This window comes from Thermobia domestica, chromosome 1, assembly GCF_964235325.1.
Source record: "Thermobia domestica chromosome 1, izTheDome1.hap1.1, whole genome shotgun sequence".
In the NCBI taxonomy this organism is placed as follows: Eukaryota; Metazoa; Arthropoda; class Insecta; order Zygentoma; family Lepismatidae; genus Thermobia; species Thermobia domestica.
The window spans coordinates 94978454-95050542 of record NC_137454.1 but is presented as its reverse complement, the minus strand read 5'-3'; the positions used below and the strand labels follow the sequence as shown (position 1 = coordinate 95050542).

Below are 72089 nucleotides of genomic sequence, written 5' to 3'. Positions count from 1 at the left end.
CCACTAGTAAAGAGAAGCCTGCTAATGGTTCACAGAATTGTTATGAACATTATCAAATAGACAATAGGGAAGTGAACGTGAACAATGAAAGTGACGAACAATGTGCTAGTGATAAAGCAGTGGTTGCATGTACTGTCATTTGGAAAAGGATGCCGAAATGTAAAATATTTATAATCATAAATACGACCCAATTGTTTTTTTGACAATATACGTATCATAATTGAAAATACAAGATGATCATTCATGTCATTACCACTGGGACATATAGCCCCCACGTAAAAATATCAGTGGGATACATAATGTCCCACCCTTCCCACGTCGTCGTCCCTCCCTTCTCATATTTATATGTTTGAAAACAAAAAGTGGTCATATATTGATGTTTCTCACTCCGAAAAAAAAAAATGGTAGTGAAAGGATTAAACGAACGGAACGACAATGGAGTTCGCATTTTTCATATGCTCTGAATTATTAATCCTACCTTATATATTTTTCCTCCTCTCTATAAAACTTACTACACTCTGCATATTGTTTGTAAGAACATTAATTTAACTTTATAGAAAATGTATTTAGGCCCTAAATGTCCTGTTATATTTTTATATTTTTCATTAAACTGTTATATTTTTCAAACTTTAAAATCTCGCTCGACGACTCGTTTCATATTGCAGACTTACGATTACTTAAACAACAATTTTAAAAGAATTTACAGTGTTTTGAGAATGTACACCAATGGAAATAAAGAAAATTTTCAATCCTTTTTCCTAACTCTTTCTGTTTAACATGGGAGCAGAAAAAGCGCCCGGTCCCTTGTTTCAAAGAGAAAGATGAATCTGGAATAGAGATTTTTTTCACATTACCATAAAAAGCAAAATATAGTTGTAATAATCAGTGGTGTGTGACGTTTTCACAGTCTGAAAGTGAGGGGGCAAAACGAGTATTTTGCCCCTTCTGAAAATTTCAGGAGGGGCAACTGCCCCCCTTGCCCCCCCGGTTCCGGCGCCCCTGATTATGACATATTTCTCAACTGTAAATAATTTAGTCTCTTTTTTTCTGAACAAGTGGCTAACATAAGCGCTTTCTGTAGGTGTGCTCTCAGGTTTGATCCAGGGTGATGTTTGCCTCCGATATAAACTCGAGTAGGCCTAGTAGGGTTCGTATTTACCTTTATTAAATAGTGAATCTCGTCTCATGTCGTAAAGATGCTGAAAAGAGACGATAAAATCAACCAACCAGTTTTAAATATCAAGTTCAAAAGCAGTGTTTCTTCTAGACTTACTTGAATTACATTGCGATTACATTTCACTGTTGTTTTGGGTATGTCTTTTAGCAAATAATGCCCCAATACAGCAACTCACATTTAATTAATTTTGCACTCCGGACATTTTTTTTTTCGAATAAAGCTTATTCAAATTTTATTTTTATTTATTTATTTTATGATTATTTCGAGAAAATTAAGATGATAGAAATTTTATTTGCAAAACAACTTCATTATGAGTCGTTTCTTGTTTATTTCTTTTGTCTTTTTACATTTTCATATCTCGTAGAGCAGACGCAGGCTCTTATCAAGCAATTGAGATCAGAGCTTTGTCCACTGCTCGTGAGATGGAGTTCATTTCCAACTCACAATACTGCTAACGCTACCGCAACAAACGGTGAGAATGCAAACTAACTCTGATTCTCATGTTGTGCGGTTACCCGAGCTTTAATTTGCAGAACAAAGATCTTTCAAATGTCAATCGAAATAGAATTGTTAGCATATATGCTATAAGAATTGATAACATTGATAGACAGTAGTTGCCAACCTTTTTAACTGGCGACACTTTTTATTGAACACCCACGAATGAGCGACACATTAAAATAATAATAATAATAATAAAAACAATATTATAGATTATACCTGTAAGTTTCTATCAAATAGAGCGCCTTTCTATTTCAAGTGTGCCCTCGGAAAATATGTGAAACATACTTCGGTCCCACCTTGATCGCCCTTTTACGGAAGAAACCATCCCTTTGCTTTGGGGAAAGGAGTGAATGACCTCGGCTGTGTTGCCGAACTGTCATTCAGTCGTTTGGTCTTGACGAGTGAAGATTGTACGTTACTTAAAATGGCTAACAAGACAGTGTAGGACTACAGCGAAGTCCGTGAAATAATTCATTGAGGCAACGCAAGATCTCGGCCACAGCAACTCGTCCCTCCAGGCCGGTAGCCAGCCCAAAAATGTAGGTGGAGGGCGGTGGCTGAAGTTAGAGGCGACCGATCCAACCATGTTATAGTTAATTTGCAAGCCTACAGTGAAAATTTTAGGGAGACAGCAAAAATTTAGGGGAGGCGGCCCTTTGGATACGGGCCTACGTCCCTCCTCTTTCTAGGGAGGTCCGAGAAAACACACATCGACAGCAGCGCCAACAGGGGCATACTTGAAATAGAAATGCTCGAGCAACTCTATGTAGTGCCAGGTGGGCATCCAGAAATTTTTGTTGGGAGAGGTCCAATACTACAAGCCATACGTCTATTAGCATTGAATGGGTATTATTCTGCACAATACGGTTAACAATTGTAAAATATACTTCCACACATATTTTCAGAAAAAAAAAGATAAAACTTGATTGTTTTTATAAGAGAAAGAGTACAGATGAAGTGTAAGACCAATTTTTCATGCTACATCAATCATTTCCCTGTTAACCCTAGAACTCATACTCAAAATTTAACTTTACACTTTTACATAGATGGGGTCTAGTAGACCTCATCCGGGTATCTCAGTCGGAAGTAGATAAAACTGCATGTTTCGGTCACTACAACATAAGGGCATTATGTGCTAGTAGTACTAATGTTACTTGGCATATCCACACTCATTTTGACGACAATTATTCGTTATTTTTATTGTAAGGAATGTAGAAATCACCTAACTATTTACATTTGGCTCCGTGTTAGTAACATTTTACTGTTGATTTTTTTTTCTTTTTTTCTGAAGCTTTGCTTTTCCTTTCAAGATTTCTGCAATATAAAACTTTATCAAATATATATCTTGTGTAATAAAATGCTCCTATGCGTCCTGTAGTTGTTTTGAGGCCGCGTGCTGGTCTGGGTGTGTGTGAAGCATATTATTTTGTCAAGTCTGAGTAATGGGATTGGATGTAGAAAATCAAAGTGTGTCATCTCTTCCGGTTAAAATACTTGATGCACCTGGCTTCTGAATCTGAAGACAGTTTCGTTGCCGCTAGACAATTCGGTTTCACTTGAACTATTTGTTACGGATCACGTATTTTGTGCGTTTCCGAAGTATTCTTCTGCCGCACTCTTATCATGGCTATCTTCAGGACTTACCACAGGACATAAAACTCCTTCTTTAGCGCCGTGGGACGTAAAACTCAAAGATTTAATTTCATTTTTTTCCCTTCTTTAGCAAGCCACTCAGAGACAACTTCTGTAAAGTTACTACCTTCTGGACTCACTTAACCTTCGGTGCTCATATTTCTTGCACTCATTTTCACTGGCTAGTCGTCGTATCTTGAAACTTAACACCAAATTATACTCACACGTAATAATGTAACACTAACTTACCATGAAACAGAGCACTTCCTCTATGATGTTAAAATTATGAATAAAAGAGGTTGATTATTAGCAAGAACGTTCATAAACACGTTCACAATCTGGGAAACTTACAGTAAAAGGGCTACAGAGAGAAAATCACAAAACAAATATTGTTACTATGAATTCTCTTTATAATCAAATAGATATATGAGTTTTCGCTTGATTGATGAATATTGTGATCTAAACGGAAGTTAATTCAACAGTTAAATTTATGAAACACCTGTAAAAACATAAGTTTAGATTTACATGACAATAAAACACATTTATCTAACAACGTTCATGTATAGAATTACAAACAAAACAATATTTCTTGTTGGGGTCTGAGAGACCCCAGGTATGGAAACTTAGAGTACTGATACAAAATAACAGAAATTTCGGAAATTGTTGTTTGCACAAGGCTAAAAATACATAAAATGCAAAAGCACACTTAGATATTAGATGTCACGAAAGGTGAAGATTTGATGCAGATTTATTACACTATAAGGCACCTTATTTACCTCTATGGAGTCTGTCAGACCCCACATATATGTTCTAGGGTTAAACAAATGTAGTTTTATTGAGAAAATGTACAAATGTATGTTAAGAAACGAAGTTTTTGGAGGGGTTCCGGACCCGGTAGATCCCCCATGGGTGCGCCCCTGTGTAATGCTGAGCATTGCCACTGCCACTGGAGGCATTAAGAGTCTTCATCCCGGCGAAATTAAAATATCGCTAATTTTAGAGGAATTATGTGATATCTTCAAATAGATAAAATATAATTGAAATATGGAACAAGAGCGCCCTAGACAATATTATTTTGCGTTAGGTCCGTCATCACAAGTCACCTAGTGGCTTTCCGTTTTCAGCTGTTTAGAAACGCGAAAATAAATGCCGATTTTCAAAATGGCTCGAAATCGAAAGCAGATAAGTGAATCGTGATAACGGTTTCTCATGTAAAATAATATTGTCTAGGGCGCTCTTGTTCCACATTTCGATTCTTTTATCTATTTGAAGATATTACATAATTACTGTAAAATTAGCGGTATTTTAATTTTGCCGGGATGAAGACTCGTAACTGGTACGGTCTGTCAGAAAATTGATTTTAATTAATTATTAAAATGTTTCATGAGTTTTAAATTCTTAAATTTCATGACACCCCCCCCCCCTTTGAGACTAAGTGACACTTCAGCTTTACAGTTCACAACTATGCAGCGTAGGCTAAAGGAGACGGTGATGAGAATAAACGAAATGGCATAATGAAGGCAGCGGAGAACCTCGAGAAAACTCAGGTACACAGTTTTCGTTCATCACAAAGTCCACTTAGCGCGAGCTGGGATCGAAGCAGGGACGCCACGTACCAGAGGTGAACGCTCTAGCAATGAGCCACCGCAACCCATCATTGTGCTTGTTTTGCATAAAAATATTGGAAACCTGATCAGATAGAATGTCAGTCCATTGTTAATTATGGAAGTTGAAATGAAAATGTAAGCTAAACTGAATAAATAAATAAATAAATAAATTTTAAAAATCCTAATATTAAGTTGATGATCGTCTGCAGTGGGGTCCATAGATTAGTTTGTAAGAAAGTTTCACAAATGTATTTTCTATTTTGTAATTAGTTCTAGTCGTAGCTCTAACCGTATGATAACTAAAGGAAGTTTTATGGAATTTAAAGACACTGAACTACCTTCGCTTGGATCATACTTTGTTAATCGACTCAGAAAATAAATCTATATATTAAAATGCTAGGTTTATATGTTTGTCTCCAATCCTTTCGACAATGAGATCTCAAAAATCACAAGTGCTAGAAACGTGCAATTTTCACTGGTTGATTCCAAATTTTGTGTAGATTGTCCAGTTCTAATTGAATATTTGAAAAAACGTGACCGTTATTTCTTTATTACATTTTTTGGGGTACACTGGAAGTGTTGAAATTTTTTAAAAAAGTAAAGCATATTACATACAAATTACACATTTGAACACAACATAGTTGTATACAGGGACCGTTTATCTCTCAGGCGTTTGTTTCATGGCCAAATGATAATGAAAAACGAAGGATAACCATTTCTCCAGGCTAAGATGAATCTTTATTGTTTGGAGTGTTTTGCCCAATGAACACCATATATCACTGACATTATAATTAATTGTGTATGTAAACTATTTGCTTATTACACACTGCATGCAAGAAGAAAGAAAACACTGATCATACACAAATCCAGAAACTCCAACCAGAAGTAGTCTCAATCTTGCAAATGGTGCGAGATATCGAAAATTCATCCCTTTATGGTACCCCTTGCCGAATGTTATCAAGACGTCTTTCACTTGTGCCTATAAAGGGACATATACAGACGTTGTGAGGAATGACAAGGAGATTCAGCTAGACAACGCAAGTTCAGCTAGTACAAATAACAATCGGAATTTAGATTATTATACTTATTCAATATCTAAGACTCAGCTCTATGTTCTTTTTTGTATTATGTATGTTCATAATTGTTTACCAAATAAATCTATTCTTTCTTTCTGATGACACTTTTATGGGCCATAGGCCAGTAGCGCATAAACAATTCTTGCAGTAAGTCACATTGTCATACAATCTGTTATTAATTGATTGATTTTATATTTAAAAAACACATCAACCTACACTGAGACAAAATATAGCATTATCCCGCATGCATAGTCACATTATAAATGACGAATAAAACAAAAATTGACATTACAGAATTCAATATTTGAATGAATTTTATGTAAGGGGAGAGAACATAATGAAATCAAGATCACGGCAAGAGGTGTTCCGTGAATTGTGCTCGCTGAACACGAGTTCTGTCAATTTCCCACTGGAAATGAAAACATACAGTAACTTGGATGTAAGTTAACATATTACGTCTTATGCATTTGCTTTCATATTCTTGGCGGATAGTAAAATAAAAAAAAATATTGTGTGCACTCTATTGATACTCCCGGTAATCATTTTCAAATTAAACAGGGAGGACATTGTGAATAAGTGTAATTAAAGAAGCTGTGTTTTAAACTTGTATTGTAGAAATCTAACACACACACAAACCCAGGATAAAACGTATTTTTAGCGGCATTTACCTGTGATGATCAAATTTCACGTTTTGGTGATGCAAGGCCGGCTCTATAACATAGTCACAATGTCACGTGCCTTCCCAATAAATACGAAGGAAAATAATTTTTTAAAAAAATATATGGATATTTATTCCCGTATGCGAATGAGTAACGACCGAAGGAAAAAATAGTTATTTTAATATGGAGTTTGCATCTCTGATTCATGACCAGGGGTGGACTGGCTATGTAAAAAGGGCGCGGTCACATACTCTGGGAGGGCGCCGTCCATCCGAGGCTTTCGCTTGTATGGAATACCCCCTCCTAATAAAAGGAAGTGCCGGGGGGCTTTCCCCGGAAAATTAGTGCACAAAAACAACAAAAGATTAAGGTGGATCACTAGGTGTTCTCGGTGCTATGTTAAACACTGCTTGAATAGTGCGGCGTTGCCAGATAGTGTCGAGTGTTTACTGGTGCCAAATAATAAAGGAAGTAATCACGGAATTCTGCTTGGATACTTACTGGAGAAATAAGTTTTTGACCCTTACTGCTATTCACAGCTAAGTTCCGCTTCTCGAACTGCAACGCTAGAATCCAGGAATTAAACGTACAAATTTGGCAACAACGCATTATGGCATTCTGCGCAAGTTTCTTCTCAAATTCTATTTCCTTAAACGTAAATTAATATTTAAATAAAATGTGAAACATAACACGAAAAACGGTCAAACAATATATCTAGTGCATAATAAGATCGTTACTTTAAAGTACAACACACATTCAAATAAATATTTCATAAAATTGAGCACTTCTAGTAAGTTCCATCTTGCGTGCTCATTATAAACGAATCATATATTTTCTTTTGTTTGTTACCTTTTTCGATATCAGAAGACACAACCAAATGAATCAGTGTCTTGTGTTGTGGATGAAACATAACTTCATCTTATAATACAATATTTATAATATGTAACGTTTCATTGCAGAGTAGTTAAGGGAATGAGCTAAAATATGTATTGACTTCCGGGTGGTGATCCACCTTAAATAGCTATTGCAGTTAATTACGATAGAATTATACAAATTCAATATTTTCATAAACAAACAAAGAGACTTTGAGTACTAAATATATTAGTCCTATATAAATCTGCACACTTTAACTGAGACTACAAAAATCACACCAGTTGACCTAATTATAACTTAAGATTTGAGTTAAGTTGGGGCTTATGCTATTTTTCATACTTCTGTCCTTTTAAAACTACGTTCATCATAACATTAACTTATTTTTCATCTATTTTTAAAACCGTTGATAAAAAGTATACATAAAACATTTACTACAAATTAACAAAAGTAAATTTAGAATTATATACCTACCTAGCGAAAAAAGAAATTCAAAAACAAAACTGGAAACTGAAAGTAAAGTCACTGCTTTATGCTTGAAGGAGCCTTCGCATCTCCTTGCTTTTCTCACACATTTTGTCAATAATAAGATTGTTGTCAATTTTGGTCAGAATATCTCTTTCTGAGTTCATCAAGAACAATGATTCCAGATGTTCATCTGTAAGTCTTGAACGGAGTCTTGTTTTTATGTATCTGAGCTTTGAAAATGCTCGCTAGCAGGACACTTGTGTTGCCGGTAATGTAAGGAGATACTTATAAACTTTGAATAATTCTGTGTAGTCTTGAGTAGGCTACATATTGTACTGCAGAATCACATCGAAGGTGCACTTAAAGCAAGAATTGCATTTCACTCCATCACATTTTATAGACCTTAAATCCACAATATCGTCAGTCGGCCCCAAATATTCCTCCTCATCCTCCATGAAATCTTCAGAAAACTTGTCCTCTTCAATCAAATCTTCAATCGTACGAACTTCAACAGCTTCTTGATTCTTTTCTTGGTTCTCATAAAGGAATTTTGAAAACTCTTCCCACATTGATGAAAACGAAAGAAGCTCTTCTTTAAGTTTTCATTCTTCACAATCAGGAATTAATTCAGCGACAACGAAGCCAGACTTAAACTCTTGAACTTCCTAGGATCAAAACACTCTAAATCTATGTATAACCTTTGATTTTCAGCAAATCGTTCCTGCATGCTGTTAGAAATTTCGTCTAGAACACAGTTGAAAACGGTTACTTCAAATCTGTATATACTGTCTTCAGTTACTTCATCAGAAGCTGATTCCCCTGCCATTTTTTTCTTTTTCTACATCTTACCTCAGGCAATTCTGTTTCTACAATAACTTGTTCTAGACTAGGAACATCTGTAATGAGTCCTTCAATACTATTTGATATTTCTATTGCTAAGTGTTCTGCTGCTTTGTAGACTTTGTCAAACTGGTCCCTAGCTTCTTTCAACCTATTTGAGTTGTGGATATCAGGCGCCATGCTTGGACATAGTCTAACTTTTTTGTTTGTAAGTAGTCTGATAAAGGTGTGGTATGCTGAAAAATCAACAAAAACATCATAGCCACAATGATAGTCTCAAAGGAGCACAACTTTTGAATGAGAGACATTGCATCATGTCTGACTTTGGAATTGAATTCTTGCGAGTTGCCAATCACACTTAAAGCTGCTATGAGTTCCACATATACTGGTTTTGATTTTCTTGGTCTGGCATCCTTTGAGTCGGGTGCCCAGTAATGAAAGTGTCCAAATATTTTTACAGCAGCGTTCCTTTTACTTCTCCATCGAGTTATCCCAATAGCCTCAAGACGGACGCTTGGGTTTTGTTCCAAGTACACTCCAAGTCGTTTCTGGGATTCTTTCAAAAATATCTGAATTTCCTGGAGAAGCCCAAAGAAAGATATACAAACCCCCAAACTCTGGACGGTGTCAGCTATCACGAAGTTCAACACATGTGAATAGCACCATATGTAAATGTGCTTCGGATTGATCTCTTTCAGCTTTGCTGTCACACCTTTATATAGTCCGCTCATTCGTGACCGCCCTTCAAGCCATTTGATGTGCATGTTAATCACAAACAGTATACAGTTTTTGCAGCATTCTCACTTGTCCAAAGTCACAGTACAGATTTTGCAAGTATTATATTCTATATACATTATGCATTTGGGCATCATAATTTTGTATATGTATAATTTTTCAATGTGCATATATACGTGAAATAATCTATCTACTATATTATAAATGCCATTGTACCTTGTAACGTGCCTCGATGGACGCCGTTCTGGGCCGCTGGATATTAGATCCAGGACAACTATATAAAGTATTTGAGAGGTTAGAGTTGTTAGACCAATTGAATCGGTGAGTAGAAAAAGGAGAACATTCCCGAATATCTTACTTTCGGGAAACTAAAAAAAACTATTTATTGAGAAATCTGTTGCTCATACAAGATTGTTTTGCATTATAAACTTGTAGTGTATGCTAAGGATTATTATTTGCCACGAAGAAAAAACATTTAAATATGTTATATTTCCGGCTACACAGGAAATTTGTTTGCGGAATATTCTCCTTTTTCCACGCAACAAACAAATGTGGCAAAAAAGTGTACAAAATATACAGAAAAACCAATGTTATTTCTAAACACATGGTTAAAAACCGTCAACTCATTAATACATGGTACATTTAGTGAAAAACTTATTTACATTGGAAGTTTCAAAACAATATTAGTGACATTTTCTTTTAAAAATGAAAAGTTATTTATAACATCAGTTTAGATGCGATACAAAACGTAGAAAATGTATAGTAAATGCATTTAGAATAAAGTTTGTTTAAACAAAACACCTTTGTATCTACTCATCATCAATGTCACTACTAGCATCTTCAGAAACTGGCAACTGCACGATATTGTTATAGAAATCTTGATACACCTCCGGCACGTAATGCTTAACTTTTTCAATGTCTCTGAGCTTCTTTGGATTCACTGGTACTTTTGCCCTGTAAGCAAGGTCTTGAGGAAACACCATCTTGCTAGCGTCTGTTTTGTTCAGTTTAAAAGTTACGTTTTTTATGCCATCAATGTACTGATAGGCTTTTATGCAGCCTTTAGTTTCACTATTGTACACAAGATGTCTATATTGACTAATAGAAAACTTCTCACCTTTTTTCTCAATGTCTGTTGTAGTTTTCTTGAAATAGTAAGGCCACCAATCCTTAAAGTTAATGATATCATCGTTTTTGACACTCCTTACCTCAAACTGTGGAAACGTCTTTTTGGCTGTTTTAATGATGTCTTCATATTGTTTTGGTGTATAAATGCGATCATACCTTTTTATTGCCCTTTTAATAACTGAGAAGTTTCGATCACATGGCAGAAAGCTGTGGCCCCGGATTGGAAAATAATGACTAACCACTTTAAATCTATCATTCATGGTTAGGCCCAAAAGTAATCTGCTGAGGGTGTGGTTCCGATTCTGACCCCCACAAGCATCGCTAAATATATGCAGTTCTGTAACTTCATCTGGGATGCTATTAATGAAACTGTAAATGAATGAAGATACTTCATTAGGGCCCTTCTTCGCCTCTCCTTCAGTATATGTAAAGAATACTGATTTCTGTCTACCTATATCATGGATATTAAAAACATAAAACCAAAGTTGCCGTAAATAAAATATTTCCTGAACAGGAATGAACGGTAGGGGAAGATTCTGCATATAGTCAAATGTTATGGCCATGACGTCATTTCTACTTTTACACATGTCACTGACTTCCTTGAATTTAGAGTAAAATTTGTTTGCCCGCCTTTTATGGACAAGTAATTCTGCTACTGCAACTTTTTTTGCTATATCATTAAGAGTTGTAGATTTTATTTTCGTGTTTAAATCTTCACATGTGGGACACACATCCACTTGTGGACGTCCAAATCGGTAACCATAATTTTCCCGAGAATAACGTAAGTAATACTCATATTTAACAACTGGTTTTAACTCTGGATGTTTTTCTACAAACAGTTCGTGCATTGTTTTCACTGTTAAGTCAGATTGTAAATAAGTAATGGGCTTAGATGTGTAATGTGAAACCTTTGTGGGGAACGAGGCAATATGCTCATCTAATTTATTCAAAACTATAGCACCTAACGTATTTCCCCGGTTAGTGTGTTTACCTCTCTTATCCTCTGGTTTCTGATTTGTTTCTACTAGCTTAGTTAAACGTTCAACTGCTTTATTAGATTTTATGGCATGAAGAGCCATGTAAGCTTTGCGACACACCTCTATTCTAGTATTATATTTCATTGCAAAATATTTAAAAGATGAAGTATTACGCTTAGATTCAGTTGTCAAAGGACGATGACGTGCAACATCATGTCGTTCAATTAAGCCTACAAGATACGTATCACGTTCGTTCTTAGGACGTCCACAGAAAAGAACATTTATTATACATCGTTTTTCTTCTTCAGTAAACATTTCTGTACATTTTTTGCGACAGTTACAATCATTACCTGTTACTCTTGTTTCCACTAAATGCCCCTTATGGGGCGTTTACACTTGGTCGATTTAGTCGCACGACTAAATCGACTCGCTGCATTTGCCACTAAATCGAAGCAACTAGGCCGAATCAGATCGATGGATGTGTTCAATTATTTCAACCACAGAAAATAAAACGTCTTTTAATTCAGTTGCCAGTCGATTAGTCGCTTTCGATCAACAAGCGATTAAGTTGAATTCCCGTTTACACGGTCGATTAAGTTGAAAGTGACGTCAATTCAACTGAATCGAACGCAAATCGACTAAGTGTAAACGCCCCATTACTTGTCACAAACTCTTCTCCGCGTTGTCTAGCTTGTTTTTCAATTTCTTCGATACGCTGGTCTTTATTGTGCCTACCCTTTTTCCTTTTAGGTTCATACATATCGTCTTCAGACGAAGACATTGTTGAGACACAATTTTAAAGAATACTTCAAGGCACTAGAATATTATTTTGCAATGTTCATAACACGTAGTATTCCGGTGTTAACACGACTACTTTACAGTACACAACCTTCCACGACTGATGTGAAAGCCTACCTGTGACTGGCGCATCATCTAGTGGCCGATCAGGGAATTACTGGTGTTGCGTGGAAAAAGGAGAATTTTCCAGGAATGTTCTCTTTCTTCCACTCAGCGGAAATTTCAAATCAATGTCTAACACTGGATTATGAAGTAACACTCTCTTTTTTACGTTCATTCCATGTATTTACTCATAGAGAACAAAATGGCTATTTCAGTTTGTTTTCGTTATTTTTTGGAATATTCTCCTTTTTCGTCTCACCGATTCAATTTTCTCTATCATAAGAAATTAACTGGTGTGTTATCAAATCTATGGCTAAAGATTATGAATCTGAATAAATTGAACATTAAATTCAAATATATTAATAATACACTTACGAACTGCACTAGAAATATACCGTTTTCTAGGTAATTCTATATCAGGTTCTTTTTAATGCAAAATCAGTAAATTATCTTTTCTTATTTTATTTAAAAACAACAAAAAAAAAATGAACTATCAAAATAATGTATCGACAATACAGATTAAATATTGAAACAATTGAAGATTATTAACAATTATGAGATATCTTTGAGTATATTCTCCCTTTTGTACAAGTCAACACGTGTTCAAGTAGATCAAGAAGTTACATTAACTGACATTACTTGATTAATACTATAATATATCGTGGATAACTAATAGATTTTGAATTCCTCCTTAAATTCAATAAGAATTTAGAACAATTAAATATATCTCACAATATGATAAATTGAATAAATTACTAGTATTTAAATTGAAAAAGTATAACACTCACCATTTGACAATGACAATTTTATGCCTTGTTAAATACCAGCCAGGAGGAGTATTTCACAATATTGCCTCTGAATTCCATCATATAATCACACAATTAGACACCAATTACAGATGTATATAAATTATAATATTATATAACACTTGATTAACTTCAAGAGAACTTTAACACTTTTAGCTAACTCGGATATTAAATCACTTGATCTTTCAATGAATTACCGTATTCCGATTAAATTTAAATATATGTTATAGAACCAGTATAATTTCGATGTGCCCAGTTCTACATTTCGTTCCGAATGGCCGCTTAGGTAACCCGCAGCTCATTCGAAACTCAGTAGTTCTAAGGTTTTCCTCTGGAGGCGTTACATATGCCGAGTGTTCGGAAGTTTAACATAACCTCTAGGATAACATGATTTCTTTTTCTTTCTTTTTTTTTATATCCAGAATTAAGTGTGATAAAACTTATCACACACAACAACCTGTATGTTTGTATGTATGTATGAGTATGTTCCACACCTCCTCCTAGACGGTTCAACCGATTTTGAGCAAACTTGGCATAAATATTCTTTGGTACCAGGTAATCAACACTGTCGGGATTAGCAACCCCAAACTCTCCCCTTTGCAGAGGGGGAGGGGGTGGAAACGAATCCAATGCTATTTAATTGGGAGTTATATCAGTAGGAATGGTTTTAATGGTATAACGTAAGAACGAGAAAAATAATTTTAACGAAATTTTGGAAACATATAGGTTATAGTGTGACATAAAACAATCTTGGTGTATAACGCCACTAGCGCCCCTAACGGCGGGAGTGGGAGGGAGAGACAGGTAAAAATGATCCAAAATGACCGAGATTAGAGTCAAATCAATATATTTTGAAGTCGCTGATATCATTAATGTTATCACCAAAGCCTCAAACAGAAAGGGCAAGGCCGCAGGCCGAGCAAATACTGGAATTTGGGGCGGAGCGTGGGGTTGATAAGGGTGGTATGTAAAAATCGTCCAAAATGACCGATATTAGAGTCAAACCTATATATTTAGGGGTAAATCTAATATCATTAATAGCATTCCCACGCCGAAATCAGAAAGAGCGAGACCGCAGGCCGAGCAAATACCGGGGTCTGGGGTGGAGTCCTAGCTGGCCAAAGGCTAGCGAATTTATAAAATAATTATGTAGCTTTTTTTTAAATTATGTTCAGAAAGGAAATTGTGCGCCTTCCCGAGGCTAAGGCGGGTCTTAGCCCCTCCCGAAGAGGGCGCAAAGGCACTGATGTGAGGAGGGCGCAGCGGTCATTGGGCCGGTACTTGATTATGGCCAGTCCACCCCTGTTCATGACTGAGAGAGATTTGGCTTGACATTACTCTCTGTTCATATATTCGTATTCTGTCTTACCTTTTTCTAACGATCGCCTACCTCACAGAGCAGCCCTTTAAATGCTTGTCCTTACGTACAATGTAATGACACATTTCTCGTGTTTGAAAAAAGAATCTATTTCGATTGGCAGACGTGACCGAGGAAGGAGAGGAAATAGGGTGGAGTCAATACTCTGTGCCTGTCCTGACGTACTCAGTACGTGCCTGTCCTGACCTAAATGTAGTGGGATGGATTCAGGCACAGACAAAGGATATATAAAGCTGAAAAGGAATGTCAAATCCAGAGGCAGTACAAGAAAAGCTGAACACAAGCTAGCTAATCATTCTGCACTGCGTCTAACACTTGTGATTCAAAGCAGACGAAAACAATCCCCTGGTTACTATAACAACCCATGACGTCACGTTCACAGACCGATGGCAGCGCCATCTCACCCGGGACGACACATCGTTCCACCCACCCGAGCGCTGATTGGCTCTTTCGCTGTGCAGACGATAAAAACTGATTTCAATTGCACATATTGGAAGTTTGCGGTCTGTATATCCTTTGTCTGTGGATTCAGGCTTGTAACCACAAGAGCAACAGGGGATCCGGCCCCTCAAACGACTTCTTGGCCTCCCGAAGGAATTCGACTGTAGCGTATTTATTTAAACATGCAAGCTACAGCAAGCTTTTAATAGAACAAATAGAAGTGTCCATTCTTCACACAGAAAGAATAAGGTTTAATGATAAAAAAAAAAAAAAAAGGAAATTGTAAAAATTGCCCCTCTTTCACTTTTAGAAGTGTAATTTTCAAAAAATGTTGTATCACGTTCGTTCATTTTTTTTTATCATCATTTATACATAGAACTTCATGTCTCCAACTTAAACGAATGCACACATTGAGTTTTTCTGTATAAAGAACGGAAACTTACAAAAGATGTATTCTCTTATTTTCAATTAAGAATTAAAAATATCAAATTCTACTCTTCTAAATTGAGCGAATCCTCACATTTGGCAGTTTCACAATAAAGAGTGATAATTTGTAAGTAGAAATTACCTTCTTTTCTTCATTTAGGAGCGGTATATATACATATATATGGGTGATTCCACGAAAAAGGGAAATTTTAACTTAGAAAATTTTTGTTCCGTTGATGGTCGCCTATTTCGAAAAAAATATCAGCTGCACTTACTACTACTAAGTACATGTTAATTAGGTGTTCAGCAGAGCTGAATCGTTATTGGTGTAGTAAATAAAAAATAATAAACTTTTCAGCACCCACGGAGTTGAGATTAGTTAACACGAAGTTGAAAATTGCTGTGGAGTTGAGAAACGTGATACATCTGGGTGATAAGTTTTGGTTTATAAGTGATTAAGATTATAATTTACATAAAAAATTTAAATAATTTTCCAATAATTTTTGTAAGTTAGAATTATTCTTCTTATGTTGAATAAAATTCTAACAAACTAGATGACAGGTAATTTGTTATACAAAAATACTCCAGAAAATACTGCAAACATATGAAAATATATCTAATGAAGGTTCCAAAATTGAGTATATATATATATATATATATATATATATATATATATATATATATATATATATATATATATATATATATATATATATATGAATATGTGACGTAAATAAGATAAGAAAAAAGAAATACACATACACTTATCGAATATTGAAAAATTACTGCGCTTTCAATATGTTGACTATCGTATGGAGAGGACAGACGTTTCACATAAGCTTACGAAACAAAGGAAGTAGTCACTAAACCTGTCTTTGTCTACTTCATTTGTTTTCTGAGCTTATGTAAACCGTCTGTCTTCTCTGTGTGATCAAGTCAACACGTCGAAAGTGCAATACTTTTTCAACATTTGGTAAGTGTATTTGTATATTTGGTATATATACAAGGTGTTTCAAAACAATACACACATCGTTTGGAAGCTGATTCCTGACACCAAGATAAGACAAAAAATAGAGACCAACAGATGTTTCCTTTCGGAGTTATAGGCTGCCGAAAACATGAAAAAAAAAAAAAAAAAGAACTTTAAAGGTCCATAGCTCCAAAACTATGAGACCTACCGTAGTCGGGTCACGACTTCACTTAGGAACTAATATGTGCACTATCCAAAAATATGTTTCAGAATCCTGAGGTATTAACGAAGCAATTTTTAAAGAGGGAGTTTGGCTACGGGCATATAATCTGAAGTACTCACCAACTACTTCTATAAAAGTTGTTGTGGAAGTACAGCAAGATTCTGAAACATGGATATTTGGATAGCGCACATATTAGTTCCTAAGTGAAGTCTGACCCGACTACGGTAGGTCCCATAGTTTTATGCTATGGACCTTTAAAGTTCATTTTTTTCATGTCTCAGCAGCCTATAACTGCGAAAGGAAGCATTTGTGCACCCAGATTGGTCTATACTTTTTATCATATCTTGGTGTTAGGAATCACCTCCCAAACGTTGTCAGTATTGTTTTGAAACGCCCTGCATAATGCACACTAAATGACAGTGTAAGGCACTCATCATTTCTGTTTTCTTTGGATAATTCGATGTTCTTTGTTAAGTAGCCCTCATTTTCCACTCCAATGAAGGAAATGTCTTGAGGAAACAGGGAAGGACTGTTCTAGTCTACACAGAATGACAACTGCCAACGCTTTTTAAACGTCAGGTTTAGTAGGCCAGGAGAAATTCCTCCCGATCCGCGTCATAAAATTGACTGTCCGTACATTGCCCTCAGACTCTTCGACAATCCTTGAAAAGAAAACAATTAGCCGATCATAAGATTGAGACGTCAATAGGTTAAAAACAGATACCATCCATCTTGACTTGACTGAAGTTTTACCTTTGGCTTCCTGACAGCCCCAAATCTGAACTTCCGCGAAACGCTCCTTAAATGGGCTAGGAACCACCAGCCGGCCTTTGAGTGTGAATGACACGTGGTCAAATTGTCACTGTTATATTAGTCATTTTCGATCATTTTTATATTTTTATCCCCCTCCCCTATGTTGTACCCTCCCCCTCCCCAACTATCAGGGCTGAACTTGGATTGAAACAGCATCAGAAGTGTCGCTGTTTCTCTCATCGATCCCGAAAACTATGGATTCAACCCTAATATCGGTCATTTGTGATCATTTTTAAATTTCTCTGTCCCTCCCCCTCCCCTACGTTGGCTCCTTAAAGTCAAACGATAAAGAAACATCCAAGGCCCGACCCTCATATATGTTGAAAATTTGATCGAGATTGGTTGGGCGATTCAGGATATTTAGTCACAAACATAGTGATTTTCAATTATATATATATATATATATATATATATATACATGGCTGAAACACATGTACATTTACACAATTATTTTTAATTGGATGCTCATGTGTCAAATTTTATCTTCGTACTGTGAGACAGTCCATTCTTGAAAAACATATTTGAACGTCAATTATTTCTGGGTTTTTGGATCGGAATTCGATACCCCTTAGAGCGCCAATTGCTTCACGATGCTTGGTCAAAACTACTCAGCAGAAAGAAAACATGTACCGTACATGCGCATGTACAACATGCGCCTGGAAAACCCTTGCAATTGGAGCACTGTTTTACGCCTGATCATGTGCTCATGTTTTTTTAAAAACATTGCGTGCTCAGTCCCTGGAAACGGAAAAACACAGGTAAACAAGGAAGAAGTGAACACTTGGTTTGTACCTGGAAAACACATGTTTTGTACCTATAACCGAACGCAACATCTGTGGACTGCATGTTTTGCAACTGATCTTAACGTGTTTTCTCTTCAACAGCAGTTGATCATCCGCTGAACATTGCACGTAAAAGGAAGAAGACCAGTGCTATTCTAGTATTGTTCGAGAGCACTGAACATGCAATGTACAGGGATCGCAAACATACAGTGAAAGGGGAACTGGAAATAGGCGGTTCAGACGATACGAACACTACATTTTTCGATTAGTTAACACTGAATGCACAGGTCCCTATAGCGGGCATCTACACTATAGGGCACAATTTTCGGTTTTTTAACCTGTCCCTGGTCTTTAGACCTACTAGCTATTTTCCATTTTGTGGTACTTATAAAATGTGTATACTGTTGAATGAAACTTGAGTTCGAAATTTTGCTGAAGGAATAAGACTCAAGACTGAATTTCCAGCAACACAGTGTTTCTAAACATACCAGTATCTGCTGCTGGTCCAGGAAAATATAAATTCGCACCTGCAAATTTCTACCCACACAGTGAGCCTTCCAATATTGTCGAGAATAGTCTGTTTTGCTGGAAATTCAAGAATTCATTCGAAAGCAACATGTAGCTGGACATGGACACTGCAAGTACATGATGTTGATAAAGCAACATACACCTAATAACAAAACAGCTTTCTTTTATATATATATATATATATATATATATATATATATATATATATATATATATATATATATGAGAAACCCATCTGAAAATGGCCTTTTCTCGGATTTGAAACATTCTGTCTACCGGGAATGTTTCTTTTATATTTCAGACAGTGTACTGTTTCTCTGTAACCTGCAAATACATGCTGTCACTACATACCATGTACAGTTCATGTTTATACAACCCTTTTCTGCTAAAACAAACCACCTGGAAATCCTATTTTCCGTAATAAAAACATACCATGTACCAGACATGTAAACGACAAACTCCTGCTAGATGAACAATTCTCTGGAACCTGCATGAACATTCGGCAATACAGGGAAAAAACCGCTCATGTTCACAGCAGATTTCTTTTGAAATTCAGCATAGCTGAAAATCACGTTAAAAAACGGAACACATTATATGTAATGTGCAGAAAATTTTCGTTCAATATTTAAAATACCGGCTGGCCTGGAACGCAAATGTACATGTTTACAATATCGGTGGAGTACAGTGTATGTGTTGGTACCGTTACATACCCAGACACGTTTTCACTAAATACCACGTGCTACACATGCACTTACATTCGCTGATCTGCACATGTCTGCAGCCCGCAACATTTTCTTCTGAACATTGCATGTACATGCGCGTCGCACAGGTACTGATCAGTCAATGTACAGTGCACACATGTGATTTCATGTCAGTACAAGAATTATTACATTCAAAAACAGGTGTTATTTCCCGGATAAGTGCCTGTTTCTGTTCCAAACCATTTACTTTACACGTAACACCTGTAGCACATGAGCAAAACATGCGAAAACAGGCACTGTACATTGCCTGTTTTCTCAAAAGTTTTCATGAGGGTAGAAAATGTTAGCGCTCCCAACGAAAATAGAATAAGGAACTATGCACACCGAGATTGCGCACACCAACAATGTGGCTGAACAGGAGCAAAATAATAAAAATGAAATTTAAACATCCACTTGCTTTTTAATTTTCTCTATTCGCACCTGCAGATGGTAAATTTTGATGCATATGGTAACGAAAAAGAGTTGGAAAACATTAAGAATACAACATATAACTAATCTACTGGAATCTTGAGTAATGTTAAAATTAGAGCTTGTGAGAGGTAAGTTTTTCTTTAAATATGTCTGTGTAAAGTTTGTTCTTTGTGACAAAGTTGCTCAATATGCTTCTGTACCCATGATGGTAACTAATGTGGATACCTTCCTATCATCAGGAATCTGCGTTGCTATATAATATAGATGTTTAAATCTGTCTAAATAGGATTGTATTCGTCGGTTTCTATGTTGAAAGAACGAAAGTTTGTTATAGTTGACATACTGAAAACGTAGATTGCTTTACCACGATTGTGCCTATGTAGAAATCTTTTGAAGAATATGTACACAATTGAATTCTTCTATAAACATAACACAGTTACTTCTATCAATAATCTTCCATAATTACACTAACATGATTATACAACACAATATTACTCTGATCACGAATCTATGCTTGTTTCATTATACAAGTAATCTTTTCTGATCAATCTATCTCTTATCTGTATCTTGTTACTAAACATTGATAATCTAGTAATCTTGTCTTACCAAATCAATCTGTAAATCAATCTGTATCTCCATAATCTATATCTTTATTTGCACATGCTATCTCTCTTAACTACGTAGCAATCTGTGTCTTATTTGTAAGCACTTTGTGACATGTTCCAATATCCTACAGTAACTGAGACAAGAGAGGCAATGCACATCTAAAGTATCTTCGTGTCGAATACTAATCATATGTCGTATTTTGAACAAATAGAAACAAACTTACAAGAAATTGAAAACTTTATTTTTTTAAAGGATTATATTTCGAAGAAGTGTTTAAATAAATACAAGGATAAGTAATATATCTTTAAATACTGTGGTGCACAACATACCTGCATGAAAGCTGGTCAACATTCAAAGTATAGCCCCTCATGTTGGACTGTCTGTACCCAGTCACCTTCCTGCTAATTCCTCGATTCGACGTTGATACTATCTCTTGTTCTTAGAGGCAAAGAAGTCAAGTCACTGTTCTTTCCACCTTTTGCTAGTTGGTGAAGCATCGTGATTTCGGGAAGTGCTTCATGATCTAAAGCAGGTAGAAATCTGAAGGGTCAAGGTCAGGACTATATGCCGTGGCATCGATTCGATGACATCAAGTTCCTGCAATTTTTGTTGCGTTTTTCAAGCCAAGTGTAGTTTCGAGTGATTTTGTTCCATCAGGGCGCGTTTTCGGTTCACTGATGCAGGATATTTTTTTGGCATAGTGCAGCATGCAGCCGTTCCAACAGCTCGGAATAAAGTCGGCATTGATTGTACGATCGTTAGGAACGAATGCGAAGTAAATTACCCATTCGCAATTCCAACATACATAGAACGTGACTTTATGCTCGAAAGGGCACTGTTGGACGGCCGGTCCTGCAAGTTAGCCTTTGCTATTTTCGCACACTCGGGTTTCGGAAAAAAGTCCACTTTTCGTCACACGTATCAATCTGTTACAGGAAACGCACATCACGTGGATTCTGCACCAATTATCGGTAGACTCCTCTGAGCCAGAGCTGGGATCAACTCGCGTAGCACAACGCGGCAGCTTCTGATGATTTTCCCAAGTTCGTGAAGGTGATGCATCACAGAGGATTGATACATGTCGAGTTGGTTTGGGAAGCGTCGAGTGCTAATGGATGGATTTTCCTCAATGATGTGCTGTATGACCACAGAATCTGTTACCCAGAGGCGGCCAGTCCTTGGCTGATCGACATTTTTCCCAACCTGCACGAAATTTTTGGAACCAAAAAGTTGCTGTGCTTTGATTCATTGCACCTTGTTCTTTCACATGGCAAATGTTTTAGATTGCTGCCGCAGCGTTATGCCAGAGTTCGAACTCATACAGTAACAGTTCACGTATCAGACGTTACTCATCGTCAATAAAAAGTGACTGAGATACTGAGTGGCGATTTCTGTGTTAAATAGTCTTGCTACACTACCTCTTGGGCCAGTTTGACCTTGTACTTATGGTAGATCACGACGTATACAGTAGAAATGCTTCCCCCTCCTGAAAAAATCCGGAAATGTTATTCTTCGTTTTTTTTAAACATTTTGATTTCGGGAAAATAGTTATTATACAAACAATTTACATATAATATAGTTACTCTTCAACATAACTGGGCGAAAGATACAGCAGAGCACTAGTTGTACTAACAGAGACAAATGAAAAAGATTACAGAACAGCATACATAGCCAACATCATTGCTACATGTCTCGATCTAGTACGGTTTGCTTTTATAAAGTCATTTTAGAAATTTTGAATAATTAGTTATCGTATCAAAAACATTCTTATGTATCTAATTCTGTATGTCATTTCATTTAAAATACCCTAATTTCAAGGCTGGAAGAGTGTTACAAGTTACAACTTGCCACGGAATTATCTGAAATTCCTATTGGGGGCTCAGCCACATACAATCCGAGTTAATCAATAGTTGTTTTCTTCCCCTCAGAACAGACACTAATAGGAAATGCACATAAATTTTCTCCATCGTATGCTATTCTATATCTTCTGTCTGGTGCAACAAGTCCTTCTGTGTTTGTCTTCCTGGCTCTTTCCTTGTGTTGCAAATAGTGTTACTAACCGTCTGCTTTTATTATTTAAAGTTTTCCAGGATGTAGTGGATCAAAAGTTGATGGAGGTGGTATTCAAACTGGAAGTAGTACAAATCAACCGTTTCAACGTTGTTTATTATACAGCCAAACGGTTACAGATGCGGGGAACCGGTTTCCTGCAATCGATTAGGCGTCCACAGAATATATTTATCTCCATCCGTAACTCTCTACAAAAACCGGAAGTGATAGATATCTACAGCTTCCGGCTTCAATATCTACATGCTGCAAAAATGATAAGAGATAGAGAGAAGCATTTTTTTAATCGATTTAAAGCGTTTTAAGAATAAATATCATCTCCTCTCTTAACCCTCTATTCAAACCGAAAGAGGCAGACATCAACCACTTCTGATTTCAATATTGAGAAAATATTACGTCTTGCAAACCAAACTCCTTCACGTAGTATACACAAGACACTGCTTGTTTGTATTCTTGGTTGAAGTCATAATCTACTATTGTGCTGGCAGGGTGTCTACTAAAATTCCAAAATGAAATTTCGTGACTTTCTCGTGACCTTTCCTTTACCAAACCGTAAAATTTCGTAACATTCTAAAACTAATAACAATATCTATATTCTTTAGCACTTATCTTTATCTTATCTCTGCTTTCAAAGGCTTCCCTGGAGCCATAAAAACTTGATGTCTTCTCATATTTGAATTAACTGGTTAGATGCGTAGGTGGTTTTGGCCATACGATGCAATTTTCATCGTCACTGCTCATTGATGCAAGCTGAAGTACAATATCAATATTCGGTGCAAATTACGCCGAATTTTCAAGCATGAGATAGAAGTGTGCTTTGCTTGCGATTTGTTAGCGTCTTAAAGCCGACCATAGTCATTTACAGCGCTGAATTTTGATATTTTATAGAACAAAATTTTCCTGTCTCTACTTGTATTAGTACAGATAAAACATCGTGACCCAAAAGCTAAATTTCGTGACTTTCATGACCGTCTTTTGATTTCGTGACCGATAGACACCCTGGCTGAGATGTATCCGTGGGACTGAATTTTTAGTTGTTTTTTCCTGGCTTATATTTACTTGTTTCCTGGTACACTATCTATGTACTGTTACTTTAATTTTTTTTAAAAATTGAATTTCTCTAACAATTGTTTATTTTTTTAAAAGAAATAAACTATTATGTATGGCTTCGATCTAATTGATAGTGATTTTGTAAATGCTATACCTAATATTCTTATTAAGTAGGAGACTGTAACAGTTTTGAAGATCTAAGTGAAGTTAACGATAACGACGAAATTCAGTAAATCGAAATTCGATTCAGTATAAATAGGAAGTACAATATTCCGTATTTATATATATTTTTAAAACGTAGACCAAATCAGCTAGTATCTAGCAATTGTGCTTTACAGAAAACAAATAACAAATACAAAAATATGTAATACAAACAATTGAAGTATTGGTTTCATTACAAAAAACATTCATGATATTTATCCGGACTTCTGCTTTTACCCACTATACTCTGAATCCAAATTTTTAAAACATTTTGTTCATTAGAAAAAGGAAATTCAAACATAATTTTGGGTTCACGAACAGAAAAAAAGTCTTGGAAATTTTGTTCACTTGACACAGCTACTTCATAATACAAATCGGTAGAAACGTCGTGATTAAACGGTGGGTCCCACGAAACCACTGCCACTTGATCAGTAAATGAAAACCTACACGTGATATTAGTGACACTTGAAGGAAAATACCATTTTTCTACAATGCTTTGCATTTCACCTTTTACACAATCCTCCCATGAAAAGGCTTGCTGTTCTTCCAGTCCAACCTTTATTGTGTCGAAAATACTGTCATCTACAATTGTATCTTGAAACATTCGATATAAGTACGCTGAATCGTGACAGCAATAAACAGCAGGAATTTCATTGGTACTCATTATTTTTTGTTGTTCTTCTCTTGGCAGATGATGAATACCACCTAACAAAGGATGGGCTTCTGGGTGAGGTATACTGTTAGACTCTCTCATATTTCTCCACGATTTGTACACTACACTACATTTCGAGGCTACAAAATACGCTTGTAAAAAAGAAACATGGTTAGGGACTATGGCGTAAGGAAAAAGTTCGACAACAAGTGAGACAGGTTGTAAAAACAGAGAGAGAATCATTTCAGCTCCATGCATACCGATTAGAATGTTACAAGAAAGTAACGATGATATTACAACAAACAGATCAGTATTTGATAAATCCACAATCGTTACGTTTAAAACTGATGTATCTGGATAGACCAAACTAAACGATTTCTTCAACGAACTCACAAGGAAATTTTTGTTAATGATTTTACGAGTATTGTTTCTACTAATTACCACAGCACATGGCGGACAATTACTACGTTTCAATGGCTGTATATTAAGTTTTCGTAGAAGATACTGGAAAAAATGTTTAATACTATTTACAGGCAAATCAGTATTCTTTAATGAACCTTGGGGAACTCCGAACCCATATTGAAACCACAAAGTTTCTCTTTGTACACCAGCATATGCAGTACGAAAGCAAATTATACCGTTACCATTACTTTGATCTCGTAAATATAAAATATCAGAATTCGAAAATACTTTGTACAATTCTGGAAAAGGACCTACACTACCATAATCAGCAAATACTAATTGGTTTTCAGTAGCACATTTCTCTACATCGCCTGCACACAACATTAAGTACGTAAAGTACAAAGGCAGCAAATCATCATGAATAACGTGCATTATATTATCTGGTTTAAATCGGGATAGTATAAAAACGGATTTAAATATTTTATGGATATTTTTCAAGTATTTGGAACTGTGTAGTACTACAGCCAATGGCATAAAAAATTCAGAGTGATTAGCTATTGAAGACAGCTCTATTGATTTTAACTCACTGGTATCTTTTACACCTGAAAATACAGAACTATTTGACAGTAGAAATAGAAAGTGGTTCACTATAGGCGCATAACAAATATTCTGAAACTTGCACGTTCTATGTCCATTTTTATCTGTATTACAGAACACCGAAGAAGCGAAGTCATCCAGTTGATAACTAGAATTATAATCCTCCTGTGTGGAAATTCTTGTGTTATTTATTCTGTAGATTTCAGATAGTGTGAAGTCCTTGGCAATAAACCACCATGAGAGACACACAACTGACACGAAGGTACACACATGTAATAAGGTCTGAGAGAAAGCCATGGCACTAATTGTGGGGAATGATCTTGTATCACCATCTGAAAACAAAACAAAGACAAATGATACACATGTACAGAAATCAAAGGTATAAATAAATTTTTATCAACAAACATTCCTAATAAATTATTAATATAATGAGAAAAAAATGCTGAACTAACAATTTGTAAAATGAAAATATTTCCAACACTCAAATTTTCGATATTTTCTATTTATGTTTTGTCCACATGGTTTACTGTTTTATTCAGCTAAAAGTACAGTGTAACATATAACTTCCTGTTACGTAGAACTTAATTTGGTTGGTTCGTTGGACAGAAGTTTAGAGTTCCTTTCAGCACTAAGGGTACATGAGACGTGCACCTAGTTTAAAATGGAACCCGAGCTACCATTATCCGTTCAAATTTCAAGGCTCTCATCAGGATTCCATTCAAATGCACACGCGCTAGCTATTAGACGAATTGGGAGGATACACAGTACTTGAAATACCAGCAGGCACTGGAACTACATTTCGGTAAATCAGTTTCATGCTGATTTGAAAGAAATTAAGTAGATAATAAACGGTTATTGATTTTTTTTTTCTCAGTAATGAGAAACCTACTTTCGTTTCCACACCATTTACATCTTTAGAAATAATTTAGAAAATGGTAAGACTTCAATGCCATACACCACGTACACTACATTACCATTAATGACTGAGCCATTGAGAACTTGTTCATCTTACGCTCATAAAGGGTTAGTATGCGTATGTTCGCCATTCAAAGTTGTAACAACCTCAACCTCTAGAAAGACTTTCCATAAGGTTATAGTTTTGAGACGTTGTAGTCAGGGACTCAAACGGTGCTCCAACTAATCCCAAAGGTGTTAAATAGTTAAGCTCGGGGGTTCTGGCCAGATAGTCGAGTACTTGCACTTTTATCTCCTCAAACTGCTCTGTGATGGCATGTGCTGGACGAAACACAACTGGCCCACTACCGAACAAAAGGATAGGTACGAAGAATTTTCTAAGATTGCTTGATAGGCGTCGGCATTCATTATTCTAGGCACCAAGACTGGTAAGTAGCGCTCAACTGACATGCGCCATGCCCACACACATTCGTCGAATTGCCAAAACATGTAGCGCGATTCCTCACTCCACATGATGCTTCTCCACTGTCCCATTGTCCACTTGCGCCATGTTCGTATCTCTATAATCGGCGGTGCTCGTGTAATCTTTGGCTTATGGACAACACCGCTCTCCTACAGAACTCCAGTTCTAATACTTCGTGAAGAAGGTATTGACATCACTCCCAGATGTCGATCAATACCCTATGGTTACAGTGTCCAATGATTTCTCCTAGTGTACTTTCACTATGCGTCTGAGTCATAACCGGTCTTATGAGACAACTTTCGTTGCTTCTCTGGTCGAAGTTACGGTGTTATCAGTAACTCTCGTTCACATTTCACCTCTACGTTACACACTATAGCATGTAAGATTTTGTGATGCTAGTGGTCTACTATTCCACGCTTAATTGCATGCATGGAGAGCATGCCCGCGACCGTTCGGTCTCTTCAATGAACAGGTACCGCCTACAATGCACCCCGCCCGTAGTTGCTCCTGCTTGGACTTTAGTCCTCGTGCACGAAGTGCACCGCCAGGATTTGTCCCCTAATCCTGATTCGCCTAAGCGATGTTAACCCCCATTCTCTGGGGGAGTGAGATTCGCCCACTGCGCGGCCAGACCGAATTCCTGAGTGTCTACCAGTTAACCTACTGGTGGAGACAGACTGCTAGCGAGCCAATCCTACCATGCTCTGCAGGCATGGCGCCCGAGCGTTTCAAGGCAAGCTCACCTCCCGCCCATGCTCACCGTTACTCAGATTCCTGGGATTGGCTCTCATGAGCTACCGAATCCCACGGTATGAACACAGTCCGGCAGAGTCCAACCCAAATCCGGGGGTCCAGGTGATGCCCGAGGAGGCTTGTTCAATCCCGGCCCTGCCTACATCTATCGTTCAATTGGCCACCGACTTCGCGTGTAGAGGTACCACACACACGCCGAGATGCTCCCGCATCTCATCCCGGATCCAATGGTACGTGATAAGTCACTATTTGAGTTTGGTGCTGGCCCATATCCTAGTTTCCTCTCTTCCCCGGGATTAGAACCGTTACCCAGATTATTGGGACTAGCCCCTGCCCCATTTCCGTTGTTCTTCGCAGGCAGGAATCCGACACTCCCCTCCAGGTATGATCGTCCAAGCAATACGGGACTACCTCTCTTTAGCGTGTTGAGGTACCACGAACACGTTGAGATACTCAGCATCTCCAACCAGACCCCCCATAGCAGAACATGCCGCGATCTGCGATGTGATCGCAGAAAATTTGCCGCGCCTGTGCAGAAAAAATAGACAACAGAAAAGTATAAAAACATGCCTGCTATCCTATGTTTCATAGATGTCTTAAATGCACGGACGACTTGCATAACTATAGTTTGAACTGTTTATTGCATCTCGTACAGCGTATTTTTAGCAATCACAAGTGTTTCTTCTGCAGAAAATTTTTGACTTACAAAAGCTCATCGCAGAAAGACAGAGTTCTGCCATCGGGCCCAGACCCAATAGCACGCGTAAGTCGACATTTGGGACAAGGGCCGTAGTCACTGCTCTCCCTCGTGGTGTGCAATGGCTACGGATCTTCTCCCAAATGGCGACTTACATATGCTATTTGGAATTTGCCGGAATCTCATGTATTGAACGATTAAATTGGTGGGCTCCAATGATCATGGCTATTTCATGCGTACTTAACTCTCGCCGTCCGCTCATTTCGACTGCAAACGACTGTATGACGTTCTCCCAAGCACTCACTACATGATGCATTTGTGCCGTCTGAATGAGTCTACTTACCTTTCGGGATGGGAAGGGAAGGAGGTTCAGTCATTAATGGCAAATAGTGTATTTGAATTTAATTTTAACTTTCAGGTTTTAGTACAATAGTGCGATAATAATCTAAATACGAGTTTAAGAGTATGCAATTCAAATTGGTATAGCTTACCTCAATTAAACGTAAAATGAAACACTGCACTAGTAATGCACTAATCAAAAACCAGCTCTTCACATTTTCTCATTCAATCCGATCCGAATTGTGATTGTACTTAGTATGTTCCATTTAATTCGATTTTGATTTAAGGTGTTATTGGAAGTCACTGCTGAAAAAAGAAGAAAGCAGAAAGATTAATATTATTATTTTATTCGTTATAAAGAAACAATGACAGGAAAGTAGCTCACTTTCAGATATTTATATCCGTTTAAGAAATACCTAGAAATTTCTTTATTGGAGTAAAACTCCACTCTTTCCCAAAAAGAGCATTTTGGTTTCTCGCTTTATTCTCGACTGATTTCAATGTTACTCTGATTAGAAAGAGTCCGTTTATCTCTTTAGGTATTGATGATTCTAGTTGTTGAAGTAGCAACTACAGTAAAAGCATAGACTTCATATATGTTATGAAAAGACACTTATAGATATTGATACTAAGTGATGCAAATATAACAGATGTTTGAACAAAGACAAATACTGCCTGATAAACAGATACTGCCTTACATATTGTCACTCAGACCAGGTCCTGATATACAATAATTATTTGTACAATTCTAATTACGCGTATCCACCAAGAACGTTAGCTATTTTAATTTTGTATTCAAATATTCTATCCACACCCTGTAAGAGTTGCTGATCTCCTAACACGAGTCTGCCCAGGTAGAAGATTGGGGAATACTTACTATATATAGTAGGAACAGAAGAAATCCGAGGTGGACCAAAATCGGCATTGCTGCTTTGCAGTTAGTGGAGGAGGGATGTAATTATATATAATTAATTAATATTTTTCTCACCAGAGTATATACTACTTTATTAAAATTAAAATAAGTCGTAACAGTTTCCGTAACAGAACGTTATCTTAATTGATAACGATACGTTATAGAAACTGTTACGACTTATTTTAATATTAATAAAGAAGTACATACTTTGGCCACAAAAATATTAATTATTTAAGAAATAATTCCTGAGGCAAGATGGATGGAGTGGATTTTTCTTTGTTTTTTTATGTTCATATAGCTTATATTAAAAACATGTATGTATACAAAGTGTACTGGTAAGGATATCGGAATTGGAAAGGTCAAAGTGAACAGGTGAAGAACTTAAACATTATAATAGCTATGTGGAATGTACAATGAAACAACCAGGTTGAATGTAAGAAATAGCGAACCAAATGTCTGAACATAATACAAACTTGAAACTTTTGCACGCTGACAACGGAATGCTAAATAGATAAAAACTAATATATGGTAATATATAGCGGAACTGAAGACCATATCGGTCGGATTGGGATTGGGTTTATAATGACAAGAAAGATGAGAGACAGCGTGATAGAAAATGAACCAATAAGTGACAGGATATATAGAGTTAAGCTTAAAAAAAAAAAAAAAAAAAAAAAAAAAAAAAAAAAAAACTTTGACAATTATATCAGTGCAGGTTCCAACAGAAGGAAGTAAGAACAACAAAACAGAATTGGAAGGCGTTTATCAAAAAGTAATCAAATATGATGTAACTATAGTGATGAGTGATTTGAAGCAAAAATCGGTAACGAGGATTACGTTAATAATGTGGCTGGGAAATATACCTTACATAAATCCAATTTGGAGAAAGGTTATCCAAAAGTACAACATTCCCGTACAAAAGGATACACTTAGGAATGTGGAAAATACCAGAATTGGCAAAGTTAGTTAAACTGATCATTTGTTGATACTAAGAAGAAATGCACTCTCAATAATGGACATTCGTAGCTGTAGAAGACCCAAATGTAATTCTGACCACTTCCTAGTAAAACTCAGAGAGAGAATAATAACATTAAGAAGAACAAATAATATAATCTTAGGCAAAAAGAAGTAGAATCAGAATATCAGAAACGCTTACAAGAGCGAATGAATGAAGGAAAAAAAGTGAAAGAAACAACATGAACTGGAGATGTTTAGGCCAGATAGAATCAAATAAAGAGTGTCACACAACAGGTAGCTAAAGAAGTGATTGGAGATAATATAACCAAAAAAGATAAGAATTGGTTCGATGAGGAATGTCTGACTAGTATACGGGGGAAAAAAATAAGGCAAGAGAGAAAATGTTATCGGAAGAAACAAGAGCAAATTTTGAGCATTACCGGGAATTGAGGAAGAAAGCAAATAAAATACGTAAGAAGAAAAAAGGAATACCTTAGGAAGAAAGTGAAAGAGATTGACACTTTAAAGAAACAGAATGAAAGAAAATTCTACGGAGCTATAAAGAAAATTTACAATCTATTTCCAACCCTGAGTAGAAAACTAAAACAAGAGACTGACAAATAATACCAGATGAAAGGCAGATTTTACAGAGATGGGAAGAACACTTCAAAACATTACTACACAGCAACCAAGAAAAAGAAGGAAGCGTGGGGGCCGATGTAATAGAAGAAAGAACAGGTAGATTGGAAGAAGAAAAAGAAGGAAGTCATATTCCTTTACCTAGTCTTGAGGAAGTGAAGAAAGTGATTCAAAGAAGGAGAAATAATGAAGCCTCAGAAACGATGATATCGCAATTGAACTGATAAAACACAGAGGAGAAACTACAACAAAAATAATAACAGAACTGATCCAACATATATAGATAAAGGAGAAAATCTCAAATAGCTGGGATTTTTCGGTTCATTGGAAAAAGGAACCAAATTAGACTGTAGAAATTACAGAGGTATCACGCTTCTGAGCACAGCGTACACAATTTTCTCTGACATTCTGAACAATAGACTTAAGGAAATTACAGAAACAATGATATATGCGAATACCAATGTGGATTTAGAACAAATAAAATACAGATCAAATATTCGCCATAAGACAGATACTGCAAAAACACATCGAGTATGACCTGGATATTTACATATTTTGTTTACAAATTTTATGCAAGTCTTTGAAAGTATTATTAGGAGAAATTTACAAGAAGCTCTACGTCAGTTTGGAGTTCCGCTGAAGTTGTGTAAATTAATTACAATGACCATGAATAATACACAAGCCAGTGTAAAAATAAACAACAAACTAACTAACACATTTAATTTCAACAAAGGAGTTAACAAGATGATGTCCAATCAAATGCTCTATTTATTTTAGCTCCACACTATGCAGTACAGGATATTGACCAGAGAGGTATTATATTCTCCAAATCCAACCAAATATGTATATATGTGGACGATATTCCTATTATTGTTAGATCTAAAGAAAAATTAGCACAAGTATATAATGAAACCACAAAAAAAGTAACTTTCATGGTAAGATCAGAAGAGAGAACACAAGAGACTTAATAATACAGGACAAAAAGATGTGATGAGATAGAATGCTTTCGATATCTGGGAAACATGATAGATAAAAGCAACAGATTTGGCATATGAATATAGGATAGAATACAATTAGGAAATAAAAGTTTATCGTACGAATCACAATCTCTTCAGAAGTAAATTAATTTCCAAAACTGTCAAAGTACTGATTTACAAAGCACTTGTGAGTCCTATGGTGACATATGGGGCAGAGATGTGGGTTTTGACGAGGAAAGACGACATGATCCCAAGAACATTCGAGAAGGTGCTAAGGAAAATCTATGAACCAGTAAGGCAAGATAGAAACTGGCGCATAAGGTACGAGAAGTTAGGTATGTTAATAACCTGGATATTGGTGGATATAGTGGATATTGTGAAACACCAAGGTTCAGAGAATTCGGTGGTTAGGTCACCTGCAAAGAATGAAAGACACATCGATGCCAGTATATATCTTATTTGATCGGTTCTTTATCTCCGAATTTTGTAACCAAAGTTGTAATAAGAGGCACGTACATTAAACCCTTGAATTTTTAAAAAGTAAATTCAGCGTGATATTTCATATCAACGAAGTATAATAATATTACTTCTACGACAGAAAATTACTGTTAACGTGAGTTAATGAAATAACATTTTTAAAAAATCCTGAGAAAACACGTACTAAGAATGAAGCCAAGTAGTCGTTGAAATGTATACGAATAACTTAATAATATAGGTAGTTAAAACAGGGGTTCTAGATTAGTATTTTATTATTATATCAGTTCATATTGTAAGTATACAGGGAAGTTGTTGGTTAGTGGTCGTTACAGAAGAAGATATAAACAAGTTTTTTTGAAGACTTCTATTATTTCTAAGTGCAGTTTCATGATGACAATAGTTTGTTGCTGAACCAATTGGAACCAACTGCTGCCAATTGGAAAGAATATTAAGTAAGTGACAGTTTATTGTGTTACAGGTCTCTCACATGGAACGTTAATTGGGTGGTACGTAATGACCACATGGATTCTATTTGCTTTAATTTCTGGCTTGTTACAAAAGCGTTTGCTACGTCTTAATAGTATGGTTAATACCATGCTATTTTACGATTCTTTATCAAGACCGGAATTAATATCCTTACCAAAAACTAAATACCTGACCCTGCAAAACAAATGGAGAAGTATGATGATTCATACATAAAAATTATATTAGTATTATAACGGATCCAAATAGCCAGTTCCATTCTGTTCGTTGTTTGTATTGATGTGAATCTGTTTGTACTCATTTGCTTTGTTTGGTTGCTAATTTCCAATCTTTAATTAATACTTTTGTGTTTAGAATTGTCTGTCTTTAGATATTGCACCTTTCGCATATTGTAAAAACAACTTTGATGTTCAATTTTATTAAATGTCTACATGATTACCATAGATATAATCTGATATCAGGTATAGATACATTTCACAACAATGATTGTTCACTAAATTGTTTAATGTGGTTGGTAGACAGGAAAATATGGCCGCAATGCACATGTTCAATGTTGTCATTAATTTCAATACTCTATAATGTTGATATCCGTGTTTTTAAGATCTAATAAAGGGTACGGGCCACCGCACTACACTTTCTCGCTCTCTCCTTTTAAATTAAATCATAGAACTGTTTATTTACGAAGTATGAACAAATTATAATAGGTGCTTTCGGAAAACTATATAGAAGGAAACGCCTCCAACAGCAAGCTACACCTTGTGAATTTTTTCATGAAAAATTGCTCATGCCATATTGTAGGATGGTTCAAGAAATGAGGATTTATGAAATATTAACAAAATTGTCCACGTCGTTCTTGAGAAAATCGTCCGTAAAGAACACTCATCAAGAGTAAACTACTACTTGTGGACCTTTTCATGCAAAACGGTTTATGCATATCACAGAATTGCAAATTAAGTATTTATTAACGAAACAAGACTAAATCAACTGAGTAGCTTTTGAGCGAATTGTCCGAAAGAGATACGAGTAAAATATCCCCTCCGAATTTTTTCATGAAAAAAGATTTATATCATAATGAGATATACTAACGGAACATTTATTTATGGAATATGAATAAATTGTTCAAGTCTTTCTGAGAAAAACTTAGCCCCAAGAGTAAACCACCCTTTGTGAGTGTTTTATTTATTTAACAAAAATTATTTATACCATATTGTAGGTTTCTTAATGGTATATTTAATTATGAAATATGAACAAAATTGCCCGTGTCGTTTCTGAGAAAATCCTACGAGAAAACTCACTCCAAAAAGTAAACTACCCCTTGTGAGTTTTTAAATGAGGAATGATTTATATCATCTTATCGGTTCCTTAATGTAACATTTATTTATGAAATATGAACAAAATTGCCTAGGTCGTTTTCGCGAAAATTACAATTTTTTAAAAAAAAATTTTCATCCTTCAATAAACTGCCCTATTTTTGAAAGTAGGAAGAAAATTCGACCCCACCCCTTAAGAAACCGTATAAAAATCTGAAGTTTAAAATTTGGTTTCAGTATGTTGAACGGTATAGCCTTTAGGCGAGCATATATCAGGATGAACGGACGAAAAGACAGACAGATATCGAAAAATCACTTTGGGCTATGGAACCTGTTAATCCATTAAAATCTTGAATTCGATTTTTTCCTAATCATCACACTTTTTCGCTTGTATCGTCGCTCGAAAGTAAAAAAGTAAGATTATATATATATATATATATATATATATATATATATATATTACATAGATAGATAGATATAGATATATAAATCTTGCCGTACGAAAATAAAAACGATTAACTTGTAATTAGATTTATAGAAAATAAGAACTTATAACGTGGAGAATATAAATAGATGAACTTAACCTACTAGAGTAATAAGGCTACATATTCAGTGACTGTTTTCAAGTGAATAATTTTGTTAGTGTATTTGTGAACAGAAAATAATTTGCCTCTAGGAAATCTTACTCAAGTTTTAGGTCTAACATCACTTAAATATGCAGTTTCATATCTTAATTTAGGAAAATAAAAATAATATCTTTAAAAACATCGTCTTTAAGTTTGAATAGGAACATACGAAGCTTAATGAAGTTTGTCTGGACTCTGTTAAGTCTTTCCTTCCCTTCCTTCCTTTTTTACTAATTTCTAAGTGTATAAATACAAGCTCTAGTAGTTATCAATTTTAAATTATTAACCCTAATTTCTGCTCGTATCACAACCACGTACACAAAGAAAGAGGTCCTGGCGCCTAAAAGAGGCTCGTATTAATGATTCTCTAAATAATCCAATCCTTTAACGAATACAAAGCTTCAAGTCCCATAGCTGGAACATGCACTCAATTCTAACTTAATTATAACAGGAACTGAATAAAGTGTGTTTAAAATTATTTAATAACTTTAAACTAACTAATTTATGATCAAATAAACAGAACACAGCGGAACAGAAAAGAAGTGGATATTTTCTTAAAATTAGTTAATGATAGATGATATTCTTGCTTAATTTTAATAAAGGCATAGAAACTAAGATACTCCGAGAAAGGGGTTCCAGCAAGGATTTCATAAAATATAATAAATTCTAAAATGTTGAAGTGGTGAGATAGTTAGGTGCACCGACGATAGAAAAAGTGCTGTTGGTGTTTAAATGTTAGTAAGTTAATAGCAACAGAAAACTTTGCAAGTGAATTTTACATCAAATTGTCTCGAAAAGAAAAATGTAATAAATACGAATATGTGAATATGTCGAAGATGAAAAATCGAGATGTTTTCCAAATATCACAGATGTTTATCAACATTATCTGACTTCAGGGAACATAGAGAGGTTGTTGCGGAGAACCACAACATACATAATTCAGTGCAACATGTAAACCTATATCTCGGTAGACCAACCCTAGCTGCTACCTTCAAAACTTTTTTTTTTTTTTTTTTTTTTTTTTTTTCAAAGGAGGAACCACCGGACAACTCCACCGAAACACAAGTTTACTTTTGCACTACGGGTAATGGAGCAAATTCTACTTTCCAAAATTTGTAACTTTAATTCCTTTTCTTATTTCTAAAATTGCTTTTTTTTTTTTTTTTTCTAAATACCCAATTAGTGGGGTAAGGATCTAATCTACTTCTTGAAATTGTGAATTCCCAAAAATTCAATGTAGTTAACAATTTATTTTAACAAATAAATATAGAAAACGACAATAATAAATATAAATATATATAACGATTTAAATTCCGTATTTTGATACTTGTTAACTTGAGCACTTTAATAGAACAAACAAATCAAGCCTTGAACTGGGAAAGAATACTTGTTTCAATCAATCAAACGGTAATTTTCACACAAATGCTTACTTTTTTTTTTTTTTTTTTTTTTTCACAAAAGTTATTTAACAACTTCTTTACCTGTTGTTGCATGAAATCCTCCTTCAAGGTTCCGATTAAGGAGAGGGCAAGCAAGAATTCTTAAAAACACTCTGACTTTTCTTTTCTTTTTTGAAACTATCATAAAGCTTACCTTAAGAGAAACAGTGAACAGAGTCAGTGACTGAATCCTCTATAAATTTTGAATAAAAATAAGAATGCCAAAGAGGTTAACATAGAGGACCCTTTCACTAACTCTCCCACCTCCTCTGTAAGTCACACATAATTATTCAAATAATGAAACTTCTAAAGAAATCAATGACTTACTCGCAATGATGAGAACAAGACTTACTATATTAAATTGTCACTATTTTCACCTTTCATTTGCCATATTTCAATCTTCCAAAGCACTAGTTTCAAACAGAAGTAATTACTATTAAAAGTCAGTCACTATAACTTTATGTATTACGTTCCCATTCTTATAAATTTAAAGAACCCATTTCCGAACTACATTACCCTACCTTGATTTGCAGTCAACAGGACGCCGCCTCGTGTTTTGCACACAGAGGAAGCCTTCCCGATGACGTCAGCTACACAATCGCGCAGCCTGACTCGGAAGAGAGCCATTACGCAGTAGCTTGACAAAACAGGGTTGCCAGTCTACTTTGACGGAAACATTGAAAGGGGGTTTCATTTACAATTAGATAATAACACAATGATAATAATTGATCGTAACAAGGTGCAATAAGTTTATCGTTAATCTTTTTCTTTCAACGCATCTAATCATTTAAATATGAATACGAAGTTGCAGCAATGGTAGCACTTGTAAAATCTGATAACATCTCCCTTACTATCACTCGACAGTAAGAATTTGAAAAAATGAAATGAAATATTTGAGTTTTACGTCCCGCGGTTATGCCGGCTAGGCTAAAGGAGACGGTGATGATAAATGAATGAAATGTGGAATGAAGAAAGTGGAAGGTAACGGGAGAACCCCGAGGAAACCCACGCACACAGTGTTTGTCCACCACAAAGTTCACATGGCGCGGGCTGCGGCTAGGATCGAACTAGGAACCCCACGCACCAGAGGTAAACACTCTACCACTGAGCCACCGCGGACCACAGTGAGGATTTGGATCCTTACTGATGGAACTCTGTTATGAACAACCTTCTTGCTGCTGCTTTGCAAGTAATTATTATATATATGTGCAGAGGGGGAATGTGCTATCTCTTGTCGCACCGTTATGCCAAAGTAGAAACTACATACGCTGTTGACGGCGACACGGAAAGCGTTTATTCGATTCTGTAGTAAACTTTCTCCAATTCAAGAAAAAACTGAAAAAAATGCTTGTACTTACCTTGAAAGACTTTTTTTTAATTTTTTTTTTATCTGTAATATTTGATTTTGGGTCCTCGTTAAACGTATGTCATCACGATCAGTTCAATTACCATCTAAACTCAATATCATAAAAATGAATTAGACCAACAACAGACCAATCAGGCCGATTTTCGTCAGATTCCATACATAGTTATGATTCTTTAAAAAAAAAGTATCTGAACGGGAAACAAGAAAAGGATTCCTGGTCAGATGACTATAGCATTACCAACTCGAGAACGGAATACGGAGTCACTGGAGTTTGATCTATAATAAATCAGAAGACAGGACAACGAATAAGAAGTTACAACATAGTAACAGTCATAGCAGTAAAACTAGCTATCAAACTAAAGGATACAACTATCATCCAGGTATATATGCCAACGACAACGTACATGAAATGAAAAAAACAGATCAAGTTTATGAAGATACTGAAAATGTCATTAAAGATGTAAATGGAGAACACAACAATCTGGTAGATTGGAATACAATCGTAGGAGGGGAGACAGGAGGAAAAACAGTAGGAAAATATGGATTATGCAAACGAAACGAAAGAGGAGAAATACACTGAATTTTGAAAAAAAAAAAAAAAAAAAAACTAGATTCAGAAACCAAATGAAGAACTGTGCAACATTTCTAATGAACGCTATAGTATAAATACCTTGTATCCCGAAACATATTTTTTCCTTTTATTTATAATTTCCACCCTCTCTGGTGTCTTCCTCAACAACTCTTCTCTTGCTGCTATACGTTTTCTTGAATGTTCATCCACAAGGGAACATTCTTGAAACACCAAAATACGAATCTGATGAAACAGCAACATTTTTTTGTGTTTGTGTGTAGAACCTCACTGATCCTCACTTGTGAGTTTCTGTTCTTGAAAACTGAATTATAAGCAAGTAATGATAAAAATAATTATTTACAAAATTGTACCAATAATAATCGTAAGAAACTATACACAAATGTTCGAACATTTACTTTCTTTCAACGTAAAATAAGTCATATTTACTTAAAAACACTTTCACACTTATCTACAATTTGCTTTCTGGAATAAAATTTAATTTAAGAGTAACACAAGTTTTCACAGAAGAGTAGTTCGGTTTAGTTATTTCAGCAAGTAGATTGAGGACAAGTGTGAAAATATTTTTAAGTATCATAAATATGATTCATTTGAGTAGTAGCGTTACATTTGCATGTAGTTTCTTACCGTTATTAGTGGTACACTTTTCTAAACAATTACTTTTATCATTTACAGTTAATAATTCAATGCTCAAGAATATAACTCCATGAGTAAAGATCATGAAAATTACAAATTACAAAAGAAAACTGATTGGTGCTTCATCAGATTCGTAGGTTTTGGCGTTTCAAGAATGTCCCATGTGAATGAACATTCAAGAAAACATGTAGCAGAAAGAAAGACGTTATTGAGGAAGACCCCCAGAGGGGGTTAAAATCGAATAAATAAAAGAAAAGAAAAGTTGGTGCTTATTTTAATTATTAAAGAACTGTGGAAATTACTAAGAAGCGAATGTGGACAATGACAACAATGTAATCGTTGGGAAAAGTAAGCTGAAACTCAAAGCCAAGAAGAAAAAAAGCAGGAAGACTAAATACAGGCTACCTGAAGAACAAAGAAATCCAAGAAAGTTTCGAGAAGAAAATAGTACAAATATAACAGAAGAACTAATAAAGGAAGAAAACAACCAAATACCACGAAGAAAGCAGTAGAATACGAAAAGGAAGTTGCAGGAAAAGAATGGATCACCAAGGAAACTCTGAAATTAATGGATGAGAGAAGAAAATTGAATAATGTTACCAGCAACAGGCTAAGGAGCAGTATAAAAGTTAAGAGATCATTCGAAAATGCAGAGACATGCAAAGGAGGAGTAGATAAGACAAAAATGTGAATAAATATAAAAGAATATGATCACAGGAAGAGTATGTATGGCTTACAAGAAGAGAAACTTCAAACCATGAAGAGCAAAGAGCTGTGTACTAACAGATACAGAAGCTGACCCAGACTGATGCTGAAGATAAAATGAAAATATGGTAGGATTATTTAGAATGGCTCTACAGAAGTGACAAGCAATTAGAGGAACTGGAGAACATAAAAGGAAATAGAAGAATAGGGAAGAGAAATTTCATACTCGGATCAGAGTACGACAAAGTAATTCGAAATCCAAAACATGGGAAAATCCCAGGTGTAGACAAACATTAGCATAAATTATACAAAGTGCGGGACAAGTGGCTATACAACAAACAGTAGGTGTTTGAGATATGTAAGAATCACAGAATGATAAGCTTGCTAACTTGTACTTCAATAATTTCGAAAAATAATATATACATGATTGACGATTGGAAGCCAAGATAGAAGTACTAGCAAAGGATTAATTTGGTGTTAGGAAGAATATCGGAAAGAGGGAAGTAATACTTACATTAAGAGGATTTATAGAAGAAAGAATTCAAGTAGGAAGAGCAACTAATGTAGCGTTTGAAGACTTGAAGAAAGCACTTGATAATGTAGAATGGAAAAAAATGTTGAAAATTCTGAAGAAATAAAAAATCAACTATAAGTAGCGAAGAATAATACATATAACCTATACGGCAACGACAACAATTACGGTAGAAGCAACATTTCAGAAGGGGGTCAGTTCAAAGATGCTCAATGCCACCAAGTTCGTTTAATCTCTACATTGAAGATTTAATAATAATAATAATAATAATAATAATAATAATAATAATAATAATAATAATAATAATAATAATAATAATAATAATAATAATAATGGACGGAAAATACACACTTTTATATTTTCGGACGATATTACGCTTTTGGAAGACAGTGAGAAAAAAATTAGACGCAGATCTAAACGGGATGCAACATGCACTTAGTGGCAAATACAAGATCAACAAGAACACAACGAAAGTTATGAAATGCAGAGGAAATGAAGTAAGAAAAATAAAGATCAAAATAGATTATTTGGTGGAAGAGGAGCAGGAAAGCGACATTACAAGCAAACAAGATGTAAAATGTAAAATATCTCAGGCAAAAAAGGCATTAAAAAAAACTTGTAACCTGAAACATTCTATAAAACTTTAAAACATGAATAGGTGGATAAGATATCAAATGAAATATTTCTGGAAATAGATATGCAAAAAAGCCGGCTTTTTCGAATCGATGTTTTTTTTTTTCACATAAAAAGCTTGTTTTTCTATTTAAATAGCTTTCTTATAGTATACTCTACAGTTAAATAAGAATTTATGACCTAAATGCAATATTTCGCTCTGAAATTCACCATCATGATGGATGGAGCACATACTTTATGAATTAAAGTAAACGTAAAGTACGTAGCATTTGAGGGCAAGGTTAGAGACTATTTAACTTTATTGTAACTTCTGAGTTATCGACATTTTTTTTCTCTAGATCATTTCATTTTTAGTCATCTGTGTTTCATTTCTTAGAGCTTAGTACTGTAGCTTCTAGAACATAAGTTAAACTTATGTTTTTATCAATATATCAGTCAAAGCGTACTTCCACATTTCTGTTATACTGTAGCTGTGCACTGATTTACCAATAATCTTTCGGATACAACCTTGAATACATTTACATATTTATTTTATAAATTATTTTATACAAATAATTAGCGGATTTAGAAAAGTATTTTGGAAGGTGTTTCTCTGATTAATGTTTACTTTTCCTTAAAAAAAAAAAAAAAATCTCAAATTTTTATTTGGGAGGAGCTTCAAATTTATGAATACAGAGATAACTAATATTTCGTTTCGTCTGCATATTCAGCAATAATTTCCCGGATACAACCCAGAAGACCATTTTATACTGAAAATCAATGGTGTATTTAGAAAAGTATTTTCGGAGGGGCTTTTCTTATTACTATTTAGTTTTTCTAAAAATTCCTCATTTTTATTTGAGGGGAGCTAAAAGTTTATGAGTAAGGCATTACTAATATTTAGTTTGCTTTAGAAATTCCGTAGTTCGGCGAACAGACTTCAGTCCGAAAGACACCTTTCACCGTAATTCCCTTCGCAAATCCGTCACTGCCGGCAATTAGTAATAAATATTTAAAAACAATAAGAAAGGAAGTCGACTAGGATTCTACATGCACTATCTTTACATTTACAGATGGAATTAAGAAAAACGTTTGTCAGAATGGTCGAGTGCGGGATCCAACATATGTGCAATAAAGGAGAGTTCCGTAATGGTATGTTGAATTCCTCTTGTTAAAAATTCAGAAACCTTCAGGACTGAGTAAACCATGAAGGTGGTTATATATTCTAGAACCTTGGAAACACACACACCTGTTCACACGCTCAGATGAACAGTTTATTACGCATATGATCTATGTACAGCAAATTCGGTACTTCCCCGATTCTAAACCCATTTATGGTTCATTTTCGAGGTTTTACATTAATATCCGCATTAACCACTAAATAAATAGTTTTTCTGTTGTACAGAAGCGAAACAAAGCCGGCTTTATCCATTTAAAGCAGATTTTTTTTTTTAAAAGCCCAAAATTTCTCAAGCAAAAAAAAAAACGAAGAAAAAAGTTTTAAAAAAGCCTGTTTTTTCCACAAGCTCTTGCATCTCTACTTGGAAATGATAGGAAAAAAGTGTAACCGAAGGATATTTTTTAAAAAAGGAGATAGAATGATTGCACACATTAGGAGACATGGCAGAACTATGCTATTACTATAGGTATGGAGGGAATAGCAGGAGGAATACCTAGAGTAAGGCAGCAATTGAAATATACGAATCAATGTATGCAAAATGTAAAGAGAAAAAAAGTACATAGAAATGAAAGTGTGGCTGAGAATAGGAAAGACTGGAAAATTGGTTTACATTAACAATGTTTTAGACCTTATCATTTGCAACTGGGCACACAAATAAAGTAAAAAATGAGAAGTGAAAAATAAAACCTTCATGTGAGTTTCCCAGAGCTCATGAAAGCAATGAATATTGCTGAAAAGTTTACTGTAATTAAAGTGGATTTGGACACAGTAAGTTATAAATTAATGCTTTACAGTTGAAATTATAAATAATAAATTAATGTTTTACAGTTGAACTTATAAATATACGAGAACATTTTAGTACATTCAAATATACAAGTATATTTTAAGGGAAATTAAACTGCCATAATTGACCAACTGCACAACGTGAAAGCTTACTGAAGATTTCAAGTTATAATGGCTGTAATGAGCTCGTCCTTGTGCTTCAACCCCGTGCTATTTTCCTGCCTCTGACATTCCTGGCTAGATTATGAGATCACACATATCTACTAGAAGTGCAGTCATTAAAATACGAGATTTTATGACACTAGGAGCCGAATTTTGAAAATAGAGAATTATTCTACCACACTACGATATCCTATTGTTAGTATGCACTCTAAATACAGAGCAACTTGTAAAGATGCAATTGAATATAAGTTTTGAGTGTTTTCTTTCTTTCTTTCTTCAAGAAACGCTATGTGGCCATTGGCCAGAATAAAATATATATTTATAGGGCTTAAGTACCGTAGATGGTCTCCCGATATTACATGATTTAGGCAGTAGTGCTATTCTAATTTTTTAACACCCGGTTCTCTCTCTCTCTCTTCTACGAGGCATATTCCAAAAGTAAGGGCCGTAAACGTATAGTAAAATGTGGGGGGTAAGCCGGAACACAATTTCACGCATGAAGCGCCAACGACGGAGTATTGACGAAGTCTCTGCACTGGTTGTCTTGAGTCAGTAAGAGTTTGGCAGCCGTGGAAGACAGATCGCAATGGCCGCGAGAATTGTTTCTTTCGCTAGTTGAAAAGTGCACGGTGTGATACGATTTTTGCTTGCAAAAGGAACTTCTGCTGCTGATAACCATCAGAAATTTGCCTAGTGTAAAAACCTACGTAATGAATCCAGGAGAGGTTCGCAAATGGTGTCGCGAGTTTCAAAATGGTCGCACCAACAATCATGATGAAGACCGGAGTGGCAGGCCTAGTGTTCAGACGGATGATCTCGTGGAGCAAGTGAACCAAAAACTGCGAAGTGATCGGTAATTGACGATCAGTGCTCTGGCACATGACTATCCTCACGTTGCACGAACCACCATCCACAGGGTTGTCACAGAAACGCTTGGATATCACAAGTTGAGTGCAAGGTAGGTGTCGAAAATGCTAACGGATCAAAACAAACAAAGAGCGACGAATGTGCAGTGCCCAATAATTTTTGGATCATTATCGACAACAGGGAGATGATTTGTTTTCCCACATTCTGACGGGCTAATTCAAACAACAGTCCATGCAGTGGCGCCATTCAGGTTCCCCCAAACCAAAAAGGTTTAAGCAATCGCCGCACTCAAGTCGCAATCTGATGGCTACCGTCTTTTGGGACGACAAGGGCGTCCTGTAGGTTGATTTCTTGGAATGTGGGACAAAAGTTACAGCTGGCATGTACTGGGACATGCTCACCAAAAGTGTGACGTGTGATTCAAAATCGACGTCGCGGGAAACTGTCGTCCGGAATCATCCTCGTTCACGTCAACGCGCGTCCTCATACCGCTGCCGTCGTCGAGAAGACGATTGCAGATTTTCGTTAGGACCTGTTTGACCGCTCTCCATACAGTCCCGACCTTGCTCTAACGATTGCTTCCTCTTCTTGCGTTTGAAACGATGGTTTGGTGGACAACGGTTTGAAAACGACGAGGATCTCAAGACTGCTGTTGCCAACTGGTTCCAATCTCAGGTGGCAAACTTCTATTCAGAGGGTTTACGGAAGATGGTGCAGCGTTACGAAAAGTGTTTGGAACGGCATGGTGATTATGTGAAGTAGCTCCGTAGGCACCTATTCTGGCAAAATAAATCCCGTTCCGCACGAGCGTCTGTTTTTTTTTCTTTTAAATCATCAGACAGCCCTTACTTTTGGTATACGCCTCGTGTATATATATATATATATATAGGGGGTCCCAACAGGAAAGGGCCATGTTTTGAGGAATGACAGTATGGGTCATGACAAGCAATCGTTCGAGATATCGATGAAAAGATCAATATTTCGTACACATTACTTCGAAGACACATATCTCCGGAAATGATGAAGATATCGGAATCGTACAAAAACAAATAGGTAGCACACGTAATAGGCATTATATAAGTATCACAATCATTACACTCACAAGTTCCAGTATTCCGGAATCCGTATTAAAATTTCTGTCTGCCCATTAAATTGAAATAATTCAAAGTTGCTTGCTTTCACAACAATGCAAGAGAGCGGGAAAATAAAGAGGTGTTTTCACAAATTTGTTTGGCTTCTTTCTTTCACTCTTGGCTAGGTCTTGCGTGTGTGTGTGTGTTTATGTTTGGGTATAACAAACGGTTCTGCGAACTCGAAATATTTTAACAACAGGTTCTCGCGAACCTGTGTGAACCGGCTGAATAACACCACTGAATTTATGGGGAAAATAACAGAATTAGATGAAATTTAAGCATGAGGCTAACTGAAAAGGTAATCAAGGTCATCACTGTAGGGTACTAATTAGGGAGAAAAATAAAGTTTTATTTTGACCTATATAAAGGTGCGTAGTCCACTAAAGCCCACTGTATTCACTACTTATCCACTAGAAGGGGAAGCACGGTGGCCCAGTGATAGAGCGCTCACCTCTGGTGCGTGGGGTCCCTGGTTCGATCCCCAGCCAAGTACCGTAAGTTGTGATGGACAACAGCGTGTCTGTAGGTTTTCTCGAATACTTCCTTTCCTCCCACTTTCGCATTCCACCAATTCTTCCATCATCACTCAGTTGCCTTAATCATCGTCTTCTTAGCCTAACAGGTATAAACTTGCGACGTTAAATTGAAAGATTTTATTTCACTTCATTTTTTTTTTAAATCCAGAAGAACTTAGAACGAGGATAGAAAGATTAAGATATTGGTCTGCTAGTAACGGGTGACTAGATTAGAGACCGAACGAATGAAACTAGGAAGTCCTCAGTTTAGGTACCACAGAAAAGATGTGTGATGTCTCAAATTCAAAATCTCGAAGTGAGCAGAAAATTGTTAGCGAGAAATACGTTTATCAGCATAATGTAACTAAGAAATTCTTATATTTTGTTAGAATTTGTTGTATACACAGTTTTATATGACGCAGAAGTTATACAATGAAGTCAAACAACATAATTCACATTTGTAGACATAACGCTATTCTTTTCCAACTTGTCTGGACGATTTAACAAGAGGACAGAAAAAAACAAAACTAAAAGTCTACGTGCGTGAAATGAACATAAAGATTTTAATAAAATTATAAAATACCGATTTCCATATTTACTTGTAAGCCCCTAGTATTATTCGAGTATATCAGTCTCTACTTATGCTAAAAGTGACTTATCTTCTACTAGCAAATTACATTCTTTAATGTCTCAAATAGACTTGACGGATAAACATTTCGCTAGATATTCTTGCATGAAGATATTAGTTTCGTAATCCAAAGAAAAGTAAATGCACATGTGTGAAGGAGCGAAAAGCGTTTAGAGTGCCGAAGGAATTGAATGAAGTCACTAAGGCTTACAATACGTTAGACAAGTGAATATTACGTGTACATGTGCAGTTTGCAATGCTTCTCTTATCGAGGCTTATGTGGCAGTCACGATTACATTACCTAGATTATCTATATCACTAATTTCCACTCGACTACTAAAATACAGACAATGGCTCAATGGTAGTGCGATCATCTCTGTTGCGTAGGGTAACTGGTTCGATTGCTGCTTGCCCGAAGTGAAGTTGGCGCTGGACACACATTGTGTATGTGGATTTTATTGGAAGTCTTCATTTTACTTCCCCTTCCTTCATTCTACCATTATCGTCTATCTGATCATCATCATCTCCTTTAGCCTGGGTCTACAATCGTGGAACGTTAAACTCATAAAAACAACTTGCATAAATTATTTTATGCCATATTTATGTACATTGTGTTTATACATACAGCGTTTAAGCACTCCTACAGCAAATCTGCACCAGAAATGCAACTCATAAGAAACAACATTTAAAATGTACCAAGAGCCTGTAACTTACTCTCTCTTACGTTCTACAAATTATATTTGACTTGGATAACCTTTTAAGGTTCTTGCATTCTGGTGCAACCAAATGAAATTATTAACTTATAATAAATAATATCATAAGAAATGTAATTAATCTTACCTTACTACATTATTCCTCGATAGTCTGTTGGCAGTCTATCTATTCTATCGGTATTTTTAGAAACATATATATATCAATTGGAATATGTTTATTGTTCACAAATCTTCGATAATACAAAGTTATGTCTTTGGAGAAACAGGAAAATAAAAACGAAGAAAAGGAAAAATGTCAATTTACACTATTAAAAAAAACCGGTCCATAAACATCAACTCAGTATTCAGACTTTGAGTTTCCTTTAATCTTCTTCCACGTAATTGTAACTGATAAGTCTGTTATATCCAAGGTGATGAATGACTAAATTTGACATCTGGGAAATGATATGCAGCTCTAGCCAACTTCAGAAAGACGACGCACTAACCCACTCTCAGGGACACAAGACAAGGACGACGTACATAATAGCACCGGCCAAGTATACTGCTTTACATCATTCAATTATCAAATTTGGACATATTAATGATTTTCCTTACACACCTTTGCTTTCTCTGATAAGAGCGTGAAACAATACACCTACAAATTTGCTCTAATTACACAATTAGCAGTAAGAGTGATAACATTTACTTCTTTGCTTTACTATTAATGTATCAGCGCAGCCGTCATGACTTACAATAAATAGTAATACTATCAAAAATTAGTTCCGAACCATTACGAACGGGATTACACTTTTAAAATACAAAACAAGTCAGTATTACTCTGACAGCGGGATGTGCGATTTATTCAGCAACCGTCACCCAAATATCTTCACTGGTGATACGTGCAATTTACTCAGCAACTGTCACTCACCTTTCATACATCTGAAATGTAACCTGTGTAGACGGAACTCCACTGTATTAACATCTATTTATGCCCATAGCCTTGACGGACTCCACTGTACTATGATGGTGCACTTTAACAAACTATCAGGTGTGATAGAAATATTTCGTAACTACTTTTCAGATGGAAGTAGGTAGATTCGCCGAAACTGATGGTAAACGCTTACTTTCCTATTTTTGACTAGAGAGCATCGAGGAGATACACGTTCTTTTATCAGAAGCCAATTCTGATTAAACTACACTGAAATACGTAGAATGAACCTGACAAATTATCTGAGAGGAACTGCTCTTCGGTATCATCTCCAATAACATACCACACTTTTGTTTACGGAATAGTAGTGATGATAAACACAAAATCAAAAGAACATTATTAACATAAAAGCGTAAATATTTCGAAGCAAATTATATACTGTATTAAATACCAATGATAGCAAGAAGTACCAATAGACATATAGAAATTCTTACAATACACAACCAAGAAACATACATAAATTTCTTCCAAATACTTTTTGTTGTTAAATTTTTAATGGTTGAGGACGGACATTTAAGCTAATAGGAATGAAGATTATCGAAGTTGTGGGAGCTCACTGCGGGAAAACACGTTTGTAATTAAGCACTCATTGTAATATTTTGCCACGAGACTGCTCACATGTAAATAGATCCCTTGTTAAATTACAGTGATTCATGCAATAGATTACCTCAATACACCAATAAGAAGTCGTTGGATTAATATGAAAAAAAAATCAGCAGTACCCGGACCTTACAATTTTTAATCACAAGCCCCCTGAGAGCTGGCTTTTGGTTCAAGAATTTCCAGGTGATGATATGCACTATAAACTATCACTTTCTGAATATTCGATGATGAATTTCCTTGTTTATACTTCTATGAAGACCACAGTATTTCAAATATAATTAGAAATGTGTTTCCATGCAGTTCGTCCCACTGTTCATGCAGATAAAACGAGTTTCTTCCAAAACATCTTGGACATCAATAGACTTATTATCTAAACTTTACCTGCATATGAAGCAGAAGAGACGGAAAATGTAAAACAAGCCACCAAGAACTCAAGCTCCCACTGATACATCACTTCAGCAGTTTTAAACACGTGTATCAGCAAGTTGATGTTACACGGCTTTTTATATTTTACGATATTGTTGCAATTATACAAGTAACGAAGTTCCTTTAACACACACTAAACACTGTATGGCTTCTGAATGTTTTCGTATTATTGTTTCTTCACATTAAATCTATTTAACACTGCTTCAGCGTAATGTTGTGCGTAATATATTGTACAAAAACTCATATTGTTACGTCCTCCTTGATAAGCTAGCCTCGCGCCAGGTGCGCTTTCGCAAGTTCTGACTAACGCAAGCTAGCCTCGCGCCGGGTGCTTTCGCACATTCTGGATAACGCAAATCGCAATATTTGCAACGGAATTTACAAGCTTCGGAAATTTCGGTGTAAATGTTACTGGAATATTTATGCATTCTTCCGTACAGAGAACAATAATATATATAATAACTGAGGCGGAAAATCAGTCCGTCTCAGCCTCGCTCTAGGCCAAAAAGAAAATAAATGAACATCTTGAGTGAATTTATTTTTTTTTAAACATTCACCACTAAAATCTAAACATAAGAAACACAACTAATCAAATCTCTATTTACATCGTGAAACTCAGTTTGTGAGGATAATGAGATAAAAGTTCTTGTCTCTTTTCTGCTGAGCAATCGAACAATTTCATGTTTTGGAAATTATGTGTTCCGATCGCTTCGCCAATAAGGTTGTGTAAAACAGCACTATTTCGCAAAATTTTCACTATGACGTATGGACCAACAAAGCAATTTAAATATTTCGACGTTTCCTTGCGGGAAGCTGATGACAAATAATGCGTCCGTACCATGACGAGGTCGCCTACTTTAAGGACAATTTCACGTTCTGTTTTCTTTACTTGCTGTTTCTTCTTATAGGGCAAGTTATCGTCCACTAAGAGGTGACGATCCTTCTCATTAATCTTCTCTAGACTTTGTGGCCAAGGGAAAGAACGTTTATAGGCCTCCGCGGCTGAGTAGGACATAAACAATTCTGCTGGCGTACAGTTAATACTCGTGCAGATAGAGTAACTTAACAAGTCTTGCGATGTTTTCAAGACTTTGCTCCAGTCGGTTTGCTTCTGACTACACTGTAGTCTTATTAAACGATTAAGATCCTTATGGGAACGCTCAGTCGTTCCGTTACTGTTTGGACTGTAGCTAGACGTCAACAAATGTTTGATAGCATGTTTCTGGCAGTACTCTTTCCAGGCTTTTGAAAGGAACTGAGGACCTCTATCCGTGATAATAGAACGAGGATAGGGTGTTAGATAAAAATATATATTTTCAAGAAGAGCAAGAATCTCTTTCACATGGGCAGTTCTCATTGGATAGTACACCACAAATCTTGAATAAATATCTATTATAGACAGAATGTAATAATATCCGTGACTGCATGGCAATTTTCCCACTATGTCAATGCCTAGTTTATCATGAGGCGAGTCTGCCTCAATCACACAATCTTCCTTCGATATGACGCGATTAGCGTATTTCGTTTCGGCACAGCGAATACAGTCTTTAACGTACTTCTTGATGTCGGATTTCATATGTCGCCAGTAGAAGAGATTTCTACAGAAAGAAAAACACTTATGGACTCCAAAATGGCCTGTCGTGTGGATAGCATTAACTATTTTTAAAGTTAGCTCCTGTGGGATAACAAGCAGCCACTGCAACGTTTTCGGATTCTTCATATACAGAATGCCTTGGTGCAAAAGGAAACGTTCCGATTCAATAGCTTCTCCGAGAGAGGATTTGGTCCTTCGGCAAAACTCATCAGATCCTTGTTTTTCTTTAATTTCTTCTAAGTCGAAGAGAGATGCATCCTTCACTGAAAGAAAGTTTACAAATTTTTCCTCGGATATAGATGGTACTTCCGGTGGGTATCGACTCAACACGTCTGCTACGTGATTACTTTTTCCGGGAAGATGTTCGAAAATCAGATCAAATCTCTGGAGCTTTAATAGCATTCGGGTTGTCCTTGGATCCAAATTCTTCAAAGTAAAAGCATGAGTTACAGCTGCGTTATCACAGTGGATTACAGTAGTCCTGCCGAGTATATACTGTGAAAAGTGTTCACAGAGGAATAACACAGAAAGCAATTCCAGCTGGAAGATTGAAAGAGAGAGTTCGTGAGGTCGAACCCTACGACTCGCATATGCTATAACATTTGGATCTGTGTCCCCTGATGGCCACTGAGCAAGGTAGCCAGCCAAATTTTCTACACAGGCATCTGAATACAGATGGAATGTTAAAGAGAAATCAGGTTGCCCTAAGGCAGGAGGTTGGCTTACTAGTTCCCTAAGTCTCTTGAAATTTTCCAATAACTCTGGTGTAAGTACAAATTTCTTGTCTTTCTTAAGAAGGTCATACAATGGTCCCGTGAGAGCTGCAAAATTTGGCACGAAACGGCGTCTCCATCCAACTAAACCTAAAAAGGCTCTCAGTGCTTTCTTATTTTTGGGAACTGGAAAGCACCGGATCGGTTCATTATGCTTGGGATCTGGTTTCACAGCACTTCCACTTATAACATGACCAAGGAAATTTATTTCAGGCCGGATAAAGTCACATTTCTTGAAATTGAGCGAGAAATTTGCACTGTGAAACGTTTCAAAAACACGCTCCAGATGCTGGAAATGTTCTTCTAATGAAGAACTTGAGACGAGTACATCATCCAAGTAAATAGTTGCAAATGCTCTCGTAGTGTTGTCAAAAAAGTTGTACATACAATTTTGAAAAATAGCTGGTGCACTCTTGATTCCCATTGGGAGCGAACACATTACAAATTGCCTCCCCATGTACACAAAACTAGTGTATTGATATGAAGAAGGATCCAACCCTATTCCATAATATCCGGCTGAGCAGTCGAAGCTACTAAAGAAGTTTGCTTTACTTACTTTATTCAGTATATCATTGATGGGTTCAACTTGTACTTTGGGAGCTATTACCTTCTTATTAAGGGCACGCAAGTCCAGAACAGGCCGCACTCCTCCTGACGCCTTACGCACACAGTGAACAGGGTTACGGTATGGAGAGGGATGTTCCTTGGCTATCCCCAATCTAATCCACGTACGCAATTCACGTTCAAAATCCTCCTGCATGGCCTGTGGAACAGGATAATATGGTCCAACGATGGGAATCTCGTCAGTCAATTGAATCTTATGCAGAGGGGCACGCACTCTTCGGGGATATTCTGAGAATAAAGGTCTATACTTCAGAAGAAGCTGTTGCAGACGAATTCTTGACGAAGAATCCAAGTCCGTTCTTGTTTCTATGTAATTTCGTATATCCTCTTCAGAAATGTTAGGTTCAGGCTCTTCAATAGGAACATCCGTCAATAATGATGTAGTGGAGGCTGAGACTTTATTTATAGCTACCGGCTGACACGTGAAAGAGTGGTCAGGCATCGTTTCAGTTGCCACAGGTATAATTTTGAAGTCTTCGTGAATATTCACCTCCTTCTCCTTGGTATTGACAGCTACCAATAGCAGGTTGGGTTCATATGTTTGCAGGATAACTTCCGTACCAGATTGATCCTTCAATTTAACTTCTTTGGTGCGTCGATCAATTATTCCCTGAAATTTGTCCAAGAAAGGGCATCCAAGAATCAAATCTGTACGCAAGTACTTGATTATGAAGATTGGGACTTCAAACAGATGGCCTTGTAAATTTAAGTTAAAAGTTTGTACACCCTGTACAAGAAACTTTTCCTTTCCTGCAAATGCTCCAAGTGATAGTCCTGTATAGGGCCGTAACTTGGCCGATGGAAAAGCAAGTTTAATACGCTTCCAAATTTCCCAGTCCATGAGATTTAGCTCGGCACCACTGTCTATTGTACAGTTCAAGTCAATGCCCCCTATAGTCCCCTTTACTACTGGAGATGAAGAAAAATAATATTCTGTACGAGACGAGGATTGGTCATCTTCGACTACAAAACTGACATTAAATTCAATAAAATGATCGTATTTCGGGTCTGAAATAACACTAGGTTCGATTTGGTTAAGAAAAGGTTTGATAGTTACATCTGAATTAGGCTTTTGAGTAATGGGGTTTGAACTTCCTCCGCAGCAATCTTCCCCCATGACTAAAGGTTGCTGCGAAATGGGTTTTCCGTACCTGACGAGCAATGGTCATGATCGGTACCATTTCGATTAAATGCTCGAGATTGATCTCTATCTGTATAAGAAACATTCTCACTATCTCCATTCCTATCGGTTCGCGCCATGTTGTTTCCACCAGAAGGATTCTGGCTATCATTATTATGGAATCTCCTTCGATTTCCATGTCCTCGAAATCTTCGATTCCTACTATTGCCTAGTGAAGAACATCCATTCCTATTATTCCTATTACTTATGTGAGTTCGATTCTGCCAACTACAATTATTGTTGGAATATCCAAATTGGTTTGAATCAGTTTGACTACTCACACTTACCTGTTTGCCTCTGTTTGAAACAATTTTGGCCTGCCTAGCAAACGGGCGTTTCTGAGAAAGTCTTGCCGAATCAACTTGGGATGTCACCGAGTGGCTGGATAGGGTAGCGATTCTACTCATAAATTCGTCGAAATCATGACAAGGATTGACAGTCAGCCACCTCACATCCTCTTCCGGAATACATCCAAGGATGAGGTTCATTAGTTCCGTATAGTTAGGAACTTCAGTCACATCGAAATACTTCTCGATCAAAGCCCACGAGAATTCAAGTAAAGACGAGAATTTCGTTTTATCATACTTGAGATTTTGTAATTGTCGTTTCTGAATATGTTCCATCTCTTGCGAACAATATTGTTTCTTAAAAAGTCGAATGAAGTCCTCGTAGCATCTTATTTCACCAGCAACCGTGTGAAACCAAATGTAAGCCGTGTTTACCAAACAATTTTTAGCTACCCTAATTTTCTCAGCATCCGAGACTGAGTATATTTCAATACATCGTTGAAAATCACGAAGGAATCTGCGAGCTACCCCTGGTTGATTATCTCCTGAAAATCTTGGGAAATCTTTGAGATCTTTTAATCTGAACACAGATGGAAAAGCAGACACTGGTTGCGATACAGTATTAATCCCATCAAAAGAATCTCCAACTAAAGGTTTGGAATTTTCACAAACTTTCGACCTGGAACAATCAAAAGAAACGTGAGGATAATTATCTCGAACCATACAACGCTGAACCGAGTTTTTGCTCACCACTGTCGTTGGCATACTCCATGACACCGTAGTAGTCGTCGTCGTTGGTATACTATAACTACAGTTAAACATCGTCCAGGGTGGAAAACCGCTAGGTTGGACGGAAGGAGTTACACGATATGAAGGTACTGTTGATACTTGAGGTAAGTCATTAGTACCGTTCCTAGTAAATATCACTTTATCATTAATATTTTGTCCAGAACCAAAGGAATTACTAGCATTGGAGCTGTAGATAGGAACATCATTACAATTATGGCTCACAAAAGAATAAGAAGTACAATAGGAATTTAGGGGAGGTTCCCTATTTACTTCAAAAATCCGTATTGGACCCTTAAGAGCATGTCCATTCTCAACTGGTTCAGAACTCACAAAAGATCGCTTCCGCGGAACTACTTTATCACTACATACACTCTCACAATCAGAGTGAACCGAAGATGATTTAAGATTATCAAGTTCATGCCTCAAGAGCGAGATATCCTTGACTACTTCACTATGATTTGCGTGGGTCTGCTGTTGTAGTACCGTAATACGGTTACTAATATCATTAGTTTGAACTTGCAACGAATTAAGGACATCATTATTAGTATCCTGGTATTCATGAAGGGATGCGATCTCGTGATTCTGCTTCCTCAACGTTTCTGGCAAACTTCTCAATGTCTCGCTTCGAGTTCTCTCCTTTTCGTGAAGTTCTCTGACACTTTCGTCAAGGGTTTTAATCCTGTCATCATGTTTCATAACAATGGCGGTTACCATATCTATACGTTCGTCTAGTCGCGACGCCTCCACGTTTAACTCTTCCCTTACTTCCAGTTTAAAACTCTCAAGTTGCTTAGTGACATTCTGTACAGTTGCAGCAACTTCCTTGAAACCTGCTGTAACTTCAGCCTTCTGTTCGTTTTGAACAGCCCTTAATTTCATTTGTTCGATTCCTATGCTTCTTTGATCCTCACTTATTTTCTTTTGGTCAATGCTTATTTGCTCAATACATTTATTCATTTTTAGCAATTGAGCGAACATCATCTCAATAGTTATGGTACCCTGTGCAGCCGCAACCGGCGAAGAAGTGACAACTGGATCTCGAAAGACTCCAGAATTGTTCGCATTTTCGTTTTCCCGATCCTTCTCAAGTTCAGGGATTTTGTCACCATCATCAGAAATCTTTTGGGATTCGCAATCCTTACAATACCAAAGATAGGTCTCAGCACTAACCAAATCATACGTGCTAGGTGATTCCTTCAAGCCTACACAACGAAAATGGTACCAGCGCAAACATTTCCCGCACATGACTGATTTAATTTTCTCAGAAAGTTCAAACACTTCCTCTGTTACGTTATGCTGGCAACAAGCATATGCACGCTCTCCCGTGTCAGAGCTATTACGACTATTTTCGGAACTACTTGACATTTTGTCTTTTTTTGTTTTTCTCTATGTAACAACACAGTTAAATATATGTAACACACAATAAAATATATATATCTAGATATAACACACAATGAACTTCAAAATCATAGAATATGGTTTTCCCACAGAAACACTCCAACAACTCCGAAAATTCTTCATTCCGCCTTTTGTCCTCTCAACCATTAATAATTTACGAATATTACCTTCAATAGTCTTATTTTCAGTTTGCAAGCCAGATGCAATTAATCCTGACTGGGTCGCCACTTTGTAACTTACTCTCTCTTACGTTCTACAAATTATATTTGACTTGGATAACCTTTTAAGGTTCTTGCATTCTGGTGCAACCAAATGAAATTATTAACTTATAATAAATAATATCATAAGAAATGTAATTAATCTTACCTTACTACATTATTCCTCGATAGTCTGTTGGCAGTCTATCTATTCTATCGGTATTTTTAGAAACATATATATATCAATTGGAATATGTTTATTGTTCACAAATCTTCGATAATACAAAGTTATGTCTTTGGAGAAACAGGAAAATAAAAACGAAGAAAAGGAAAAATGTCAATTTACACTATTAAAAAAAACCGGTCCATAAACATCAACTCAGTATTCAGACTTTGAGTTTCCTTTAATCTTCTTCCACGTAATTGTAACTGATAAGTCTGTTATATCCAAGGTGATGAATGACTAAATTTGACATCTGGGAAATGATATGCAGCTCTAGCCAACTTCAGAAAGACGACGCACTAACCCACTCTCAGGGACACAAGACAAGGACGACGTACATAATAGCACCGGCCAAGTATACTGCTTTACATCATTCAATTATCAAATTTGGACATATTAATGATTTTCCTTACACACCTTTGCTTTCTCTGATAAGAGCGTGAAACAATACACCTACAAATTTGCTCTAATTACACAATTAGCAGTAAGAGTGATAACATTTACTTCTTTGCTTTACTATTAATGTATCAGCGCAGCCGTCATGACTTACAATAAATAGTAATACTATCAAAAATTAGTTCCGAACCATTACGAACGGGATTACACTTTTAAAATACAAAACAAGTCAGTATTACTCTGACAGCGGGATGTGCGATTTATTCAGCAACCGTCACCCAAATATCTTCACTGGTGATACGTGCAATTTACTCAGCAACTGTCACTCACCTTTCATACATCTGAAATGTAACCTGTGTAGACGGAACTCCACTGTATTAACATCTATTTATGCCCATAGCCTTGACGGACTCCACTGTACTATGATGGTGCACTTTAACAAACTATCAGGTGTGATAGAAATATTTCGTAACTACTTTTCAGATGGAAGTAGGTAGATTCGCCGAAACTGATGGTAAACGCTTACTTTCCTATTTTTGACTAGAGAGCATCGAGGAGATACACGTTCTTTTATCAGAAGCCAATTCTGATTAAACTACACTGAAATACGTAGAATGAACCTGACAAATTATCTGAGAGGAACTGCTCTTCGGTATCATCTCCAATAACATACCACACTTTTGTTTACGGAATAGTAGTGATGATAAACACAAAATCAAAAGAACATTATTAACATAAAAGCGTAAATATTTCGAAGCAAATTATATACTGTATTAAATACCAATGATAGCAAGAAGTACCAATAGACATATAGAAATTCTTACAATACACAACCAAGAAACATACATAAATTTCTTCCAAATACTTTTTGTTGTTAAATTTTTAATGGTTGAGGACGGACATTTAAGCTAATAGGAATGAAGATTATCGAAGTTGTGGGAGCTCACTGCGGGAAAACACGTTTGTAATTAAGCACTCATTGTAATATTTTGCCACGAGACTGCTCACATGTAAATAGATCCCTTGTTAAATTACAGTGATTCATGCAATAGATTACCTCAATACACCAATAAGAAGTCGTTGGATTAATATGAAAAAAAAATCAGCAGTACCCGGACCTTACAATTTTTAATCACAAGCCCCCTGAGAGCTGGCTTTTGGTTCAAGAATTTCCAGGTGATGATATGCACTATAAACTATCACTTTCTGAATATTCGATGATGAATTTCCTTGTTTATACTTCTATGAAGACCACAGTATTTCAAATATAATTAGAAATGTGTTTCCATGCAGTTCGTCCCACTGTTCATGCAGATAAAACGAGTTTCTTCCAAAACATCTTGGACATCAATAGACTTATTATCTAAACTTTACCTGCATATGAAGCAGAAGAGACGGAAAATGTAAAACAAGCCACCAAGAACTCAAGCTCCCACTGATACATCACTTCAGCAGTTTTAAACACGTGTATCAGCAAGTTGATGTTACACGGCTTTTTATATTTTACGATATTGTTGCAATTATACAAGTAACGAAGTTCCTTTAACACACACTAAACACTGTATGGCTTCTGAATGTTTTCGTATTATTGTTTCTTCACATTAAATCTATTTAACACTGCTTCAGCGTAATGTTGTGCGTAATATATTGTACAAAAACTCATATTGTTACGTCCTCCTTGATAAGCTAGCCTCGCGCCAGGTGCGCTTTCGCAAGTTCTGACTAACGCAAGCTAGCCTCGCGCCGGGTGCTTTCGCACATTCTGGATAACGCAAATCGCAATATTTGCAACGGAATTTACAAGCTTCGGAAATTTCGGTGTAAATGTTACTGGAATATTTATGCATTCTTCCGTACAGAGAACAATAATATATATAATAACTGAGGCGGAAAATCAGTCCGTCTCAAGCCCATTTCTTCAAGAAAGAAGTCAATTAATCAGTCCCCAAATTTAAACACATCATTATTTTGATAGACCGCTCGTTTAATTAGTTTGCGCACGGGGTTAATTTTACATTGCCCGCTACAGCTGGTATACTCACTCAGAAAAGAGAAATTACACTCATGAAAATGGATCAAAACTTTCATAACCTTAAGCTAATCCGTTCCTACCCCTACCCTATTTATCCCTATCTTACTCTACTCTATCTACCCTAACCTACTCTATTATACCCTAAAAAGCGGAACTACTTATTGATGCGCAATTGGATCGTGTAAAGTTTACCCGCGCACGGGTCGCATGTATTGACAATTCGTCAATTTGCACTGTGTACCCATCATTATCAACTTCTACATGGAGTATTGGTGCTGTCTGTTCACACAACCAGACATGTAGTCATGTAATTTTTTAATGAGAAAATGAACTCCTATTACCTTACAAATTATTTGTTGTGGGATGAGTTGCATTTCTGGATGCAGATTCTTTTTAATACGGCTTAAGCGTTATCGGTAGAAATACAGCGTCCGAACATAATCCAAAATGTGCTAAATGGCCACTAAAAAGTATGAATCATCTTCCCGGGTAAGACCGGAGCGAAGCTGATGTGCCTAGAGATACGGCCATGGTGAGCAAGCGCGTCAACTACGGTAGGTACGTGGGTAAGCGAAAATTGAAGCATAATCTGCTCCGTATGTTACTATATGGCTTAAGTAACGGATTAATTTATCGTTAGGGATAATGACTGTACTACCATACAAATTCAGACATCATTCCTTATTGAGTATTGCGTGGCTGCAGTTTCGATTACGTTTTGAAACGTCATTACGCGTGTGCGATCCTCATATGTTTTGGTTGCTTTACCATTCCTCTTCTAAAATAGCATTATATATTTCTCTAAAACACGAACCATCAACCGTGCTAAGTGGCCACTAAAAAGCAAAATGCTATCTAACCGAGTCAGGGCATGAACGCAGCAGGCAGGACGGAGGGGTGCGTCCGTATGAAGCAGGAACGTCAGTGACAGTGGTATACACATAAACGTGGATAGTGGAAGATGACACTTACACATAGAATAGTTTCACTATCACTCAAAATTCGTTTCAAAGTGCTGTGCACTGACAATAATTATTTATATTTACACTCTTATTCCTTCACATCGTATTCTACCTATATAAACTTTCCATTTGCTAGAACCGCCTGCTCGAGTGAACCTGTACTATTTACTGTGTTGATCCTAGAATTGTAAGTCATTCAATATACTGAATGACTTATGCAGTAAATTACTTAATTAAAAAAAAAGTAGCTTATATATGTATGGCTCCGTACAATAAATCTGCACTTATGGGTGAACCAGGCACGTAGCCAAGGGGGAGGGGGATCCGGACCCCCCGTTCGAGACTAGAAATGAAAAAACTAAGGAAAGATGAAACAAAAATTAAATGAGAAAAAGAAGGATCAGCATTAAAAATAAAAATAAAAACTACAGAAAGCTTTTGGTTACTCTTTCTTATGAGGAGATTTGCATTACTTGCAATACAGGGTGGCGAGATGAGTCAGATATCCTGGAAGAGTCAGGGAATTCGAACTTTCTAGAAAAGTTACGGAATTCTCAGAATTACCTGCTACTAGTCAGGGAGATTTCAAGCTTCCAAAAGCATAGTGCCGTTGTGTAACAACGTGGACATTCTTTATCATAATTTTTTGTCTTCGTATCCTTGCAGTATCAAACATGTTATTTCGAAAACAATTTTCTACTGCTCCTTTAACCTGTCATTTGGAACAGACAGTAGTTGACGGAATAATAAAAACAAATTTTTTTTTTTGGAAAGTTCTGTTAACATTTGATTCAACAGAAAATGAAATGAAATCTTTGAGTTTTACGCCCCACGGATATGCCGGTTAGGCTAAAGGAAACTGTTTGATTCAACAGAGAAAGGAACGCAGATATTGTAAAATATCTTACAAGACATTATTGAGTATGTACTTTTTATAATAGTTGAGGCCACAATGAAAGGAAAATTGTTATATTTGAATGAACTGAGAAAGAACGTAAAAACACTGTAAAATCTTTTTCAATAATTTTCTTTATTATTTTACTCGAGATTTCTTCAGTTTGTTATTAAAATACTTACCAACATATCCTCATTTTATTGTTCTAACAAACCAATATATGTTTATAGTAGTTTAGATTGATCGAGCTCCTGGGCCTTCAGAATTTCATGTCGCCCTCCCTGCCCCGCCCGTTACGAAATCCCGGCTGAATGAACCAATATATGCTCTAGTAAAATAGTTTAGAATGATCGAGCCCTTGGTGTGATGGCCACAGTATTTCATGTCACGGACCCCCACCCCCGTTCATTCACGAAATCCTGCCTACGTGCCTGGGTGCACTTATCACAGAACTCTTGCTGCGCTTCTCACCTTAGTAGTTTAGATAGGATTCTTGTTTTCAGTATCCAACTAGTACGTTAGTTCGTCTTTTATGCACTGTAGTTTTTATGGCATACTTACTAAAAGTATATTCATACACACAATGCATAAGAGACCTAAAGCGAATTTGCAACAAGGAATGCAACTTCACCACAAGAAATGATTGTTTACGGTATAAAGAATAATTTAATGAAGAACGAAGTGAATGTGCAATTAATATATCAATAACAATTCCTTTTTTTCGTCTACACATGATTAGGTGATTTAATTTTACGTCTCACATGTGCAACAAGGTAAAATTACGGAATGAAAAGTATGCTCTTTAACATGTAGTACTCTATAAAAAAGAAAGATATGCGTTTTATGCCTTATAAAGTTTTTTCCTTTATCCTCCTTTATGCGTATAACTGTCATCGCTAAAGCACTTTCTTCGTCATTTATTCCGAAGCTGGGCGTCCACTTTCGCCACGTTTATTCGCTGTTATCTCTTTTCCACACTTTCTACAATTTGTTATTAGGGTCATTAATCCGTGCTCTTCACAAACTTTTAAAAGATTTTGCTCGTTATCAACGTGTTGCTTCACAAATGTTAAAACTGTTTGTTCATTGCCGGGGAAGTTCTAGGACACAGGTCCCCCCATAAAGGTTAGTAGCTAGGTTGGTTTCTTTCTGTACCAAAGTTTAATATTTAACTCGCATAGTATTGCAGAGCGAGCGTCAGCGAGTCAAGGCAGGTTAGAACCCCGCAGGGCATGTTGTTTTGTCTTTATTACAGCTCAATTGGGGACGTGTGTTCTAGAACCTCGCCTTCATTAACCTTGTACATTCGCCACGTTGATAACACAAATGCTCGTTTCTTTCCCACAATGCAACTGTTCGGTTACCTTGCGCCAAGTAGTTTCCTCCGCTCGCCGTATAGTCCCATGTTTATAACCGCTTATATATAACAAATACAGATTTTCCGAGACTCTTATACGTTATCAAGCACACAAACAATCAAATTATCCATACTTTCCTGGAAATTTTAAAAATTTTGCTGGAAACGGACGCCCAACTTTGGAACTTAACCCCTTGCTTTTTATGGATGCTCTCATACGGTTACCCCTGCTCCGCTTCTGCCCCGACTTAGATAGCATTCGTCCTTCTTAGTAGCCAACCTAGCACAAGTTTGTTTATTGTGTACTAGTTTTTATTCCATATGCCCACATGCTGTATGATTACTCTGCCCTTCTTAAGTCAATTGCACTCACTAATGTTTCTACTCTCTTCAGAAATACTTTCTACGACAGTAAGAGGGTATCTTCTGCTAAGAGAAGTTCATGTATCAATTTATGTATGCCCCCATACAAAGAGGATAGCTCGGTCAATATTGTTAAATTGTAGTCTTTAGTCTTTTCGTTTCAATAATGAACTCCTGACATCTGTGAGCCTAAATTTTTAATATAACACTTGAAATACTTACATGCAATTTACTACAAACTCAAATGCCGCCATAGTGGCCCGAAGTCTCTGTTGCCAACTCTTATTGGCAAAGTATCGCTAAATTCGGCTCCGAAATCGCTAAAAAAGTCCATTCCATTCGGTGTCTGTAGATGCTGTGTAGTTAAACCCAAACTTAGGTTCAGATGGCCTGTTCCCTTTGATTGCCCAAAATAAAGTTGTATTAATGATAATTTATAACACTTATATGATAGCACTGGCGGATCCACGGGGAGAGCGGAGGGGGCGACCGCCCCCTTCAAAGGGTTTTTTGAGCTTTCAGCATTTATCATCGGGAAATACTAATTAATATAGTCTTTTTCCCGACCGATACAATCTGTGTGACAAGCATAGCAGAATCTAATAAAAATGTGTGGTACTTAATACAAACATATTTGAATTGTGAATTCTTCTCTCGCTAGTTCCTTGGGGCGGTCACCATAAGCCCCAAAGTAGCGAGAATATGATTCATTCGCTGGACGAACAGCTGTAGAAAGGAGGGTAAGACGGCTTACTCTGTGCTAAAAATGTGTTATTGTGTCCTAGAAAAAGGATATGAAATGAATTTCAAAATTCCGGATTATAACCTCAATTATCTTTACCTTTAATAAAGAGAAATATAGAAAAGCTCTCTGAATCTAAGAGGATACTTTTCGGTTGGTTGATTGATTAATATGTATTTAAGTCGTTTGTCAAAAGCGATGCTTTACAGAACGAGAACTAGAGTTTAAAGTTGGATCTGAGCCACTGTAGTGCGTTCAACGCTCACTCACCGGGAAGTAAACAACAGTACCTCATGCATCAAAGATCATAGGTACGTTCGCTAGCTACTAGATCAACATAGAGCGCCGTGACTTTTGGGATTCAACACGGAAACATTAGGAAGTGACCAGGGATTTATTGTGACTTTAAATGTCATTTCATCTTTTCTTGAGAAATAAGAAAAGCTACAAGCTGTTATTGTAATTCATACATAAAAGACGTTATTCTGAGTAAGTAACTTCTCGCAGGCCAAAGCACTTAAGTCAGAAACTTGAAATTAGGACAGTAGATAAGATTTGTTACGTAGAGTATCACTAACGAAGGATTTTTTTTTTGGGGGGGGGGATTCGAAGAAAGGAAGGGAGAATGGTGTTGGAAATTATTTTAATAAGATGGTCATCTCTTCGAATCCGTTAAAACTAGAGACTTGAAATTTGGCATTTGGATTCCTCATTTAAAATAATTTGACAAGCGTTCTTATGTTTTTTAATGATATTATAGTAAAACGAAGAAAAAAGAGATGGAAAGAAAAAGTGGCGGCGATTACAAATATTATAATAAGATATCAATATCTAAGAATCTTTGAAGGTTAGAAACATGAAATTTCGTATATGGACTTTCGACTTAAAATAATTCAATACGTATCCCAGCGTTTTTGATATTTTACCTAGAAGGGAAGAAAAGGGGTGGGATTATTATTATTATTATTATTATTATTATTATTATTATTATTATTATTATTATTATAAGATGCCCATATCTCGGGATCTCTTGCGGTTAAAAACATGAAAGTTGGTAGTTTGATTTTTCATTTAAAATAATTCAACACGTATTTGAACCTTTTTTTTTTTCACTTAACGTAGAAGAGAAGGAAAAAAGTTTTATTAAAATGCCTTACGAGGTGTTTGAATTTCGTGACACAGTTTTAGCTCAATCGAATTCTATATGAAAGACAGAAGGAAGAACGCGAAATATTGTGCCACAGTACCACGTGGAAGCATTTGCTATATTGTGCAAGGCCGTATGCCGAGCAGATTGGGGATCTGGGGGCGAAGCCCCACCTAGACGAAGGCTAGTATAATATACCTAGGTAATTTTATTATTGTTGTAAGCATAACTATAATTGTACTATGTTTCGTGGACCCCACACAAATATAGAGATAGATTAAATTTGTATTAATTTTTCTAACTGCTGTCCCGCAATTGTTACTCAAAATATAAATGATTAGAGCGAATTGTACACTCTTTCGTTAAAATGAATGTTATCGTCAATACATTATTTTCTTTTGTGCAAGTACTGTGCCAGACAGTGCATCTCATATGTTGCGGTGACTGTAGGTGAAGTGAATCATGACACCGCCACGCCTCCGAAACGAAAGTATGTATTTAATTAAAATCTACAGAAAAAATATTTCCATTACAAAAAAAAAAAAAAAAAAAAAAAGTTCGCCTCCCAAAGTGGAATCTGGGAATCTCTTTTATACACCCACCCCCCTCCAGCCCCGGATTCATATCAATCCCATTCTTCCAAATTAAAATTCTGCTCACTTTGAAGGTACGCTTATCTTCCAGAAAGCGAACCGCCCCTCTCAAACGATCCTTCTGGATCCGCTAGTGTATGATAGTGGAAAAACTGGGAGTTGTAAATGTTGAGATTATTATCCTTGAACTGCTCATAGCTATTTGTTATTCAAATTTTCATGATTATGCTGTTACAAGTGAATTATAGAGGCAATAATTATTTGCCAGTCTTTCCAAGTATTTGTTGTGATTAAATATATTTATGTAACAAATTATTCGTCATGCCTTAATTTTTTTATAGATTTAAATTATTATCCTGTATGTACTATAACAGTCTTTTAATAAGAATCCAATTTCTTGAAGTTATTATCATTTCTACTGTAATTGGGAACGTATAAAAATCATTCAATAAATGTGTTATAACTCTTTTCTTTTGTTTTGTAATATTTCACAATAAAATATTAAATGATTTAGATTACCAATTTCTTCTCCGCACCAACAGTTTTTTTGGTGTTAAGGCTGTTTTGAATATTATACGATAAAATAGCACAATTTTCGATCTGGACCACATTCTTAATACTTTCCAATTGTTAACTTCCAAATCATCTGCAATCAGTAATACTTGCCAGGACCTTCTCTATTTTTCTTTTTCCATTTAGTGATTATTTTTTATTTAATTTTTGATAATATATTTGAAATTATAGTAAGGAATTTGTATATTAAGTCTTGATACCTGTATTAGCTGCAGCTTTACTTAATTGGTCCACTCATTCATTAAATTCTATGTTTACATGTGATTTTGTGTAAATTAAAATAGTATTGTAACGACTGATATAATTTTTTAATCAATAAACGATTCCAAGAAGTTTGAATAGTCCATCTTGTATTGTTCAGAGCTGTTATAACACTCAATGCATCCGTACATATACAAGCACGTTTAAGACTGAGTTTTTAATAAGTAAAAATGCTTGTCTTATGGCGGAAGCTTCGCCTTCAAACACAGATACAGATGGTGATCAGAAAAATGGAAAAACCTGAACGAAATCGCAACTTACCAGATTAATATGGTGTCGGGCCACCTTTCGCCTTCAGAACAGCCTTGATGCGACGTGGGATGGAGGCATACAGGTGGTGAATGGTAGCAAGTGGAATTTTACACCATTCCTCGTGCAGGGCATCGGCCACTTCTGTGAGAGAGGATGGAGGTGGAAATCGTCGCCGGAGTCGTGTTTCCAAGACGGACCACAGATGTTCAATTATGTTGAGATCTGGGGATTGGGCGGGCCAGGGGAGGTGTTGAACTTCATCCTCAAACCATGTTCCTCAAACCACGCTGCAACAACGCCAGCTGTGTGAATGGGTGCATTATCATCCTGGAAGATGGCGTCATTGTCCGGGAACAACATCCGGACCATAGTATGCAAGTGGTCTCCTAAAATTGCGACATAATCGTTGGCAGTGATTCGTTCGCTAAGTGTGACCACAGGACCCAATGAAAACCATGATATGGCGGCCCACAGCATCACCGAGCTGCCGCCATGTTTCACAGTTGGGCGGAGACACTGCAGATCATAAGCTTCTTTGGGCGTTCTCCACACATAAACACGACCCATGGTTGGAAATAGGGTGAAGGATGACTCATCCGACCATATCACACGTTTCCAGTCCTCAACGGTCCAAGTTGCATGGTCGCGACACCATTTACGGCGTGCGAAAGCGTTATGGTCCCTGATGAGCGGTTTGGCCCGTACAACACGACCCCGTAAGTTCATGTCATGTAATTCGCGGCGGACTGTGATTGTCGAAACAGGGTGGGGGAGGTGCTGATTGAGTTCCTCCGTCACTTGCTCCGCAGTGGCACGACGGTTCTGCGTGACAATGCGCTTTAATACCCGGCGTGATCTGTCACTCATGATTTTCTTCCGCCCACTGTTCCGCTTCCCCGATGTGGTCTTCCCGTGTGTTGTGTAGGCCGTCATCACCTTCGACACTGTCCCACGCGACACACCTAACATAGTAGCCACTGCCGTCACACTCACTCTACATAACCGCGTACCAACAATTTGCCCTCTTTGAAAATCTTAGAGGTCTCCCATTTTACACTACCTCCGTCTGCTGCAGCCACTGGACACTGCTGTTCCACTGCGCCTGACGTAGTATGGAGACCGACCTAACACACCACCACCAGCGGTCCGGCGATGCGGGCGCCACGACAGCACTGCCAACCCATACACCTGACGTGTTTCCAACTATAGGTGTTTCCATTTTCCTGATCACCATCTGTATACTACAAGGTAGTTTGCATTGTTTTTGCATATGTAACTGCGGTATCAATAAGGCAGCACTGACTTCTTTATTGTTTTGTTTTGATGCATCAGTGAATATAAGTGTATATTCTTTTGGAAGAAAATCTATATAAAATTGCCATATGTTTTTATATAGGCCTATATTATGTAGGTTTTCAATTTTACGAAATTGTACATATTGTGGAATAATGGCTGGAATTTTTATTAAGTTAATATTATAATTGAATAAGTATGCTGGTGTTAAATATTTCTTTACCTAATTATAACACTCGTATCTTAGTTACTAATTATATTTAATAAGCAAGCTACCTTTGTTTGCTATTTGTTTACTTCAAACACATACATACATAATCTTTTAATAACAGCTTTCTTTCAAAAGATAATCACCATTTCTATTTACTTTCTAAACTTTTTTTTTTTTTTTTTTAAGATGAGAGCATGTGCACAAAACCATAACCCTCTGCCCTCAACATCCAACATCCTCTTCCCCTTCAAAAAGGCAACTATTGTCCGCAGGGTGCGAATTGGCGGGGGGGATGCCAGGGATTTCCCCCCTGACAAAAATCTTTCCCACCCTGGAGAAGAAAAATTGTATCCCTGGCAGGGATAACTTTTTCCCCCTCTGGAGTATTTTTAAGTGGACATAAAGATAAGTAGGTCTACTTTGCGTAGCTAACCAAAGCAATTTTACTTATAGCATATTTTACTTGAGTGAAAATTTATGAAAGATCTCACATCTCAACTGTTTTGTACTTGTTAGTGTATATATATAGTCTATATATGGGGGGAGGACTGGGTGCGCATATGGGTGAAATTCATCCCCCCCTGGGAAAATTTTTCAATTCGCACACTGATTGTCCGTATCCTCATATCCTCATCTATAAGTTATTCTTAGTCATCTGTAATCTATCGAATTTCTTTATTACTAGTAGTTATATACTTCTACCATATAGTAATGTAATTGTTCTCTTCAGCTGAATTAAACACTACTTTGCACGTAACTGATACATCCTGTTAACCACTTAGGTTCCACTCAAATACCTTAATAATAACAGTATCTTATCAACCTCCAACAGCTGGTATACTTGGAGCTTTTGCTATGTTAGCTTGCAACTCTTTTATATTCATAAAGACAGTAAAGATCCGTGGCAGTGATTTTTGGTAAGGAAGTTTTTTACTTTGATTTATAATTTTCATATTCCCCAGTTTTTTAATTATAATTGAGGAAGTTTTTGCCATCCGAGAAAGTAAAAAGTTTGCCGTATGTTGGAATATTCTTATTTCTATTGGTACATTCATCGTAGCTTCTAAGATTGCATTCCTTCGGCAAAAAGCTGGTTGAGATAATATTGTGTTAATCATATCATAATGAAGTTGTTGAAGTTTTGTATAAAAAACATTGAATGATTTGTATTATAATACATGGAACCGTATAATATTCTTGCTGTTAATGTTTGTTGATTAATCATGTTCAGCACATGAGGTTATATTATGCATTTTTTGGGCACCCATACTCTTCAAGGTATTATGATATTTGGTTGCTTCTTTAGTTAAATATTGAAGGTGCGACTTCCAGGATAAGGTGGTATCAAGATTAAGTCCTAAATATTTCAAGTGTTTCGTAAATTTTAATTATTTGCCATTAATACTTATTTGTGGAAGATGTTTTACGCTAAAAAGTCTTAAACAGGTATTTGTCGAATTTATGCTTAAAAACAATGGGTCTTTATGCAGAGTCGTTTTGACGCGTGATTAGTGTCATACTAAAGAGTTCGACTAACATATGCTTCGTGCAGTAGTCAGGCTACGCTAATCATTCGTCAAAACGACTTTGCATAAGGCGTAATGGACCTTCAAATTGGTCCCGGGGCCCCTGGGGACACCGCGACAACATCATTCCACGTTGCCAATGACTTTTTACTTTTTCACTTTTTGTTTCATCTTTTTCTACTCAACTGTTTCTGATTTATAAGTACTGGAAATTTTATCTGATACAGCACCATTTCAGGGGTCCATCTTGAAAACAGTGCCCCATATCAAAAATTGTTTCCTTCAAAATAGTTAAATTTTCTAAGCTCTTTCGAACGAGGTATCACTCGACCTATGTTCCCAGTTGAAAATTTCACATACCGGTACTCCCCTTCTCTCAAAATGGGGACGGGAAGAATCTCGTATTTGACTCATCTTTTAGGTTCCTCTCTATTATACATTGACTCTTAACATTTTTCTAATTTGATGTATAGTTCGATATTGGCTTTTAACACTTATTTTGACTCACCCTATATATATATATTCGAGACATGTATAAGGGACCGTCCACTAGTGCTCTCAAACGGGTCGGGTCAGTCGGGTTAGCTCGGGTCGGGTCGTCACATTCTTCACTTATTTGAAATACTATAAGGAGCTTTGTTGTAGAATTCAATTCGAAATTGGTGAATGAATGATATCTGTGACTAATTGTGGCTGAAATAGTAATAAAGTTTTAATTTAAGCCTATATTAACTAATTGGCACAGTAATTGTAATTAATATTACGACTGACTTTTTTCCTTTCTTCGTTTTTATGTCAAGTTAAATGTCACATTAAGTGAAATTGAAATGAAATATCTAGTTAACGTTCCACGTTATGCGCCAACGCTAAGAGAGACAGTGATGATGAGAAATAATTGAACTGGTTGAATGAAGAAAGTGGGAAGAAATGGGAGAACACCGAGAAAACCCATGCACACGCTGTTTGTCCACCAGAAAACTTACTTGGTACGAGCTGGAATCAATACCCCTGGACCTTCGGGTCAAACATCTGCCTTTGGGAGGACACATTATTATTGTTATTATTATTATTATTATTATTATTATTATTATTATTATTATTATTATTATTATTATTATTTTAAGAGTGACCAAGGAAGTTCTGTCGCTTTTTCACCCATCGCCTTCGAACATTGATATCTAACCTAAGACGTACCTGGAATGTCAAAAATAGTCTCCCCATCAGCATCGACGACCTTTTGCCAACGTTCTGGAAGGCTATGGATTCCATCGCGGTAGAACTTGGTGGGACGTGAAGCGAAGAAGGCATCAACTCCATATTGCACCTCTACTAGCGATTTGAACTGGCGTTCTCTAAGGTGATTTTCCAAGGAATAGAACAGGTGGTAATCGGACGGTGCAATGTCCGTGGAGTATGGCAGATCCAATAGTGTTTCCCATCCAAGGCGTAGAATGGTGTCCTCGGTCATCTTAGCCACGTGGGGCTTAGCGTTGTCCTGTAACAGGAGGACCCCTTTGAGATTCGGAAGTGCTGGATCCAGAGTTTTGAGTTTGTCTTTAACATGGCTCAACTGCTGGCAGTACACAGTTGCATTGATGCTCTGACCAGCTGGTAGCAGTTCCTGATGGACGATGCCGTGAACAGTCCACAAAATGCACAGGAGAACCTTATTCTGGTGTAGTGCTGGTTTTGAACCGGTTCATGGGATGCTAACTAACGATGACAGCGTCGTAGAGTTCGTACAGGACCCACTTCTCATCACATGTCAACACCCTGTCCAGAAACGGCTCCTTCCTCAGACGAGACACCAAAGAGACACAGGTGTCTGCTCGCATTGCTTTCTGGCCCCAAGTCAAATCATGTAAGACCCATCAACCCAACTTGCAGTGCTTCCCAAGTTGATGGTGGTGGTGCCGAATGGTTTCTCCACTCACACTGAATTGTAGTCCCAGTTCCTCACACAGTCACAACCAGGTAGTATGTTGGATATACCCACTAGTGTTGCCTACGAGACCAGGTTTGGGGCATTTTCGTTTTGAAAATGTGTCGTGAAGGTAGTCTCGTCTCGAAAAGTACATATGTTTCTATTGAAAGAGCTCGGGCTCGTCTCGTACACCTTCACGAACATTCTGTCTCGTCTCGTCTTGTCCAACAACTGACCCTCGCCTTATATCCATTCGAATTCAACTCACGGTGTGAGGGCAAATTGAACACAGACCTCCACAAAAAGAGACAGAACTTTCTTGGTCACCATATTATTATTATTATTATTATTATTATTATTATTATTATTATTATTATTATTATTATTATTATTATTATTATTATTATTATTATTATTATTATTATTGTGGTAGTGATTTGACATTCTCGGCACTAAATTACTCGCTGATTCTATATAACGTTCCAAATATCTTCTAGATAAATTAATCAAGAAAAAGTTAAAAGGTAATTCCCTACAAAATATGATATTTCAGTGCAATTAGTTCCTTATGATTCTATCAGACACCAACACTGTTTTTAAATAGAAAAATCGGAATTTTAACGCGATGAAATTTTTGCTTATCCTTTATTACACAGCAAAAATTATTTAAAGAAGTTCTAAATACATTCCTTACTAGAAAATCATGTTGTCTTCAGCACTTCAAATTTTATTTTGACTTTCGAAGTTGATTGTCTAAATTTTAACCTTGGAAATTTGGATGTGGAGGAAAATAGAGAAGGTTAGCAGGATAGAGAGGAAAACGAATTAGGAAATGCTGGAAAAATGCAAGAGACGAGAGCAGTATTGGACGATATAAGGAAGCAAAAAAAAAAAAAAAAAAAAATAGACGGATCACAAGTTTCGATCTTGCTAAGGGATTGCATTCTGAGAGATGTAATAAAGAGGGTGAAATCAGGAGAGCGAGAGTGTGTAAGAAGGTTGCAGTTGATAGATTGTAATAAGGAGGGTGGTACATTATGTTGGGTTGTGAGGAAGATATTAGCGGGAAATCGCAAAAATGGAAGCTTCTTACCTAGTTCACGGAAACTGGTCTGTCATTAATGGCAGAACATTGAGGAGGAGGATAATTATACTTCAAATAAAAAAGCCGAAACAATGGTTTATGCATACGAATTAGCCAGCATTTTTCAGGTGGCAGCTTTGTAAGGTTCTAGTTCTCTCAAGCGGGTTAGATTGTCAGGTCAGGTCACTCGGGTCGGGTCAGTCAATTCGGATCACGTGTCAGGTCGGGTCGGTCTTCAACCCGACCCGACCCGTTGAGAGCACTACCGTTCACATATTACGTAACGTTGTTTTTGTCCAATTTTTATACCCTCCCTTCCCCTTG

The 72089-nt window shown here is 36.5% G+C and overlaps 1 protein-coding gene across 1 annotated transcript; it reads right to left on the bottom strand.

The window, feature by feature from the left end:
* Positions 1-19181: 19181 nt before the first annotated feature.
* Positions 19182-62586, bottom strand: LOC145687401 (protein O-linked-mannose beta-1,4-N-acetylglucosaminyltransferase 2-like). Its single transcript, XM_081760858.1, has 3 exons — positions 62382-62586; positions 29004-29154; positions 19182-26016 (listed from the first exon to the last, which is right to left on the bottom strand). The coding sequence occupies exon 3, from the start codon at positions 25979-25981 to the stop codon at positions 24227-24229; it is 1755 nt and encodes a 584-aa protein (XP_081616984.1). The 5' UTR covers positions 25982-26016; positions 29004-29154; positions 62382-62586; the 3' UTR covers positions 19182-24226.
* Positions 62587-72089: the final 9503 nt, after the last annotated feature.

Bases quoted from the DNA above. Each gene is read 5' to 3' on its own strand.
- LOC145687401 (XM_081760858.1), bottom strand. From the start codon at position 25,981: ATGGCTTTCTCTCAGACCTTATTACATGTGTGTACCTTCGTGTCAGTT.